General features: G+C 37.3%; 2 protein-coding genes and 1 long non-coding RNA gene across 5 annotated transcripts; 2 read left to right on the plus strand and 1 right to left on the minus strand.

Annotated features, from left to right (window-relative positions):
* Window positions 1–10,214: 10,214 nt before the first annotated feature.
* cUnh14orf180 (chromosome Un C14orf180 homolog) lies at window positions 10,215–33,854 on the plus strand. Of its 2 annotated transcripts, XM_082143308.1 has the most exons (10): window positions 10,215–10,687; window positions 12,566–12,596; window positions 18,299–18,385; window positions 21,672–21,792; window positions 26,775–26,805; window positions 26,916–27,024; window positions 28,365–28,525; window positions 29,820–29,949; window positions 31,105–31,131; window positions 33,089–33,854. In XM_082143308.1, the coding sequence occupies exons 1-10, from the start codon at window positions 10,283–10,285 to the stop codon at window positions 33,292–33,294; spliced, it is 1,308 nt and encodes a 435-aa protein (XP_081999434.1). In that variant the 5' UTR covers window positions 10,215–10,282; the 3' UTR covers window positions 33,295–33,854. The 2 variants fall into 2 exon arrangements, with proteins under 2 accessions (XP_081999434.1, XP_081999435.1); XM_082143309.1 differs by lacking the exon at window positions 31,105–31,131.
* Window positions 33,855–35,129: 1,275 nt separating this feature from the next.
* tmem179ab (transmembrane protein 179a-B) lies at window positions 35,130–45,244 on the minus strand. The gene is made up of 4 exons (XM_082143349.1): window positions 44,876–45,244; window positions 42,870–43,007; window positions 42,412–42,490; window positions 35,130–39,296 (listed from the first exon to the last, which is right to left on the minus strand). Exons 1-4 carry the CDS (start codon window positions 45,175–45,177, stop codon window positions 39,114–39,116), a joined length of 702 nt encoding a protein of 233 aa, XP_081999475.1. The 5' UTR covers window positions 45,178–45,244; the 3' UTR covers window positions 35,130–39,113.
* A 15,693-nt stretch (window positions 45,245–60,937) lies between these two features.
* LOC309479314 lies at window positions 60,938–67,156 on the plus strand. 2 transcript variants are annotated; one of them, XR_014199185.1, is made up of 4 exons: window positions 60,938–61,231; window positions 61,543–61,599; window positions 66,348–66,422; window positions 66,513–67,156. It is a non-coding gene; the product is annotated as an uncharacterized lncRNA (long non-coding RNA). The 2 variants fall into 2 exon arrangements; XR_014199186.1 differs by lacking the exons at window positions 66,348–66,422; window positions 66,513–67,156 and adding an exon at window positions 62,089–62,158.
* The last annotated feature ends 4,933 nt before the right edge of the window (window positions 67,157–72,089 follow it).

Here is a 72,089-nt window from a genome sequence, read left to right on the forward strand (position 1 = left end):
AAGGGTTAAAAAGAAAAAAAGAATGAAAAGATTGTGAGATGTCAGTTTGGGGCAGGATAACTACACCCATAGGAGGTCTATAATACCTGGAGAAAACTGTTAGCAAATTCTGAGAAAATAATGAGGGGAGGTTGAAAGACTTTGTAGAATAGGAGGGACATCTAAGGTCAGTGCAAGATTTAGCAACAAGTTAGTCCCTGTAGCAGTAGAGCATGGCATTAGCAACACCAAGGTCATGGGATTGATTCCCAGATAACCGATAAAATGTATCTTGAATTCAATGTAATATGGTCTGGATAAAAGTATTTGCCAAATTTGAAAGAAAATGTGTAGGATTTGAAAGGAAGACATTTTGACTTGATTTTAAGGCCCTTCCACACTGAGCACGACGCGATAAAGCTAAGTGAATCGTCGACGAACGAAGCTTTCAACTGAACGCGAAACGTTTGATTGCCTTCAGCTAATTCACGCCTGCACGATTGGTGGCGCTGACCGAGAATACATTTTTCCTCATGTATGTATCATACATTTATGTATCTTTTTTGACACCAGTATCAAGTTTGTAACATATCAACAGTCTACATTAAGACTGCAGTTTGAATTTATTTGATTTGAACCATAAAAACGTCTCACCTGGAGAGCAAATTGATGATTAATTATATAAACCGATATACATTTTTATAATTGTATTTATAAAATATATATGTTATATATAAATCTGCAAACCTTACCTGTACATTTAAGGCAACAACTGCAGTAATGCTTTTGTTTGGTTAAAATAATCTATTGCCATGTGACTATTTTCCCAAGTGTATTCATTAAACAGTGTCCTTTAATCAGATCCGACCTGATCTGTGGGCCTAGTTATAGCCTAAATCAAATTTAGTCTTAATTAACAGACCTGCCACATCAACTACCCATTACCTTCTTCCTTAATCGGAGGAAGCTGAGCAGCTGTTGAGGGCCCTGGAAGCTTTTTCACGTAAAACCGAATGACAGAATGAACATAAAGATGGAAGGTATCACCATGAGGTCACGCTAGCCTTTCCCTCGTTTTATTGATAATTGTACATGCCTAGAAAAGGTCAGTCAAGAGCATGCAAGAAGGGGAAAAAAACGTGCAATTTAAATTAAAAGGCAGAAATGAAAAATAAGCATACTGCATATTGTAGTGCTAATCTATACCAACAAAATGTCAAACATACTGTCTTCTTACTTGAGTAAACAAATGCATAATGTATATACTGCTTTATCAGTGCAATTTATTGGCCCGATGACTTTTCTATGAAGCGGATCTATAAAGCTCTCATCTCATGTGTTCTAAACCATATAAAATGTTGAAGGAAATTAGATGGCAAAGTCTGCAGGATCAATAAAGACATTGTTTGCCACTGTTCACTGATCTGCTGAGAGCTGTCCTGTAGGGCAGGCCACAGGGCTAAACTGCTCACATGTATAATGAGACCTTTCTAGGCTGTTAAATCCAGAGGACCCGTTTTTGATAGAGAAAGCACTGACCAAATTTTCTGCTTAATTAAATTTAACATTCATCCTCACATGGGAAAAAAAAAGAATGAGACATAATGAAAAAGAGACTGGAAAGCAAAAGATGAGAGCTCATGAAAATTTACAGCGTGATACTTCAGCCTATAGAAGCAAATGCTACGCTCCCCTTGTTGAGTTGTTACAAAGGTTTTAGCGTCAGCAGATTATTTCAGAATGAAGAAATATTTTTGTGTAAGTACAATGTTCTTTTTTTTTCTGTGGAAAAATGCAACATGGGATAAGGTTCAGAAATATAATTTTATTGATTCTGATTAATGATAATTGAATAGGCAGGTGGGTCGTTTTTATTAAAGTGAGATTGCTTTAGAATGTCATCCAAAGCGCGTAAGAAATTTCCCTCAAGCTAAAGAATCATTATTACAACCCGATTGCAATGAGAGTTAATTCCCGCTGCAATCGCAAGACTTTCTATGCATGAGCTACTTTAGAGAAATTAAGTTGTTTTAGAGTTATATTTAATTTGTCTTCAATTAAGGATTCATCTATCAACGCAAAACCTGTAAATTAGAGAAAATGTGGGCTGGAGTAATTTAGTTTATTTGATTTAATGCTTTGTACAAGATTTCCCAGTTGAAAACATGATGCTTTGAAGTGCATACTTCTTCAGTGAACACTGGTTGGCAATATAACCATCCTGAGCATTATTACTTTTTTTTATTACCATGTGATGTCTAATTCAGTCATATAGAGCATAAAGTTTCAATTGAGGCAATGACAAAAAAATTATTATTTGACTATAGAAATAAAAAAATTAAAATGCATATGTATTTGACCCAAAGGCAAATAAGTGGATGGATGGATGGATGGATGGATGGATGGATGGATGGATGGATGGATGGATGGATGGATGGATGGATGGATGGATGGATGGATGGATGGATGGATGGATGGATGGATGGATGGACAAACAAAAAAGATGGATGGATGGATGGATGAATGGATGGACGGACGGACGAGCAAACAAACAAATTAAGGATGGATGGATGGACGGACGGACAGATGAAGGAACAAACAAACAAAGGAAGGATGGATGGATGGATGGATGGATGGATGGATGGATGGATGGATGGACGGACGGACGGACGAGCAAACAAACAAATTAAGGATGGATGGATGGATGGATAGATGGATGGATGGATGGATGGATGGATGGATGGATGGATGGACGGACGGACGAACAGATGTAGGAACAAACAAACAAAGGATGGATGGATGGATGGAAGAACAAACAAAAAAGATGGATGGATGGATGGATGGATGGATGGATGGATGGACAAACAAAAAAGATGGATGGATGGATGGATGGATGGATGGATGGATGGATGGATGGATGGATGGATGGATGGATGGACGGACGGACGGACGGACGAACAGATGAAGGAACAAACAAACAAAGGATGGATGGATGGATGGAAGAACAAACAAACAAATTAAGGATGGATGGATGGATTGACAAACAAACAAATTAAGGATGGATGGATGGACGAACAAACAAACAAATTAAGGATGGACGGATGGATGGACAAACAGATGAACAAACAAACAAATGAAAGATATATGGATGAAAAACAAACAAATTAAGTATGGATGGATGATGGATGAACAAACAAATTAAGGATGGATGGATGGATGGATGGATGGATGGATGGATGGATGGATGGATGGATGGATGGATGGATGGATGGATGGATGGATGGATGGATGGATGGACGGACGGACGAGCAAACAAACAAATTAAGGATGGATGGATGGATGGATGGATGGATGGATGGATGGATGGACGGACGGACGAACAGATGAAGGAACAAACAAACAAAGGATGGATGGATGGATGGAAGAACAAACAAACAAATTAAGGATGGATGGATGGATTGACAAACAAACAAATTAAGGATGGATGGATGGATGGATGGATGGATGGATGGAAGAGCAAACAAACAAATTAAGGATGGATGGATGGACGGACGAACAAACAAACAAACAAATTAAGGATGGATGGATGGATGGACAAACAGATGAACAAATTAAAGATATATGGATGAAAAACAAACAAATTAAGTATGGATGGATGATGGATGAACAAACAAATTAAGGATGGATGGATGGATGGACAAATAAACCAACACAAACAAACAAATTATAAGGATGGATGGATGGATGGATGGATGAACAAACAAACAAATTAAGGATGGATGGATGGACAAACAAACCAACACAAACAAACAAATTATAAGGATGGATGGATGGATGAACAAATAAAACAAATTAAGGATGGATGATGGATGAACAAACAAATTAAGGATGGATGGATGGATGGACAGACAAACAAACCAATACAAACAAACAAATTATAAGGATGGATGGATGGATGGATGGATGGATGGATGGATGGATGGATGGATGGATGGATGGATGGATGGATGGATGGACGAACAAACAAACAAACAAATTAAGGATAGATGGATGAACAAATGCACGATGGATGGATGGATGGATGGATGGATGGATGGATGGATGGATGGATGGATGGATGGATGGATGGATGGGGTTTGTCACAAAGCAACCCTTAACTGGATCCTGCATGGATGGATGGATGGATGGATGGACAAATACACAAAGGATGGATGGATGGATGGACAAACAAAAATGTATGCCTTGAATAAGAATATTCCAAGCAGTTCCAAAGCACACTACAAGAACAATTATGAAACAAAATCCATAAAAGTATGTAAGAAAATGTCAGCGATTTTAAAATAGGAAGCCATCTACAGAAATTGAAGAATAGCATGCACTATTCATAAATCGGACATGAATGGAAAGGATATAAACCCTTGTTGATAAAGCTCATCACATCTCTGGCAGACTCATATTTGAAACAGGGTGATGCAGCATTGTGTTTGGAGATGCTTGTTTACAACAGGGACTGGAGAATTCATTGAGATAGAAGGAAAAATTGATGGATGCAGAAAAACCTGCAGGAAATAGTGCTGCAGTCCCAAGAGCACATGCACTTGGAAAACAATTCATCTTCCAGCAGACCAGCCACACAGAGCTGAAGTCACTGTGGAATGGCTTAAATCCAAAAAGGTCCTATAGACTATAGTGGCCCGGTCAAATCCCACAACTCAATCCATTTGAATGACTTTAGAAATATTGTTCACAAATATTCCCCATCCAACTTGCCAAAAGCAATTTTGCCAAGAAACAAATGTCAACATCACGGCATGCAATACTGATAGACATATACTCAAGAGACATATAGATGCTTCCAAAGGTAGGGTACAACGGGGCTAAAGACGTGACGAGGTTAAAGGTGCAGTGGCTTTATTCTCTTTTAAAACACTAGATGGCACCAAAATTCAGCTCAGCACATTTCTCAACATACGCCAATGATGCACGTGGAAATTTGGCTGATTCTTGACGTGATCGCGGACAACACCGCAAAGTTGATTCTGTGCAAATTTGATCTAATGTTTAACGTTTTTTTAAATGTTGTAGATGCAGCAAATGAGAATCGATCAAAATTATTGACTATATTTTGAGACAACGGTCTTCTTAATGATTTTCAGTTTTTTCAGTCAATAACGGGAGGATATGTAAAAGTACAGTATTTGGGGTAAAAGGCGCCTCAGATTTTGGGGGGCTGTTGTAAAAAAAATTACGATTTTAAATGCATTTTATTGTCCCTTGAAGTATATATTTTGTAATATATTTTGGCATTGGAAGGTTTAATACAGTATAAGTATCAGACTCCCAAGGGATATACAAAATATATTTGGAATATATTTAAAATAGTTATATTTTAATTTTCTTTAGTTTAAGTTTTTTTAATGTATTTTATTTTATTTCAAGTTTTTTTAATGTATTTTATGTATTTTATGTATTTATGTATTTTATGTATTTTATGTATTTTATGTATTTTATTTTATTTCAAGTTTTTTTATGTATTTTATTTTATTTCAAGTTATTTTATTTCAAGTTTTTTATATATATACAAAATATATATAGAATAGATTTGAAATAGTTATATTTTGATTGAAGAAATATACACCTTAGCAACTGCTTAGCAACGCCCTGGCAACAATGCACAACACCTTGGCACTGTTTTTGCATGGGAGAAGCATAAAAAAGAAAAGTAAAATTTCTTGTTATGCCCAAAATTTCCATGACTGTCTGTGTGCAACTCCTCATTATGTCCTTAAGGAATGCGCTGATGTCGTGAGATGTCTGCATGAGCAGGAGTGTGGAGGTATGGAAATACATGTGGACAGGCAGGTAGGACATCGTATTATTGCATTAAGACCGAATGCACAACATTTTTTCGTTCCTGAGACAGAAGATATATGTACATGTTTTAATATTTAGACCACTTCTATTATTGATTACTATCAGGATAAGAAGAGAGTTTCAACCAGTATAACAAAAAGTAGTATTTATAAAACAAATTACCTATATTTGTCATAGATCTACAGAGGAGTGTTAATGCATTGCATGCAGTGTTATTTTAGTATAATTGATATAGCCTACCGTTATAGTTATTTATTTCAGCTAGATGCCAGGGCAACATTTCTCAGTTTCTTTAGTTTAAGTTTTTATATATTTTATTTTATTTCAAGTATGGTTTAATTTAATTTTTTCTTAAAGATACTTACCCTGATTTGATTAACTTTACTTTTTTTGCTAGTATTGGGGAATAAATGAATAAAAGTAGCAACTCTACTATAACATACTTGCAAATTGCCACATACTGTTCTATATTATGCCAGTTATATTAAAATGCCATGTAATCATGCCATGAGTTGATCCCAACTGTTGCTGTATTACTGTCTCTATTTAGCACCGTCTCTGATCCATGATCTTCTTATACTCTGTTCTTCTCAGACTCTGACTGAAGAAGTTTTGTGCTTTCCATGCTGCTTTTTTCAGACGAGCAGCTCAACATCGTGGTAATCGGATTATTTTCCCTGGCAATCCATGCGTGTAGTTCACATAATCGGCCTAATGATTTCATGCAGTTTGGATTGCCTGTCGAAGACACAAAAGACAACTTTAACAAATAGGTGTCAAATAATTATGATGTAGTCTCTCTTTTGCACTGCCCTTTGACCACTAAAATATTTTTTGCACTGCCCTTTGACCCCTGGAAGTTGATGGTGGCAGTGGTGCAGTGGACACATGTCCTCTTTGTGCTTTGGAAGTGTAAGAGAGACAAAATACTTGAAATATGAAAATGTGTTTTTTTTATTTTAAATACTATCCAGTATCCACGATAAGCATTATCATCTGTGACTATGCTAACTGTGTCCTTTCTGCTAGAGGACACCTGTAATAAATATGACAATTTATTGTCTATACAGTATATTTTGCATGGATGATAAGTAGTTAATAATCATTTTAAATGGAAATACTTTCAGTTGAGATCTGTATATTTAGGGTTGCAAATGCAATAGATTATTCGTAGAAAAAAAACTAAATAAAAAAATACCATTAGGTTCGAGTTAATTTAAGTGCGATTTTTAAACATTTCACCAGAGGGTGCCAGAGTGCAGGAAAAGAGCAACCTTTATTTGATGGATCTTGACGGAGGTCATAGCATTTACTTCAAAATAAAGTCAAAGCAAAATATATATTTTTTAGAATAATACAAAGAGAACTATAGAAACAAACCCTACCTTGATTAAAACCGTATTTGCTTTAGGAAAGAATTAGACACATAAGATTGTAAGGCGCACTAGAAAATATTTATTGCTTATTTACAAAGTACAGATTGGATTATTTACTTTAAAATAATATTTTAAGAATATATATATATATATATATATATATATATATATATATATATATATATATATATATTAAAACATTTAATAGCAAATATTCCCAAGTATTGTGGGAATATTCAATATATTCTAAAACAAGTCCAACATAAGCATGATCAAAGATTTTAGTGATAAAAAAGAACAAAGGTTTAGATATAGTGTGTAGTGTAGTGAAAAATAGTCTACAGAAGTGTATCAGGATCACAGCATGAGCAAGTTGTCACAATGGGGACCTAGCAAGGGTTTAGTAGGGATGCTAGGGACATATCCAGCGGCTGCTAAATTGTCCCTAGCAATGATTTTGATCAAACAATTAAAGTCACCATGAAATAAAAATGGACAGAATGATTTATCCATGCACAACATTTTTATTTTATTTTTTATTCAAGTGCCCTCATAATCTTTAATCAAAATAACCTCCCCTTCCTCTTTCAGTGACATCTCTTCTGTTCTCTGATGACATGTTTACTGGCATGAAGGCGGGACAACCTGTCAATCACATGACATCACACCATCCCACATATCTTCAAAATATATATAATCTCTTTGTATAGTGTTGTGGCAGTTTAATTCACTAAACAATCATCTTTGGCGTAAGAGACAGTCTGGAATCAAATGATCATTAAAAAGTAATTTATTCTTGCAAGAAGGCCCAGTTGCCACACAGAAGTCACAAGTACAGTCTGTGGAACAAGTGCGACCAGGAGAGAGAGGCAGGCCAGTCTTTATACTGTGTTATTGTTATCTTCCAAGGTTCTTTAAACTCCATAGATGGATAAGACACCACCAGTGATCCTATTATACACTGAACTTTAGTTTAGCTTAACTTGCAGCCTGCAAGTCCTAAATTGGACAGCCCTTTGACCTTAGGGGTCAAGGCTTCAGCCTTCAAAGCTCTCCCCCTCTTCCTCCTGCTTCGCAGGCGTTTCACATCAATCATTATATCACATGGTCAACAGCATACATAGAAGTCAATCCTGTGTATGTTAATGAAAATCAAAGTAAGTAATGAAAATCAAAAATCTCCCATTACAATAGAAATTATGTCAGAATTTTCATTTTTGGGTGACCTGTCCCTTTAATTCCAGAGGTGTGGCGATTGCCACGGGTAATCATGGTAAAATACAGAGAGAAACATAAATCAGAGATTGTTCTTTCTTTTTGTTAAATGCCACATGATCCAGGTAGTTAAGTTATCTGGGTGATGTCATTGACTGGGCTTGTTTCTGTTAGATAGAAAGCAATTATGGTTTATGGACACAAGATTAATAATCCGCATTAGTTTTAGAGGACATAATGGCTGAAGCTCAACATTTATAACCAGTCCGTGAGAGAAGAGTAAACATTTAAAGTCACCCCACCCTGCAAATAAATATTAGCTGTCCTTGTTTAGACACTAAAAGGCACCATCACCCATGTAAGATACACAGTACATTGAGCACACTTTATGTCTTATGCCTTTTTATCATGCTAGATTTATTTAATGTTTCTTGGTTTTTCATTTTCAAACACTTTCTATAAAGATTGTATGTATATAAAGTATCTTTATAAACCTTATAATTAGATGTATGCTGTCATAAACAATTTTAACCAAAGATATTATACATTAAACTGTAATGCTATTCATGGTTAGTATATATTTATCCGCATGATTAATCTTTTTTTTTAATGATCTTCTTTTGTGTTTAACAGAAGAAAGAAACTTATACAGGTTTGGAACACCATGATGACAAAATTTTCATTTTTGGGTGAACTATATCCCTTTGATATTTTCCTTCTCTGCCAATGAAAATAGTTCCAAACGAAGCCAAAGCATCAAGTTTTGCATGTTGCCAAAGCCCAGCAGCAAACAGAGATAAGTCAGTCTGGATCCACGTTTGAGTGAAGCGTTCTAATCACTCGACTCCAGCTCCACTACAGCTTTCATTTGCTCAGTTGTGAGAGAAACTCTGAGCCACATGGAGGCCAGAACTGTTGTATAAAACACATTAAAACAAATGATCAACACAAAACTTCATGTGTTACAATACTTTTACTTATACCTTTTTTTTAAAGGAAATTAATACTTTTATTCAGTAATGATGCATTTAATTGATCAAAAGTGACAGACATTTATAATGTCACAAAATATTAATATTTTAAATAAATGTCTTTCTTTTGATGTTTCTATTCATCAAAGTCTTCTAAAAATGCATCATGATTTCCACAAAAATGTTAAGTAGCACAAATGTTAATAAACATTGATAATGATAATGTTTCTTGAGCTTCAAATCAGCATATTAGAAAGATTTCTGAAGGATCATGTAACACTGAAGACTAGAGTAGCCTAATGGATATTATGGGAATAAATTATCTATATATTATATTAATTTAAAATATAGTCAAATAGAGAACTGTTATTTTAAATTGTAACAATATTTTAAAGTATGATTAATCAAATAAATGCAGCCTTGCTGTGTGTGTGTGTGTGTGTGTGTGTGTGTGTGTGTGTGTGTGTGTGTGTGTGTGTGTGTGTGTGTGTGTGTGTGTGTGTGTGTGTGTGTGTGTGTGTGTGTGTGTGTGTGTGTGTGTGTGTGTGTGTTAAATATTAACATCATATCATCCACCTGCTTCTCTGATCTCTAGTCAGTATCAGCACAGGCCAATGGCCATTAAATATGTTCAACCCCTAATATGCGTTGTTCCTGTAGCCAGCTTAATTTTAAGGTTTACTTTTTTTATTTCTTTTTTTTTTTTTTTATCCCATGAACATACAATTGATCTCTCAGAATAACATCTGCAAAGATTCCCTAATAGTGTCACCATAGTGTGAAGAGAACGACTCCATCATCAGAGCTGTTGCTGTACAACAATAGGCCACGAGCAGCGTCACTCAAGCGACAAATCCTCCAGTCCTGATGCAGTGTAGGCGGTGTGTCTCCTCTCCTCCCCCCACGATCCCTCTCTTCCTGCCTCCCACGCACACACGCCTCCTGCCCTTGACTCTTACGGAGAGCAGAGGAGCGATCTGTTCGTGTTTTGAGATTGCAGTGCCCGTCTGTGTTTCTCCATGCTCGTGCTTCAGCTCAGATGGGACACGGAAGTGCAGCGGCTGTCTGGCACATGAACGCGCGCGGCTGGTCTCTCTGGCGGGACATCCCAGGCACGGGATGCTGAACGGGAGCCGTGAGGGTTTGTTTGAACTGGGCAGGCAGCTCCAGCAGGAAGGAGACTCTCAAGCTGCTCTGCACTGCTTTCTGAGCTGCCTGCTGGGACTCACACATGTGCAGAGCTTCCACTCGCTTCCCAACTGCCTGCATCAGGTGAGCCCTGCAGGATGGAGCTCTGTAATGATGCATTGTGGGATATAGAACCCATTCAAATGGGATTCAAATGTAGGAGATGAACATTTACACGCAAATTTGTTGGTAGGCTATATAGCATGCATGAGCAAATAATGCACAGTTGATTGCACATAAAGCTGTAGTTTGCATGCAAAAACATCTCTCATGCATGTAGTTTTATGATTCGATGGCACACTAACCTAAAACTAGCTTTCAGTCAATGCATATTTTAAACTGGCAAATGCATTCTGAAACATTAATGCTGTACACTGACAGCATGAGCCAGGACAGCAAAAATACTCTCTCATATGCAAAGATTGTGTGGTCACATTTGTTTGCTGGTGCACACAGGAGACGTGCTTGACGCTTATAGCAAGGGTTGTTTATCATTGTGTTGCAAGCTATTGCAATAGCTATTCAGTGTCCATCATGTGTTTACATGAAACATCAGGGCAATTTATCAAATAATGTCTGCAGCTTGTATACATATTTCTTTATGTGTTCACTTCCCTTCAGTAATCATGGAATCTGTTCAATGACAGTCCTTCAGATAAAAACACTCATCCCTGGTTTCTCACTTTGGGTTACTCTGTTAAACTCTGTCAAGGGTCCCAAGCAATGTCCAGAATATAAACAGTGGCTCTTACACAAGAGTACTGGAATGTGTGTTATGACATTGGCCAGACGGAGTCGCTTCTGACCTTACGAAAAATACATATTTAGAATTTGCTAATATTTATCACTAACATTAACAATAATATTTCATCTGAGGTATTTTGACATTTTGAAAGTTATAATAACTAGAATGTTAAATTTTGAGTGAACCTGACAATCCATTGTGTATGTCATATTTTAGCCTAAATTCAAAAGGAAGAAAATAAAATTATTGAAAAAAAGAAAACTTTTTTAAAAATTATTTAAATTTTAAGAACATTCATATTTTTTGCATTGTGGCATCATTTTCATGACATTTAAGCACTTATTTAAGCAATTTAAGCTCTTAATCCAGATTACTGCCAAAAAATGCCTTACTGTAATGTGAATATATATATATATATATATATATATATATATATATATATATATATATATATATATATATATATATATATATATATATATATATATGTGTGTGTGTATGTATGTATGTATATATATATATATATTATATATAAAAGATACACACACACACACACACACACATATATATATATAGATCATGACAATTGAAAATAATTTTATAGATAAGAATGGAATACATATTTGTCTTGACGGACTAGATTTGCTGCTGCTGGCTTAAGTGAAGGCTACTTCCAAAAAATGCACATCCATAGAGGGAATAGGATACAAGCTGCTGCAGGGAAAGTAGGAAGAACTAGCAGAACTAGGCAGGTGGTGCTGGGGAAGGTGGAGGGCTAGGGAAATTCCCATTGCACACTGCAGCCAGTTCAGGACAGAAATCAATAGGTTACGTAGATAGAACAAAAGAATGATTGGTCCATGCAGCCGACTTTAAGAGAAGCTATCAGCTGCCCCCAAAAATTATATATATATTTTTTTATTACCGGTATTGCTTCTCCTAAAGCCAGCCACATAGCCAATCAGTCTTTATATACTGTATATTTATTACTGTTTTATATATGTATTTATTTTATATATTTATGTTTATGATGCATTATGGTAATTAGGGATAGAGGGAATATGCTTAATTCTCATGAAAAAAATCTAAATGTGAAATGTTTTCTTTCATTCTAAAATTTGTTTTCTCTCTGGACATGCTTTCTCTCTTTTATTCTGTGAAGCACTAGAAGTTTTGATTTTTTTCAGACAATATTCTCTCTTAATTCCTTCATACAGATTGCTGAACTCTACATTGATGAGAAGAATTGTATCCTTTTTGATAAAGTATCAATCCTCGCTCTACATTGTTTACTGAACATAAAGTATTAAATCCTTTTTATCTGCACAACAAACATACATGTAATGAAACACTGTATGTTCTACCGTATGCTGTAGGCCTATGTGCAAAGCAGTTGTGCGGTTTGGTTAATGCAGGGCCTTTACAACTGTAGCTTCTTCAGTGTGGTCTTTTCCCTAAGAGGATCTGTGGACACTTATCGAATCTCAGCTGAAAGAGCATCACAGCTAATTAACCTGCTTAGACCCAGCATGAGCTCCCCTGTCATTATTCATCCACGGACTGCCATTAACAGCAAGGCTAGTGTTACGTGACATACATTCCCTCTTAAACCCATGGCCTCTCAATTACTAAAGCATAGAGTTTAAACGGCTTCAAGACTGGTAGTTTCAGCTCAAACGGGTCATTTACAAGTCATTAACCAAGATCATTCATAACCTCTTTTCCAATTAAATTCCAATTACATGTGAATTGGTTTTAACATATTTTCTATGATCTTAAGCAGTAAATAGTGGTGGGACTTGGTGAAAAATGTGATCTCTGTGTAATTACACAAAAGAGAAATAATTGTTGTAGATTTTTATCATTTAATTGAATAAGCTATTTAATTACATGCAAAACATTAGTCTGTTCAATCAATGCACAACAAGGGAATTTGGAATAGGTGATTTGAGGAGCTGGGGATGAATTGGGTAACACAGAGATGTTATCTGGAATGTTCTGCCATTCTATTATCCTCATATGGACCAGTGCTCACGCAAAGCCTGTATATCAGTAAAAGGCAGAATGGTGAATTAGGGTGTAAAACACATATACTTGCTTGCAATGACAATTGTTTTTACAAACAGTATTAAGTCTGTTCGACATTATTTTGACAAAACTGCCCACATACATACAGTCCAGCACAGAAAATTGCAAAAGTTTGGTGTCAGTAAGATTTGTTTTTAAAAGAATAAGGATATTAAGCGACAGTGACAGTGTAGACATGTATAATCAGACAAATGATTTATATTTAAAATACATTCAGATTTTTTTCTTTTTTTTTTTTTTTACTTTACTTTTCACCTGAAAAAAATGGATCATGGTTGTAATGGCTGCTGAAAATTTAGGAATAAATTACATTTTAAAATATATTCAAATAGAAAGAAAGTTATTTTAAATTGTAATAATATTTCAAAATGTTACTGTTTTTATTGTATTTAATAAACAAGCTACAGTTAGTCCAAAATGCCGCCGCTAGAGTTCTTACGAGATCAAGAAAATATGATCATATAACACCGATTTTATCATCACTGCATTGGTTACCTATAAAGTTCCGTATTAATTACAAGGTATTGCTACTGACTTATAAAGCCCTAAACGGCTTAGCTCCAGTCTATTTAACGGATCTTCTATCGCCCTATAATCCATCGCGCTCTTTAAGATCACTAAATTCAAGGCTTTTGGTCATACCTAGGATATTCAGAACCACCAAAGGAGGGAGAGCATTTTCACATTTGGCTCCAAAACTCTGGAATAGTCTTCCTGATACTGTTCGTTACTCAGACTCGCTCTCCCAGTTTAAAACTAGATTAAAGTCGCATCTCTTCAGCCAGGCATTCATATAATCTTACAGTTCAAACTACAATCCGGCCTCTAGTTCATAAATGCCAGAGGAGAACTGGCCCCCGACTGAGCCTGGGTTCTCCCAAGGTTTTTTTTTCTCCATTAGGTCACCTGATGGAGTTTTAGGACACCATTAGGTCACTTGATGGAGTTTTTCGGTTCCTTGCCACTGTTGCCTTTGGCTTGCTCAGTTGGGGATATTTTGGGGATATTTAATTTAATTTTATCAATCAATAAATTCCTCTTGAAATAAACTTTGTTGTATTATTTAAATTTAATACTGTGAAGCTGCTTTGATACAATCTGTATTGTGAAAAGCGCTATACAAATAAACTTGACTTGACTTGACTTGACTTAATCAAATAAATGCAGCCTTGGTGAGCCTAAGAGACTAAAACAATTCCCAATCTTACCAATCCCCAACTTTTGTTAGTGTAAAAGGAAAGATTTTATGCCACAAACGTTGCAAACGTAAACAAATATAGTAAATGTTCTTCTTCCAAAGCACTCATTGTAGCAAACAAACGTTTTTCAGACCTCAACCCCACGTGAAAGTTAAAAACATATTATATGACACCATGCTATCATATCTCTTCAATTACATGTATGCCATCTAAGGGCTTGCAGTTCAGGAAGATGAATGGCATAACTTTCATCATGTACTCATTTTCTGACCGGGAGTAGATACAATGGGTGAGATTGACACTCCCAAACCGGCATGATCAACAAGAAAAAGAAATGTAGAAATTGCTTCCACAGTCATGCTGAGATTGCAGGAAATATACATGCCAAGCAGAAGGACAAAGCTAGTATATTTATGTATTGATAAAGTGCTGCGTATTTCCTCTAAAGCACCAGAGCTGGGATAGTAATAAGTAATGCACATATCTGCCATGCCAATGCATCTCTTTGCACTCTTTATTTCTAAAGCTAGCAAACACAACTTATATATAACAAGATATATAACCAGTTTAGATGGAAAGGATCTCAAGCTGACTAGCTGAAGACATTACTCTAGCTATATCCATTAATAGACACAGTATTTCCTTGAAAATAAATTCCAGCGCAGCGCTACAACAACCATAATGAAATGCCCCTTCACAATAGATAATGCTTTACAATGAACTCTGTTAGAGAGCTAAATATGGCAATTTATCTGTTCAATAAAATACTTTACTGACCTGTTGAGTAATAAAAACGGCATCTCCCTGTTGCTTTTACAACATTTCTAATCCCTCATTTCTCGACATCCCCGAAAAGCCAAGTTAATGTTGATTCTTGTTTTATTACGAACTCTGTCGCATTCTCTCCTCTGTTCTGCTGTTTTTAAACAGTTCATTCCCCGGAGGTTGGAGATTTAGCTACTCTGTCAACCTTTCTCTCTCGTTGTGACAACTAACCTCTGCCACTCCCACACTAGACACGACAAAGTACCCGGAGCAACTTTTCTCTATTTATGGATATGAGACTCGCACGGGCGAGTGACGTATGTACGCAATTGACCGTTCACAAAGACCCGCCCCATTTAGTTACTGTTGCTATGTCCGACAAGCCACACCGCTCTCACGCCACATACCATGTTCTCACATAGTGAAAAATACATTGCGGATTCGCGGAGCAAAGAGGACACTGACAACGCGCTGACAGACAGGACAGACCAGGTTACTTTTGATATGAAACAAAGTCTCAACTTTCAAATTTGGTCATTTAGGGCATTGTTTAAATTTGTTTAAATTTAGGGCATTGTTTAAATTTTAAAGAAATTTAAACAATAAATAAATACCGTTTTGTGGCTCTTTAATGTGTTGTGACAGATCGCTATAGAGCCTCTTAAAGCTGCTCGTGAACGATCATCTCTTCCTTCTAGTTCATTCATAGCATCAAATAAACATGAATAAATGGGACAATGGTTGTCTCCCTCAGTTGCAAGGTTGTAGTTTTGGTTTGAACTTTGGGGGGTTGGAGTGTGAACGGGGTCCCAGGGCATGCTCCTTCGTGAGGTTTGTTTATTTATTTTTGCAAAATTTACTTTTTGTGGTATCATCCACACATGCATATCATACAGCTTATAAAATCTCAGAACGCGTGACACATACATTTAATTAATTGCCCTATTCTATACACTGTGTATCGTGTGGATAGTCAGAGTACCTGCAACGTGCTGGTACCAGCCCTCGTCAAAGTGAGTCAGGGTAAGACAAAAACATGTTTGGAAGAAGGATTGATGATGTATTGACGAATTATTATTAATTTTGAACAAAAATAAATGTTATACCTTTACCTAAAACTAAAACCTTTAAAAAAAAAATGTGTGTATAATATTATCTCAGTGATACTAAAATAACACTGACTGACTATATATTGTATACTAAGCAATATTTCTAAAAATATGAAGCATAAAGACACTGGCCTTTAATTAAATGGAGAGGAAGGCAATGCTAAATGAATGACAAAAATTACTACAAAATCCACACAGAATACATTGTTCCTGGTCTCACCTCCACAGCTATTTCAACGGTTAGCATCACATTCACCACAAATAGATTTATCACTTTCAAACTGATCCCCATGTGGTTAGTCAGCAAATTCAGATGTTCCTCAGCCAGCTGGGATCTAAAAATATGTCCAGGACACCTGGGAATATGCTGCCCATTCTTGGAAAAGATCATTTTAAGAGGGACAGCATACCTAGCACTGCTTATAATGAGACACACACATTGTGATCAGTAAATGAAAAAAACTTCTAATTTTTCTAAGTTTATTGCTAGACCATGTAAACTTTAAAGGTTTTGGATTGGTCAAATGTTTAAATGTTTTTGAAAGAAGTCTCTTATGCTCACAAATCATGCATTTATTTGATCTAGTAAAACAGTAATATTGTGAAATATTATTACAATTTAAAATAAGTGTTCTATTTAACATTTATTTATGTGATGGCAAATCTAATATGCTGATTTGGTGCTTAGAAAACATTTCTTTTTATCAAGTCAAGTCACCTTTATTTATATAGCACTTTATAAAAAATAGATGTTTCAAAGCATCTTTACAATGAAAATAATTCAATGATTTGAATGGAGTTCATTTCGGCTGTACAGCAGCTCTAAATGAAAATAGTGTCATTGTTCAGCTGAAGTCAGTTCAGTGTTGATTCAGTTCCGTTATAAAGATTATCTATAAAGCAGTTCTGCAGAAAAACAGTGATGTCATCATCAAGCACAGTTCAGTTCTCATCCAATAGAGTAATAATCCAATAGAGTAATAATATTGTTGAATATTAAGTGAAGTAATATTAATATTTTTATGATCAAAGAAAACAGTTGAGCTGCTTAATATATTTGTGGAAACTGTGATATACAGATATATACTGTATATATATATATATATATATATATATCTCCTTGCTGAAAAATATAAATTTCTTTAAAAAAATCGTACTAACCTTTTGAATGATAGTGTATATACAGTACTTGTTTTACTTTTTTTGACGTTTGTTTAATATAATTAACACTGTAGCTAAAGCAAACTTTCACAATTCTAACAAGAGTTCCAGCTGTACTCTATGATATCAAATAGAAACATCAGCAAATCACTGCACATACAAATAAGAAATACTGCCAATATCTAGGTCAATCACGGCTATTTTAAGAACATTTTCCTTTCTGGCTGTATTTTTGTAATGACACTTAAGGGCAAATATGTTCTTCTTACACAGAGATAGTAATGGCATGCCTTTGAAAACATTGAACAAACTCTTTAGTGACTATTTATAGAACTGCTGCAAGCTTTGTGTCTTTCTCTAGAGCTAAAATGAGAAGGTGACACAAACACTAACCAATCAAAATATCAAACAGGCCTAGAGCTAGAATAGGGATTGTATGTTTGACTGTTTTTCTGTTTAGGCAATACATCAACTTTTCAGTGAACACCGGTGTTCTGTATTGTCTTTGGTGATGCTAGCAGCTGAACAAATCAGGATTTCACTGAGCTGGAGTAATTGGGCGGGTGTGTGTGATCAAATCTATTTCATGGTGACAAGCATGTCTAATCCTTGACCCGTATAAAATCAGATGGGAAAGCTCTGCAGTTCATTCAGGCGGAGAAGATGTTTTACGAAGTGGCATTGATCGAGCTCACCTCGCTGCAGGCCAGCACAGGCAGGTCCACTTTTTATGGCTTTACATAAATATATTTGTATGATGCTGTTGAGTGGACATGTGTCTGCTTGATCAGTATATTCGCAATAGACATTATCATCATAGCTGTGTTCAGGTCAGCAGCATGATTGTGAGAGTGTGCACTACTTTTTTTTACAACTGTTCAACAAACAAACTTTGTGTATTTTTGCCCCATCAACAAAAATAGTTCCAAACAAAGTCAAAGCATGAATCTGTTTATGAACTAATTGGTTCAGTGAATTATTTAATAGCTTACTTACAAAGATATTATGTGCATTCCGATCGACCGCAAGTGCCCTGTGAAGTACACTTCAATGGGTATTGTGCCATCGTAAGTGAAATTCCAGTTCAAAGGGAACATACACTCTTAAAATGAAAGGTTCCATAAGGGAATTTTCAGACTGAATGCTATAGAAGAACCATTTTTGGTTCATTTTTTAAAACTTTTTCCACTGTAAAGAACCTTCTGGGAAATGCAAAGGTTCTATGGATGTTAAAAGTTCTTCATGGAACCATCAATAACCTTTATTTTTAAGAGTGTAACATGCTCATTTCAAAGGGCACTGCAGACGGCATATAATGGCAATGCCATTATTATTGAGTTTAATTTGTCAGGTTTGGTTTTTACACATTTGTTCACCGGTAAAAAGTGCACAAGATGTGACAGTTACAATATAGTGATAATTATTAATCTAGTGATCATTATTAAAGGTTATATAAGATAAGAAGACACATCTTATATAACCAAATTACATTTTTCATATTTTGCTTGTTTCATTCCTGAATGAATCAGTATTTTGACTAAATTATTCATTAGCTATAAATTTACATACACCCAAATAATAGGATTGATGGCTCAAGCTGTCAGGGTGTGTGCAGGCAGAAGGCTCCAATACAAAGTGTTTACTTACAAATATAACTTCAGCAATACAAACAGGCAGGATACACACACTTGTAACGAGGTTACATAGACGAGAATGGACCAAGACTGACTGAACAGGGAACTAAATACAGACACTGATGAACACAAACCAGGTGACACAGATGAAAATGATTGACAATACACAGGTGATGATAATGGACTCAGGATGGTAGCTATGGCAACGGATAAGTGGCGGGAAAACAACATGTGACTAATAAGACTAAACAGGAACACAACTGTTACACAAGCGGACTGAAAAGCCTTAATTTTACACCTCAATCGATTCGATTGAGCTTGATCTGAATTATATTTTGTTCGCAATAGCCGTAATGCACATGTAAGTGAATATGTGAATCAGAGTGCAACGTTTAGGGTTGTTATAAACTGAATCTGGAATCGGACTGGGTTCATTCATTTTGACGAAAACTAGTGTGTGCAAACATACCTATTTACCACCTATGTACATTCAATAAATTTCAGAAAATAATCATTTCTATCCTTTTCAAATCTTCTTCTGGCAAACATTGCCATAAATTTGCCACAGATTAGTCACAAATCTACAGCAAATAAATCGCAAGGGTTCAAGTCTGCTTCCACAAAACACTGAAAATTGACCCAACAACCAAACCTGTCCCCAAGGTCCTGTCAGAGAGCAGTAATATATTTAACAGAGGAGGTTCATCTTTATTTGCCGTGAGATGAACCAGTATTTATGGATGAAGGAGACCCATTGATCTCCTCCCATGGTGGACGTCTGCCTTTCCTCTGGCTCTCTGCTTGCTGCTGAGACAGCATAGAGTTCAAGCATGGGCAGAGAGTACAGGAGCCTTGAGAGATTTATGACCACGCTATACATTACCTCATTAAAGAGCTGTTGAGTACCATGGAGACGCTGCCTGAGTCAGCACTTTGTGTGATTTCTACCCTCTGGCCTTACTCAGTTCCCATCATGCAGTCTGGACACCAAAAGATTTCTATGTATAGCGATATTGTGTCTGCAACATTTAATAGGTGTATTGATCCAGTAAAATTAGGTTTGAATACAGAAGTGCATTTCTTAGGGGATGTTCACTTTTGCACTCCACTGCGGTGGTTTTTCATTGTTTTATATGTAAACGTGCTAGATAGATGTGTTTGACCGCCATTGCGCTCGCATCTCATGCCTTTTGCAGTGTCGTAGACATGAAGCCCAAAAAATACTTAATGTTTTACGCGTACACTAGGGTATCCGTACTCCATGGATTTCACTTAAGTCTAAAGCGCAACTTATGCGAGTAATGCAACGTACTTCTGATATTTACGCTACGCCATGACGAACTACATTACTTCCGACGTCACAAGTTGCGTAAGTTGCGCTTTAGGCGCAAGTAGACTGCGTATGGCCGGAAGCTAAAATTTTACTTTGTAACGTGTTAAAAATGTATATTTTTCTTACACGAACACATCGCTTCGCTTCAGAAGGCCTTTATTAACCCCCCGGAGCAGTGTGGAGCACTTTTATGATGGATAGATGCACTTTAATGGTCTTCAAAATAGAAACAACCATTCAGTGCCATAAAGCTTGGAAGAGCCAGGACAATTTTTAATATAACTCTGATTGTGTTCGACTGAAAGAAGAATGTCATATACACCTAGGATGGCTTGAGGGTGAGTAAATCATGGGCTAATTTTCATTTTTGAGTGAACTATCCCTTTAAACTGTCAGCTTGAGATTTGAAGGAAGGAAGTTTTTAAAGACACTCTGTTGCTGTTTCTTATTGATTTACACACTTGTGCCTTCAAACTGTTGTATGAAAGCAATATCACACGAGTAGGAGTGTGATATGGCTCTGTATCAGCGCGTCTGTGATCGCCTCCTGGACTCGGCCTGTGGCCTTGTGTCTATGGCCCAATCACAGCCGTGCTGAGATAGAGCCATATCACACTCCTACTCGTGTGATATTGCTCATGTATTGCCAGAACATTAAGCTTACAATCAGGTCTTCATTTCAATATTGATACTCAGGCAGAAAATATAATTTAGTAATCTTCTTGGAATTGCCAGTTCTAGTTGGTCTTTCTAAGCTTCTGTTTTTCATATGTTTCATTCCTTGTAAGAGCATTTGAATCTGTGGGTGTGGTGGCAGTGATCGGCCGTCTCTCTCTCTCTCTCTCTCTCTCTCTCTCTCTCTCTCTCTCTCTCTCTCTCTCTCACCCTCCCTCTCACCCTCCCTCCCTCTCTCCCTCCCTCCCTCTCTGTCTTTTTCAGTCTTGTCACTGTCTTGTTGTCTCTGTACATGCGAGTGTCTCTGTGAGTGTTTTTGCATTGTCTGTGAGGTTTCTGACAGGCTTTGTTTGAATCAGGGTCTCAGGAAGACGGGACATTGGGAAGCTCAGGATGTCTGTCTCAAGAGGAGTTATCAGAACAGGCTTCTCAGGCCCGGGATCTTGAGAGACTGGCTCAGCTCTGCATCATGAGCAAGAGGTAGGACAGTGAACTGAAAATGATACTGCATACATTCAGCATGATAGATTTTTTTTTACCAGTCTAAGTTTTACATTAAATTCCATGCCAAATACAAGTCAATGTGTATTGATAGAGGGCATTTAATGAGCACTAATGGTCTTGATACATGATTTAGGAAGATGCATTCAATCATTCTTACATAATTTGGCCCAGTTATACACAAGGTCATTTTATTTGTGCTATTTGTCCACACTACGTGCTTTGTTTATGTCTCATCCAAAAAATACTTGACTGCTGCTCTAGTAACTTTTCCTTGTAATATAAACAAATATGAAGAGTGAACTGTTTCATATGGTAACATTCAGCTTAAATGGTTTTATTAAAGAGGAAATGTAAATTATTTAAAATATAAAAAATGATGGTCAGCATTTATACCTGATTTATAACTGCATGTTTTACAGTCTTCTGATTTGGTGCATATTCTGGGAGTGCAGTTAATATTCTGGGATGTACACAAGTTTTTATTTATGTTGCATTAGGAATCCCTTACTATATTGGCTCAAGTGTGCGCTCGTACGGAGAGAGGAAGAGAAAGGTGACTTGTGTTATGTGAGTCTCAAGGTTTCAGATGTTACTAGGACACTCTGAGAGAGGTGTCCGCTTTCCTCCAGGGGCTTAAAATGATGAGGCGGTCTTTTGTAAGCCACTACCACATACACTTGAGGACATTTATGACCACCAGTTGGCCATTGTTGGGGACTGAAAGCATTTAACCTGATTGTCCCAGGGAAGGAGACAGGTAGGTTGTTGATGCCACAGGAGAGAGAATGGCATTAAACTTGAATGAGAACGAGATTGTTTTATTGCTGCTCCAATAAGATAATGTTTCACAGGACAAAGAAATGTGGGGGTATCCACACCATTTGTATGTAATGCCTTAAACACTTTGGCTCAGGTAACTCTTGAAACCTGAACAGGATAGATCTTCAAGATCTGTTGGTAAACTAGGACAGCAGTCATGGTTGAAGTTGTTGCTATTTCAGCTTAAAAAAAATCCCTGAACAAATGTGACCTCGTTATTTCTCCTTTTAATAATATCAGTTTAAGGGTCAATGTCAAGACACTCATTTTTGACCTTATCATTTATTTTAAAACATCATATATTTCATACAAACACACAATTACTTAACAATGGCTGCGTCCGAAAGCTTTGGCAGCTGACTTGTCTTATCAGCCAATGACTTCACAGGCAGCGTTTGCGCACAAAGTATAACGATTTAATGATCTACAGCAAAATAGATAATAAAGAAATAAAACTAATTTATAGAATGAAATTCAGAATGAACAGAAAAAACGAAGTAGTTTGGCTTAATATAATATTTCTTCGAATATTTTTTTGGAAAGTCATGTGGTGCAACATGCACAAAAACATAATGATAACAACAGACAAGGCAAGTTCAAGTTGTAAATTGTCATGTGGTGTGTGAAAATAAATTGTGTATATATATATAAGAAAATCGTATATAAAATGTTATACATATATATATATATATATATATATATATACGATTTTCTTCCTTTTCTTAACCATGGACAGTGGACATTCTTGTATTATTGACCCTCAAATCAATGTTTCATGTCCATTTACTTATTTGACACCCCACTGATACCCCAAACATGTGCTTGTATTACTTTTTCAGGTAACAAATAAGTTTTCTTGAATGTCTGATAGTTTTGACACAAAATGTAGCTCAAGCCTTATTGAGTGAATAGGAAGTGGTTCTGCCTCTTGAATCTTTCAGTGTTGGGGCAGGAAGTGCTCTTGTAGCTGAGAGCTTTGCCATGTTGTGTCCGATCAAATGTCCTTTGAGGACAATCCAAAACAGTGCAAACCAACACCTAGTCATTATTAATTAAGCAGGACCATAATAACCACACTGACTTATGTATTGGGTTTTAAAAACATTCTGTACTTAAAAGTGAGAAGTACGGAAGAGTATTAAAAAAATTTAACATTCATGTGAAGGATTCAATATTGAATTCCTGACCTATATGCAAAAAAGCTAATTAAAGTCATTTTACAAAACAATAGTGCTGCAATATGGACTGCGTAGTGCTTAATGACCACATGGAACAAAGTTCCATGTGAAATCCCTCGGGACATTCTCATTACACACCTTGAGGGCAAAGCATCGCCTATCCAAACAGCACCATTCTTCACACACATGCCAAGAGTTCCATTTAAAAAGAATAGAGTGCCATATCTCTGGCACGGGCCGCACATTTCCACTACCTCCTTTAGGAATCATAGCACACGTGTGCCCAGATTTGTTGTGACGGGTGCTGTAATAGATCCGCATGCCTCACCGAGCCTGACTGAGGTGGGCTATTGCTGTGGTATTCTGAAACGGTCTGTATCTGTGCTTAAATTAAGCAAATGTGCCAGGCCTGTGGGATCAAATAGAGCTTTATGCCTATGTGCTCTACTTTATTTCTTTTTAACAACCGCTTTCCAATAGTATATGTAAATATAGACAGAACAGAATCTATATGTATAAAATATGGTATATATACTGTATGAGTCACAGAGGATTTAGATAAAGGATGCACATTGTAATCATTGGTGCCATCATAGTTCATCATGCATGTCTTTGTCATTTAAAACTCTTCTGTATTTGCTTTTTACATAGCCTAAGGCTCCTGTAACAAATGTTCAAGTGTACCAAACCTTATGAATCATCTTTACCATCAGAATAGCGTACTGCCGCATTACTCATGCTATTTATACAGGATGTACTGTGCACGATATGTGACTTTTCTGGATGCATAACTCTCTGGGGAAAAAAAGTACACTTTATACTTTTAAAAAGTGTATTTATACAGGAATAAAGCATTAAAAGTGCAACTTTAATGAAAATGTATTATAGTTTAAACTTAGCTTAAGTTTAAAGTGCTTTTTGACACACTTAAAATATATTTACATGTAATATTGTAATTTAATAATACACAACAGTTACTACAATTATTACCAAGTACTTGTTCTATGTTAGTCAACACATCAAAAAGAAGTGTACTTCTTTAAAGCATAAATAAATCTAATCAAAAAATCTCAATTTAAAATGTACTATAAAGTGAAAACTTTAATTTGACAATTACAAAGTGCATGTTTTAAAAGTGTACTTAAGTGTGTTAAGAAACATAAAAGTGTGCTCTGTCTACACTTAAGTGGCTTTTTATTTGAAGTATATTACTATTATATTATTTGCCATACTAATATAAATGTGTGTGTATGTATGCGTATATATATATATATATATATATATATATATATATATATATATATATATGAGATTTGAAGTACACTACAAGTCCACATTCTTTACAATTAAGTGCACTTCTTTTCACAATGGTAGTGCGCTACATTAGCCAAATTGTAAAGTATAGAACCAGGGTGCATCCCACAATGCAATGTACACAACAACTTGACCTTTCAATTAATTTTTTTTAGAACAGTAGGCAGTATTTAATGTATACTGCACTGTAAGCAGTGTGCTATTCCATGAGGTGACAATGTTCTCTGTCAAGAGTTTCTCCAGTGTCAAGAGAGTAGTTATAGAAGGTTTTATAGAGGGCGAGAGATCCAGTGAGTGTCAAGTGTTTGCCTGACAGTCTCCCTCCATTCACACTCTCCTTTATGATTATGAATATACTGATAAGCAAATAAACTTGATACCAAGTCGATAGTTATGTCCTAACGTGCTTTACTGTACTGACTCATGTACAGCAAGTATTATGGGTTTTGCTTGATCTCCTCTGATGTATTCCATTCCATGCTCAAAACATATCAATATTACTGATCCATCTTGTATAATATGTTGAAATATGTGATATTATACTGGACCTTCTCTGTAAATACGGTGTTACTCTCTCCCTCTTTATGGCTGAGGTAATAGAAAAGGGTCAACCGAGTCCCCAAGGTGTAATCAAATATATAGATTTGCTGATCGATAATATACAACATGTGCATGCATCTCTCTCACACGTGCAGTGAATAGGCAGACACGTGTTTGGTGATGTTTAGACTGCATGTTTCCATACTATTTACAGTATAGTATTTTTATGCAGTATGTACTGTACACTGCAGTGTTGGGGGTAACACATTACTTTACAGTAATCAGGTAATGCTTACTTTTTCTTAACGCAAGTTATTTGTTTTCCCATTTTTATTATCTGGCAGCTCTCCTGTCCCCATGTTGAGAGACATCAAGTGCAGAGGCGTTGTGTGCGCTGCTGTGTAAACATGATGGAAGTTAGACTAAATGTGAGCGTTTGTACAAAAACAGATTCAGTATTCCTCAAAATAAATAAAAACAGTGAAATGCAAACTCATATTATAACGCAAACCTGCAATAATAAAATGTTAAATAAGGTAAATATACTTTATGTATTTAATCTAACTTTTTTAACCACTGTCTTTGCTGCTGACCTCTGATGATCCAGTTCAACCATACCAAAGCAAAATCACATTGTGTTTAATTTTTTTCTTTGTTTTTATTGCTATAGTAAAAGCGTTGAACTTTATTCTCATGTGTCCTATTCTTCTTTAATCCAGAATGACAGCACAGCTGAAAAGTTTGAGCTGCATCCTCCATAAAAAGCATCTAAGTAACGCAATTAATATTTTTTTTTTGGGAGTAACACACTATTGTAATGCCTTACTTTTCAAAGTAACTTTCCCCAACACTGGTACACTGTACATTTTGTATGCATGGACACCCTGAAAAGAATACTGTATCTCACAATGCAATGCATTTAACCATTCTTTTCTAATGTGAAAAAAAGTACTAGAAATAACATCAGTTGTAATTCTCCTTTTTTTTTAAATAGCATTTTTCTTGAATTTGATTTCAATAACTATTTTACACACAAACACATACACACTCACACACACATTTTGGACCATAATTTCTAACGTTTTTGTCACTCTTCATTGTTTTCAGACCCCATCTTGCTTTAGAATACAGTGGCAAGGTACGTACATTGTGTTTAAGTATACATGCAAAATGACAGAAGGCTTTTAAAGAGGAGAAATCTTAGGAAATGTTGAAGTAATTGTAATTTCTCCATCTTTTTCCATTTAGGCCACAAAAATCCACCAGCGGGCTTTTGGTAATGACCACCCCATCACAGCCCGGAGTCTGGAGCTGCTAGCCACTGTCTATGCTGAGATTGGCAAAACAGAATATACAAGTAACTTAACTATTTTTATTTTAAGTCCTCTTGATTCCACATGAAGTTATGTCTTCAGTTTCCATTCAGCCATGCCACTAAAACATTGTCAACATTACATAAATAATTAGAAAGTTAATTGTCCTTACAAAAATGTACCATGATATGCATACACTGGGAAAAAATGCTCTAGAAACAATGTTTACTCAGAAATTGATAGTAAATTTTACAAACAATTACAAAAGAATCTGCAAGCAACACATTGAATAAAATGTGAAATTATAGTAGAAAACTGGTATGTAGGGCAGGACTTGATTTAGTCCATGGGGAATTGATTGTATGGTTGTGGTTTGCTATTGGTGGATCTCATGTGAGTGACAGGTTGTCCCGCCCTCACATCAGTAAACACATCATCAGAGAAGAGAAGAGATGAGCTGCAACATGGAGGGTTAGTTAGTTTGATTAAAGATGAGGGCACATGAATTAAAATAAAATAAAATATTCCATATAAAACAAGATTTGTCCATTTTGAGTTCATGGTGACTTTCAAATGAAAGTTTTCTGTATTTTAGTTTGATTTGTCTTTATCGTTTTTAATAATTACAATGGCAACTTACCTGGATACCTGGATTCAATTTGTATAAACCTTCAATTAATCACATCTGCTTTGCAATTTTGGTCCATTACATTCCTGTACATTCTAGTCCCATACAAGCCAGCAATCTTTCATATTCTAAGCAAAGTGTTCTGATTGTCATATCACAATATCCCTTTCAATGAAATCTCTTTTAAGAACTTTATGCATTTAAGGCCATTTACTATTTCCACTCAGTGAGGAAGCAAGCAAATTGCACTGCATCTAAGTCTACTGTACATACTGTGCGATAAAAAAACTGCGGAGGTAAATCAATCGAATGAGTAAACATGTATTCCAAGCCTGCACTTTCTGTCAGTGGCTGATGGCGTTGTAGATCTCTGGCTGAAAAGCTGGGTCATGTCTTTGACAGTTTGAGGCCAGGGCATTTTTGTAAGCAGAAATGCTTTGCTAGTTTTCTGGAGGGACGTGTCGTTCTGTGTCCCATTGCCTTTTTCCTGGACGATGAAAAATGTATTGTATAGGGCAGCAATGTGTCACGTACGTCAAACTCAGCTGCCAAGTCAGCTTTTTGATAGAAAATGCTTTCCCCACAACATATCACCTGCGTGGCACTATGTCATAGTTTCAATGCTAAATTATTCTCTTCTAAACTAATTTCATCATGCAGACTGTAGAAACAAATGTGTGTTGCTTATTTTGCTGATTAAATGCCAAATATGTTGTTTTGCAGTTTGTAAAGTGCTCTTTGTGTTGATTTTTACAGATTCATTGGGAGAGTGTGTGTCAACTCTTTCCAAGAGGTTCTCAGCCAGCGAGTCATTTAGCGACGCTCTGAGTGGCATTTCTCATAGCCATAAGGACAGACACTCTGAGTTACGACACAGAAAACAGCCATATATACAACAGGAAACTCCTAAAACTAAGGTAATCCAATGGTCATTGACAAGTGTCCATGATAAACAAACTGATCATTAAAAATTATTAATTAATTTGTCTTCTTCATTCCTCTTCTTCTTCATTATGGTATCAGAACTGTTTTAACAATTTTTACTTTATGCCAAATGAAAAGGTGTATTCAATTTTTATAATAGATTCATCACATTATTGATCCATATCTAGGGTTGGATATCAAGAACAAATTCCAAATTTCCAAGAACAGTGGACTTGGCACGCGCATTTCTATTACGTTTATTGATTCCTGTGTGTGCCTTTTAATGTGCTTTTAAACCATTCAAGCGCAAGAAGATGCGAAGGAGATTCATCACTGGCACGCTGTTTTTTATGCTGCACACGCATACACAGCTCACACACACAAAAAAAACTATCTGTAAAATGAGATGCTAGTAAAACTTTTGCGGTAATTCTATATCATAGCAAGCAAAGCTGAAAAAAAGCTGCACTGCACAAACGCTCTCAAGTGTTTTCGCCTAGCGCTTTGGTGGACACACGACCATAGTGCATTATACTGAATTGAGCACTCTTTCACGTCTTATGCTTGAACGAACCAATACACATAACATTTTGACAAAATATTCTCGTAAACATAGTCAGTTTTATCTGAAAGTAAACAGTTGAGAATGAAAACACGTGTACCAGTATATTGGATCCGTACATTAGGTCTTAAAGTGACAGCAGGCTACAGAAAATCACTCACTAATCCTGACTAAATAACTTTTGTAACTTTAAAAGGCTTAATCTATTTTTTTGAAGTATTATTTTGCAGTGTTATTTTACATTTGATTTCAATTTCTGAACTTTGTTCAGTTGTATTTATTTGTGCTTTTGTCAGTTGTTTTTGTTGTGGTATTTTTGTTAAAACCATAGGCAAAAGTTCTGTAGGCTGCTGATTTTTGTTCATGGTATTCAGCTGCAGCATAATCTTTTGCAAAAAGACAAAGAATAATTTTTTGACCTTATTGGAATCTAAACTGGGAACCAGAATCGCTAAAATTCATACGATACCCAATTATACCCACATCGCAGCTTAATGTGTTAAATTTAATTTACTCACATGATATAGCAAATGTTTTTGGACCAACATCCTTTCTTGTGTCAATCACATTAGACTACTTTGTGCTTTTAAAATGTCATGATGTCATACTGCAAAGAATCTTGTCACATGGAAAGTGTGTTAAATGTCAAAAGGTCTTGGAAACGACTTAATATTATGTTTATCGAACATTCTAGAAGTCAATAGTTTTGTCTTTTCTGATTTCAGGTCATAAATGAAAAACTGCCCACCTCTATCCTGAAAAGGTCCAACGTGAGCAATGTAGAGTCCGACTCTTCGCGCAGGAGAAAAAACGAGAGGCGGGTTCGCTTCAGAGAGCCGGAGATCACTGTTCATGGTAAGAGAGTTCAAATAAACCTGCTCTGGCAGTCCCTAAAATCTCCAGAGTCTTTTTCAACTGTTCTTTTAGTCAAATAAAAGTAGGTTAGTAAAAGATTTTTCTTACTTAGAGCTGAGGTAAATTAATTTCCTCATTCTGAAAAAAAAGATAAGAAGGGATGCACAAACATGCCCAAGTGAATTACTTTCTAATTTGCATGCAAATTAGGCAGTGTGCGTCTGTGCCAACAAGTCTGTTATGTTAATGAAACAAAGAATTTAATTTAAAGAATTACGCTTTAGTGCAGTTTGTCTGTCTCTCAAGAGCTCTAGTCTTGTCGAAAGGCCTTGTTGAAAAATTAAGGCAATGTGCTTCCTGTTGTTCATATGCTAGAGTCAAGTCAAGTCACCTTTATTTATATAGCGCTTTATTATACAATACAGATTGTTTCAAAGCATCTTTACTGTGATAACAGGAAAATGATTAAATTAATTAAACAGAGTTCATTTTGGCTCTACGAAAATAGTGTCATTGTTCAGCTTAAGTCAGTTCAGTGTTGATTCAGTACCGTTGTAAAGATAATCAATTATTACATTAGTTCATTTAATCTATTTTCATCTAAAGCAGTTTTGCAGAAAACAGTGATGTCATCATCCAGCTCAGTTCAGTTCTCATCCAATAGTGTCGGTGCAGTCAGATCAATAATATTGTTGAATATTAAGTATCCCCAACTAAGCAAGCTAGAGGTGACAGTGGCAAGGAACCCAAACTCCATCAGGTGACAGAATAGAGAGAAAAACCTTGGGAGAAATCAGGCTCAGTCGAGGTGCCAGTTCTCCTGATTAGGATTCAGGCTGCATCACAAGTCAGAAATCAACAAGTAGAATTAAGGTGCAGTCACATTACCAAAATTTCACGAGCAAATATCCAATGTCTATTGTCAATAGTGTAGCAATGTATGAAGCACAGCTCATACAGACATCACTATCAAAACAAGCAAGTTGGTCAAAGCAGCAAATTTCAAGTTACTATTGAAATGACTTGAATTCGTCCGCAGAACAATGGTAAATGTGACCGCACCTTTAGTTATATGAATGTTTATGAGCTTTACAAAGACCTTGACTAACTTGAACTCAAACCTAAAACTTATTACTTTTTATGTTGGCTTTCCAGACATTCCGTACTATGACTGTTTAGGAGGTAAGAATACTAGATAAGAAATGTGTTGAACAGTGTCGTAGATCTCAAAAATGCATGAAAACGTGCATGACATTTTCTTGCATGCAATCTGGGACTCAGAACAGCCTGAAAGTTTATTAGTAACTCTTAAGAATTCACATGAACTGTACTACAATTTGTTTGCCTTTGCCAAAAATGTGACATTTGTGCATGTAAAACCCAAAGAAAGAGACCTTTTTCTTAATTTTCTTTGGTTAAAAGAGTGCTGTTACCAAGTGAATAATGCTGCCCACATGCTTTCAGAAAATTCCTACTTCCCAATTCTGAAATCATAATTATGTGTTACTAATCATGGAGGACACTAGGTTCATTCTTCAGTTCATTTCTTGGAAAAATCGTATTAAAGCCAAAATATAATTAAGATATTTTGTCAATATCCAGCATTTTTTTTAATAAAATGTAGTGCCTCATTCACAGACAACCATACAAACATTACCTGCGCTATACATTCACAGTCAGCTTGCTGAAGATTCTGGAATTTCAGTCAAATAAGTGATGTTTTCGTAGTGTATTGATTACAATAGTAATCAAATGGTTATTTATAAACGTAAATATACACTGATAAGGCACAACATTAAAAACACCTGCCTAATATTGTGTAGGTCCCCCTCGTGATGCCAAAACGGCTCCGTCCCAGATACCAAAACAGGTATCTGGCACCAAGACATTGGCAGCAAGTCCTGCAAGTTGTGAGGTTGGGCCTCCATGGATCAGATTTGTTGGTCCAGCACATCCCATAGATGCTCAATCGGATCGCGATCTGGGGAATTTGGAGGCAAAAGAAACACCTTGAACTATTTGTCATGTTATTTAAACCATTCCTGAACAATATTTTCAGTGTGGTGTAACCGGTCCTACTAGACCCGCACCGAGCGGGATTCGAACGGGCGTCTCTGGCTTCTGGAGATCAGTGGAGTGAGGTTTACTCTCACAGCTCTTTACTATCTGGCCTCCGTGACACTCACCCACCTAAACCTCACTCCCATCCGGGTCACGGCACCAAATGTAACCCCTCCAGTTATACTCGTCCCGCTCTGAGCGGGACTAGAACCGGCGTCTCCAGCATGGACGCTAAAGACCGCAGTCTCTTCCGTTACTGTAGTAGGGTGTATTATCCTGCTGAAAGAGGGCCTGGAAGAGGCCAGTGCCATCAGGGAACACCATTGTCATGAAGGGGTGGTCTGCAACAATCTTTAGGTAAGTGGTATGTGTCAAAGTCACATCCACTTGAAGGTTTCACAGCAGAACGTTGTCCAGAACATAACACTGCCTCTGCCAGCCAAAGATCAAAATGATCTTGTATTTCTTAGTTGTGTATACAACTTGAGAGGTTGTTCACGTCTAATTTCTTACTAAAAAACTTGTATTTACGAATCAGAGATGAAGCAGGAAATAAGCAGCATGTAATTTCAGTGTTGTCTTGTTTACAAATAGTTTTTCCTTTGAGTTTTCGGCGTACAGACCACACTATTGTCAAAACAATCCCCATTCACACGGATCCGTGAAAACGGATAAAAACCCCTGTATTCTGCTGCCAGGCCATTAGATCAAACGCTATAGACTGAACAAGTGATACACATGTTCATGACATCATCGTCTTCAGAGATTCGCGTTTTTGTTTTTTACACGGAGACCATTTGAAACCTGTTTTCAAAATGTTGCATTTTCAGGCCCCCAAAACGCCATTGTCGTGTAAACAAATGGCCAAAGCGCATGAAAAGTTTTACGTTTTTAATTGAAAACAGTGTCGCCCCTTAAGAAACGTTAGCAAAATAGCCTCTAAGACAAGCTAAAGGCTAACTACCTAAAAAAAAAAAAAAAAGTTTACAGCACCTTTAAAGAATGACTGTTTTAAGCAGTTGCGCAGCCAACAAATTTAGCATTTCACACCAAATCTTTTTGGATTTTTCTGCTCCAGTGTACGACACCCCCCAGAGCCATTTGCACCTGGCCTTGCTCACCTGCCTGTTCCTGCTGCTGTCTGCGCTGGGTGTAGCACTGTACTGCACGGACCGCCGAAGACCCCAGCGTGCCTGCGAGGAGCTGCAGACGGCACTGGCTGTGTACCTGCTTCAATTCAAACAGATTGTTTGGGCCTGCTGGATCTGGCTGACCATGCAATGACCATAACCGACCACAGAGGGCAGCAACGAGCAGAAAAAACCCCACGAAAGGTCAGAATGGTTTTAAAGGACTGTGGAGGAAATAAAAAGGTCCTTGTTTTTTTATTGCTTTATTTTCACTGTTATATATTCAGACTGGTCACCAGTTAAAGTTTTTGAGGATGTTCAACATCCGCCTCTTTTATTTTGTAGTTGATTGAAGGCCACGCCATTAAGTGATGGTGTGCTTTTTTGCCCTTTATGGTGGCATATCCATTGCCACAACCTCATTATACTGAGTCGTATATAATCAGAAATCTGTATATGTAGCTATTTGTCCTTGTATAACTTTTCTGGCCGATTATATTTTAAAGCATCTGTTAGTCCTTTTCCAAATAATACTTGTGGAGCAATAGTAATTAAACCCTTTATCAATCAGAATTATACAGGACTGTCAAAACATAACACGAATGAATGAATTCCGTCTATAACACTTAGAGCCCGACTGATATATTGGTACTGTAGGTCAATATTATCATGCGAGATATACTGAGAACCTGTATTGGACTTTAATAAGCAATATTGAAAAGAACGACATGTAACGATGAGTAGGCCAACATGCATAATGCCATGTTTACCGTCACAAATAGTTCTATTTTAACCCTTAAATGCATGAATGTTTCACCAATCTTTATTACCGGGTCTTTAGCAACCTAAAACTATATCTTACACGGATAGATCTCCAACTGCTGCAATCGCATAAAACTCTCCTGATAATTCCCAAATAATAAAGAAATTCTTATTTCATTATTTTTTGGAACTTTGAAGGGTTCAACTTGAGCAGATGCATTTTACCATCATCACTGTTATCGTCAGAGCTCATTTCCCGAGTACATTCAGCATCTGTCTTTTTCACGAACATATTCTCAAAACTATCATTTTCAACGTCTTCAAAATCAATATTTTGATTGCTGACAGCTTCTTCCACCATCAAGTGAGACTAATATTTGATTGCGTTCAGTACTTGCTGCTCTACAGTAAATCGCTGAGCCATATCAAGTTTTGCTGATGACACTTGTATATTCTTTTGTTTTATGCCTGTGGTAATTACGAGTGAAACATCACAACATCGTTGCGTATCAGACATTGTCCCCTTGAGGAATAAAAATGAAATGCACTTATTGAGTCATAAGAGATTTAATTATTGTTGCGCAGAAAAAAAATTCTACCCTATAACACTAAACACTATTACATACCTCGGGTCACTAGCGACCCTATAAACTTTTTACAAAAAATGAATTAGAAAACAGACATTCTTTTATAATGTTTATTCTTGTTATATTGTTTGAGGAACTCTCTAAGAATGTTCATGTCTACCTTTAAAAAATGAATGAGGAGTAGGGTAGTGAATGATGTCCTGGGTCGACAAAGACCCGAGGTGTGTTTAAGGGTTAATGCAGATGACACTTTTAGACACACGCATATCGCATGTGCTTATAGAATGTTTAAATGCATGGCTGGATCAATTCCTGCTAGTGTTGTACTTTGCATTCTTAGCTTAAAATATTTACCTCACTATTTTGTCATAAGATACAAATATCAATATAAGGGCTTTCTGATTCAAAGGGTGAATTTAGGAACCCGTTGCACTTAATGTCTTGTATTACACGAATAAAGACAGGATTATATTGTAGATCTATTTATGCTCCAACCTATTCAAGAATGGATTTATTTTCATGCCAGCTTCAAAAACATCTTAATGTTTTGGTGTCGTTTTATTTTAATTAAATATTAGATCAATGACAGTATCTAGTCATTTTTTGTGCAAATGCAATTAAAACATATTAAAATATTAAAAAAATATTAAGAATGCAGTTACATTACATATTGACTTGAATATACATTTTGTTATTGGTTAAGTTTGTACAATGTCATGTAGTACAACTCCCCGAAACCTTAATGATATTTACTGAATGAATACTTCATTGGAATTAAAAAAAGAACAGTATATTTAAATGATTTTTTTTAAGTAATGATTAAAATGGTGTACACTCGTCTGAGGAAAATGTGTTGTTACTTTTTGCGTGATGGTTACACCACATGATCATTTTAATGTCAGTCAATATACACTTTTCTTGTAAATGTTATACGTTTCCAAACCATATGAAACCAACATGAACACAAAGAGTACATTTCTAGATTATTTTTTCAAACATGTTTACTTTTCTTTATCATGAACACTCTTATGCCATTGGATCAGACCCAAAATCAGTCGGGCTCTACAGAATGTGCACACCGTGTTCTCTATGAATCAATGTATCACAGCTTTTTAATGTCAGAAATTATTTCATTTATTTAATTTTTTTATTTTTAATGCACTTGCTGTACATAATGTGGTTGAATGTGTCTGTGGAATGTAAGACAATGCTATTTATTTTACTAATAATCAAATATGTTTAGAGTACAAATATGCGTTTTATGCATTATCAACATGTATTAACAGAATGACACTAATCATTGTTAAAGAATATATTATATATAATGTACATGTGAAAAGAGAAGAACTGGCACAATGACGACACCTTTAGCATTTATCTACTTTACGAGTTGAAACGAAGGGCAAAGTTGTTAAGCACAAACGTTTCCATCTGCCACAAATTCTCCCCGAAAAGAGATACAAGACTGTTCAAGGATGAGTTGGCCATATTTTGTCTCATGCACTGCCAGATTTAACTGGCAAATGAAAGAATGCCATTTTAGAGAGTTGAATTCTTTATGACGGCCGCAACATTTGAGTTTATATTTTACATGAACCTGTACCAGCATCTTGGCCTAAGCCTATGGTGCATTTATTTGTTTTACTCTGTTTTGTATAAGAATTTTCTTTTTCTGTCTTTTTTTTTTTTACTATTCCACTTAAGTTTTACACTTTTAGTCTTTTAATATTCCATTATAGCAGCAGTCTCTATTTTCTAGTTTTTGGGTAAGCATTTGAGCGAAAAATCGAATTACAATAGTCTTTGGATTCTGGTGTCAAAAATAAGTTGTCATACTTAATATTTTCTCCATTAGCAACCAATTTGGCATGTATTGCTATAGTAAATAAGGAGATATTAGGCAGAATGGCAGCCTTAGTCACACACACACTCAAAAACTTGGGGTCAGTAAGATTTGTTAATACTTTTTTCATAATGGGTGCATCAAATTGATCAAAAGTGACACTAAGGATAGTTTCCACAGAAATATTAAGCAGCACAACTGTTTGATAATAATAAGTAATGTTACGTAAGCATCAAATCAACATATTAGAATGATTTCTGAAGGATCATGTGACACTGAAGACTGTAATAATGGAATAATTCAGCTTTGTATCACAGGAATAAATTACATTCTATAATATATTAAAATAGAAAACAGTGATATTAAATTGTAATATTATTTGTAATAATTATTCACAATATTACTGTTTTATGGTATTTCTGATCAAATAAATGCATCTTTGGTGCATATGAGAGCTTTCTTTCAAAATCATTGCTTACCAAACCCAAATATAACTTTTTTTTTATTTATTTTTTTTATATTGATTGAAAATACAATTGGATTAAATTCATCAGTGCAAGTGACAAAGAGAAACAAGTTAAAGGTGTACAAATCATCTGTGACCTGCATCAAATCACTGTGAGTTACTTGGATAAAAGCGCCTGATGTTGTCAGACACAGAACAAATGTTTTATTATATGGGTGTCATTTACATTATGTATTATTTGCTATTTATATGTGCATTGTGCACTGATTATTAAATGTATGCAACAGACAGTTAATTGGCACACTTGCTTAATGTACCCGTTTGATGGGTATTCAGACGACAAAAGGGAACTCAACTAAATATGTTGTACTGTTGGGCCAGCCAATCACAGAAGCAATAAAATTGCCCCAGGTCCAGTACATGCTCCTTTTCTGTAATGTGTATTTCAATAGAGGTGCTTTTTGGCAGTATATTCACTGCTTTTCTTTTTCCTTTCTTTTGTTTCAAAAATGTAAATATTAAAAACCAAACAGAGCTTTAAATGGTCATTAGTTTAAAGACTGAATTTTATTTCATGATCAGAAAAATCACCAATTGCTTTGTATTTTCATCCTCATTGCTGTTTATACTGCTATCACTGCTTTTATTAAATAAAAGCCCTAAAACAAGTATAGGCCTATAATGTCGAAGAGATGTGTTCACACTATGACACAATAAATAAAAATGATGCACAAAACAATGTCTGCATAATTTTTTGTGGGCCTGAGTGTGTTACAGAATTACAGCGAATCACGACTCATGCTCACACACCATTAACTAGCAAAACTAAAATATAATCCTATAAATCCTATAAATAAAAGGCATACATCAAAATTTATTCCAGCATGCGCAATAATACTTCAAAACATAGTGAACTATATGGAGTGTTATGGCATAAACTTTGTAGATTCTAGGAAAGTAAGTAAACTGAATGAAGCAAATCATTAAATAGTCCCTCCAAATCTCACATATTTCATCAGAGTGATGTCATGTCCTGAAGACAGTCACTTCAATATCTTTATAGAGCCTTCCTCTTCACCTGTGTATTTTTATAGCATATATGTACATGCAAGCATGTTTTAAATCCCTTTACATAGGAAAGATACTATCACAGTCAACATGATTATATATGTCTTACACATGGAGGCAGTACTGGAAGGGAATGATCTTTAAGTAAAGAAAACCTGAAATGGATCACACACACACACTTTAAATAGTGTTAACTCTAGTATTGCCTGAGCTACAATGTATGTACTAAATCCAACTCCTCAGCTAACGCTGATGGAATAGAGACTGACTGGAAGCTGTCGCTCATATCTAGAACTGATTTAAGGAAAGCATTTGGTTAAGAAAAAACATAATTGTCAGTAAGACTTTGATTGTATGTCACACAGGATTTATAAGAACATTTATTTAAGCACACTTCCTTAAAGGGATAGTTCATAAAAAAAGAAAATTGTCATAATTTACTTACCCTCATGTCATTCTAAACCCATTTCACTTTTGTTCATTTTGAAACACAAATTAAGAGATTTCTGTCCCTCCAATGAAAAGTTAATAAAGACACCATACAAGTAATCCATATGATTGCTTTATATGATTAATAGATTTAATTTAGGCTTTTATTTACATAGAAATTGACCAATGCACATACATAAATCACATCAAATATGGTCAACGGATCAAATGTGATGTGTGAGAACCAATTAGGTTTGCTTCTATTGATCATTTTTGATGTGCTATTATCAGTGTTTATAAAGTGATTATGTCTCTTTAAGAGACTTGGATTAATCTCTTAATTCATATGGATTACTTTTATACTGTTGTCATTAACTTTCTGAAGCTTTCGCTGGAGAGACAGGTTTAATTTAACATCTTTTGGAAAGGCTTATGTATTTGGCACAACATGATGGCAAGTAAATGATCACAGATTTTTCATTTTTGAGTGAACTATCCTTTTACATTATTCATGCTCACAGTTAATTTTGTTCAGGGTCTTGTGTTTTAAGCTCAACATCAAAAAATGTTGTGGGTAAATGATCTGTGACCTCAGTCCAAACAATCGAGTGCACATGAATGTCTATTCTCAGTCATCGTCCAATGTCAAATAAAATGTTCTTCAGAAGCATTTGGCTCAATTAAGCTCAACTGAGGTCAATCAAAAGTTGAGATACATCAACTAATGAGCCATATTTAGAAGCTTATGAATACATTTTACTTGACAGTACATTAATGGAAATGTTCTATAATAGTTGCGTTGCAAAATGTTGAGTTTATCATATCATGCCACTTTTCTCATCTACCACATCTGAGCACCGGCGTGATGAGCGTCCGAGTAGGAACTCTTTCTCGTGGATCAAGCTGTCGACCAGGTCCTCTTGACGGTAGTTATGGTAGACCTTCAGAAAGGCCATGACTGTGATACCCAGCCAAGTCAGCCAGGCCGCCCACAACCCAAACTAGAGGAAAGCAGAGGAGGCCTGACGGTTATATTCATGATAAAAATTGGTAATAAGCAGTGTGAAAAGCTACATTTATCAAAACAAACTTTGCAAGTTGCCTTATCTGGAAGTCTACAACAGTTTGAAGGTTAATAGAGAAACTTTCAGGTCCATCATCCAAAAGTCAATGGGTTTTTTGAATGGGATTTTGGTTAAATACCTGAAATAAGGTCTGTGGTTAAAACACCCTCAAGATATTTTCATATTTTATTTTAAGACTTTAAAAAAGACTTTTCGCTTTTCGTGTTTTTACTGTTATACGGTAAGAATCATAATTTTTTGTTAGCCACAGAGCTTATTTTCTTGAATCCAAAAGCCAATGGAAAAATCCGACTGGATGTTTGTCAAGAGGAGCCAGAATGATGAAAAGAAAAAGAATAAAAAACACTGGCCTACAATACCTCATCACTGCATCAGTCTATTGGAGTGGTTTGGTCTGTTTAAGGATAGGCCTTATAGTTAAATTATTTGAACAGTTTGATTTTTGAAAGAATGTCAGCTTTTACAGGAGGTTGCAAAAGTGTCTTAATTTCTTACTTGGTTGTTGTGAAAATGTTCTAGTGTTTGCAGATATCTCACTACGGGTACGTTTACATGACAACGATGAACTAAAAACGGAAACGTTTTTCCTTTGCATTATTCGCGTACAGACGACATTGTTGTCAAAACGATCCCGTTCACATGAATCCACGAAAACGATTAAAGACGCTGTATTATTCCAGGCCAGTAGATGGCGATGTCACTTTGTAAAGAAACACTACGCGCCTATAAACGGAACACGTAAAACACATGCGCATGACGTCACCATTCCACAAATTCACGTTTTTGTAGTTTACAAAGATATGGAGCTTATAATATGACAAAATGATTTGAATTTGAATTGTGTAAATTTGAATTATTTGCAAGTGTAATCTAACAAAATTGAATTTTAGGTGGTAGTTTAAATAGTTCTGAATTTGATTTTTTTTAAACGAATATTGAACGTTTGAAATTTAACAAATTGAAATGTTTTTATGGCTGAATTTTATAGACATGTATTTTCAAACAGCTAGTTTTTTTTGTTCTGAATTCGTATAGTGCAAATATTCAGTTTAAAAAAATACAGATTCAAGTTTTCAAGATGAAGAAATGAAGAAATTCGGAACTTCAAATTCAGTTTTCTAAAATTCAAGTTCAAAAATTCAGATCTTACAGAAAGTAGGTCACAGGTCATCCACAGGGAAGAGTAAAGGATCTGTTTGGAGTAGGACTGTGTGTGGCACAGCTTGCCCTTCATATTGTACAACAGACCAATTAAATTATGCAGAATAACTTTTTATATGTTTGGTTGACTGTGTTTCATTTTGATAATGAGCAGTCTGCGATATGAAGCAACGCCAGAACTGATATCCTACTATGTTGTGTGAGAGCGCGATGCGCGAGCGCCATCACTTGGATTTGTTCCACTGCTGGGAAATAACTTAATACTCTGTTATTTAGTCATACAGATAATATGACATCATCCGAAACAGTAAAATGTATATTTTTATTTGTGTACATTCAAAATGACTACAAAATATCATGCCATTGAAAAATAAATAAAACAACATGATGCGCTGCTTTAGCGCGTCTCGGTCTCTTTAGATCTTTCTGGCGCTCACCAAAAATGAACCAAAATACAGAGAATAGCCTTCTTGGCGAGCCTACTTTTGAAAGTCAACATTTAGATTATTTAACGTTAATGCATTATATATGCCTGAGTCACTTTGGAATAAATCACAGCGTGTGTCATGATAAAACGTGACTTAGCCTATACAGTCGAGAAAATAGGCTATAGGTTATAGCAAATTCAGACCAACTGCTGGTCTACACAGAGAGAAAGCCCTGTCTAAGCTCTTCTGTTGTGCCGAGCCATTCGTTAGTCTAGTTGTTTGATGAGAAAATTAAATGTAGCCTATAGTTGCAATACACGCGTTTTGTAAGCTCCGTGCAACTGCTGCAGCGGACTATTATTACTAGAATATTAGAAGAAATCTAATACTCAAGCTGTTTTCTCATTTTTCTACTCTTAATATTAAATAAAAAAACGACTGAACGAAAGATACACGGATTCTCTTGAACCACCACCGCGTTTGCGGCAGAAAACTACTGCAGTGCAGCCAAAATGCTCTGTTCGACTTATCTGAGATCCTTTACTCTTCCCTGTGGATGACCTGTGACCTACTTTCTGTAAGATCTGAATTTTTGAACTTGAATTTTTGAACTTGAATTTTAGAAAACTGAATTTGAAGTTCCGAATTTCTTCATCTTGAAAACTTGAATCTGTATTTTTTTAAACTGAATATTTGCACTATACGAATTCAGAACAAAAAAAACTAGCTGTTTGAAAATACATGTCTATAAAATTCAGCCATAAAAACATTTCAATTTGTTAAATTTCAAACGTTCAATATTCGTTTAAAAAAAATCAAATTCAGAACTATTTAAACTACCACCTAAAATTCAATTTTGTTAGATTACACTTGCAAATAATTCAAATTTACACAATTCAAATTCAAATCATTTTGTCATATTATAAGCTCCATACAAAGAGACGATAATGGTATCGTTTTCAAAAACTTGCACTTTGAATCCCGTTTACAAAAGTTTGTGTTTTCAGGCAACCAAAACGCCATTGTCGTGTAAATGAACGGCCAAAAGTTTTACGTTTTTAGTGTACTACATAAATTTGTTAAAAGTTTGTTTCACAAAAAAAATTACATTCTGTCATATTTACTCTCATTTCATTCTAAATTTGTATGACTTTATTTCTGTGGAACACAAAACAAGTATATTTTGAGAAATCAGTGTATCTCAAGTTCCATCTACAATGGAAATCAATCTTATTATCTTATTATTCATATATTATTTTGTGCTCCGCAGAAGAACAAAAGTCACACAAGTGAATAAGTGTAATTGTGTGAGTGAGTAAAATGTGAGTAAATTTTTTAGATGAACTATCCCCTTAAGACAACATAATGAACCGTGTTGATATATACAGTAAAGCACTCATGTAGTCATTTTACATTTTAGTTTGTATTCTTAATTGACCAACCTGTGCTATGGCAAACTGGTCATAAAAAGCAGAGTTGTCCAATCCTAGTTCAAGATCAGTGTCCTGGAGATCCTCACAGCTAGAAATGAACAGTAGTCATTGTTAGAAATCATTCACAGATTCTTGAAGAATCAACATTTATTGAGAGGATTCTGTTCATAAAAACTTGAAGAACAAAGCCACTTGTTATACAAACTCGGGGTTTATATTCAAATACTGTAGCAGTTTATGGACACTGAAACATGACTGAACTTTAACAGTCACTGAAGTGAACTGAGCCCAAAAGCCCCTGGCTAATTTCAATGTCACTAAACCCTCCTCTGACAGAGAAAAAAAGGCCCACACAATTAATTGGGGCTCTTTCCACGCTATAAAGGCAGTCTGAAAACATAAATCTCACATTGTTTTAGTGTTTTTTTATCTACATACATACAGGCTTAACTGAACATCATGCTTACCTGCTGGGCATACTGCCTCCTTCTGTGATGGCATCACACCATAGGTTGAAACCCACACTTACTATTGTGCTGGACAGGAATACAGCAAACACTACGAATGTGCTGATGAGCAGGTTTAGGAAGGCATTGAAGATTGAGCTATATAAATAGGAGAGAGATAGTTTACAAAAGTCATTGTTTACACACTCCTGTCATTCTAAACATGTACTATTTTTTTCTTCTGTGAAACACAAAAGAGGATATTTTGCTCTTTTCCATAAAATGAAAGGACAGTTATTCACACTGTTTAACTCCAAAATGCACAAAAAAGCTGCAAGCACCCCATACAACTTCTATTCCAAGTGTCCTGAAGATATATATATATATATATATATATATATATATATATATATATATATATATATATATATATATATATATAAATTAAAAAGACTGAAATCTCAATTAAGCTTGCTTGTCCAATTAGCCATCCCAGACAGCAACATAGTGTCTGCCCACATCTGGTACACATGGATTCCACACGGCCCGAATGTGGGCCGGATCTGGGCCGACACTGTGTTGCTGTCTGGGATGAGATGTGCAAGAACAAATGATGTTTGACACCATTGGCACAAAGCATCTTGATGTATATTTTTTTTCCTCACATAAAAGACCTGGAGAACATGGACAACTTCTAGGGTACTTTTACCATAAATCCCCATATACTTGTACTTTTCCATTACATGGAAAAAAGCAGCTCTGACATTCTACCAAACGTCTCTTTTTGTGTTACATGTAGGAAACAAATATGGGTTTCAAATATGTTAATAGGTGGTTTACAAAAAAAAAAATCCATTGTTATTTTTAATGAAAAAGGTTGTTTATGAAAACCTCTGAAAACAGTTTTTTATGTAAAGGACTTGGGATGGTTTTGCTGGTTTTCGTTTACACACATTTTTGTAAGAAAAATATCCAAATATATCTTTATAAACTATAAAGTTATACGGCCGTACGTTAGTCTAGTTCCGGCGGAAGAGTGACCTCTGACCCGACGCATGACGTATTGACGCAGAGGATAGATCAAAACAAAACACCAGTCATGAATTAGAAGTCTTAAATGATCATTTTTAAAGAGAAATGTCAGAGGAGGTTGAGTTTGTTGCCCAGAACTATTTGTTTGAACCGCGAGAGGCGTCTACTCTCACCTAAGCTAAAGCTACTCCTAGGTCATACACCAGTACTCAACTCTCTCGTGAACGCGAGGACGGCCGTTCCAGGAATCTAGCGATTAAAGTTTATAAAGTTATAATTATGGATATTTTTTCTTACAAAAACGCATCGCTTCACTTCAGAAGACCTTTATTAACCCCCCGGAGCTGTGTGGATTACTTTTATTATGGATGGCTGCACTCTTTTGGGCTTCAAATTTTTTTTACCATTCACTCCCATTATAAAGCTCGAAAGAGCCGGGATATTTTTTTTAATATAACTCCAATTGTGTTTGGCTGAAAGAAGAAAGTCATATACACCTAGGATCAATTATAGGATAATTTTTGGGTGAAAACCCTTTAAGTATACTGTAATTTAGTTATATCCTACTATTAAAAGAGTAGGATGTTTAGCATGTCTATTAAAAGTAAACCACATGGCCTTTGATGCCAGGCTAGAGACTAAAATCAGACAGCAATAATTAATCAATATAATCTCAATCAGTATGCAAATTCATTTAATGACTTTTTAACTTTTCTGTGACTAAATCATTCAAATGTATTATCACTACCAGCTCAATTATACTTTATTAGGCCATAAAACCTACATTATAAAACCATTCATAATCACAGATAGTATCAGTTTGTTATGATATTGAACAATTGTCCCATAATAAAATATTAAACGTAAGTAATATGCTGCTATGGCATCACATAACTGCATCCATGCTTCCCAATCACCGCACTTGCACGGGTTTAATAGCTTACACGTGAGACATCAAATTCACAAGTTAAACGATGAAATGAAGAATCACTCACTCATCGTGGCCTTTGCAGATGAAGAGCAGCAGCCTCCACGCTTGCACGGAGGCCAGGATGAGGGACGCGATGGCGACTGCGGTGATGAAGCTGCAGGAGGACTGAGGTCCCCATTCCTCAATGATGAAGCGCTGCTTAGACACCGTGATGTTCTCATTCTGCCACATACCCCGCGTAAAAAGCAGACATTTTCCACGAAAATCCTCCGTGTTTTCCGACAGAGGTACTATCGCTATAAAGCCAAAGACGAAGGCTAAAAAATAAAGGATGCATTGCGCAAATATTAAATTATCCATTGGCATTTTGTCCGAGCTGTGTTGTCGGTGCGGCTCGAGCTCTCTCTCGCGCTGCTGCGGCTGCGCAGTCGGACTCTGCAGCACAGGCGAGCAGAGATACAGCTGAGGGCATTTTTGGACAAAATAGAATCAGAACCCCACAACACTTATTACTAGTAGTAGTTTTTATGGCTAATCAATACAAAATGCAAAAAAAAAAAATCGGGTAACACGTTTAATACACTTACTACTGTACATTATTACATTAACAAATCATTAGGCCTACCTATAAGTCAGACAGTTTTATTAGCGTAGGGCTTTTAACAGTAGGCCTGCTTATGGTTTCAAGAATAGGCAGCTTTACAGTAGTTTAAAAACAAAATTCGACTTATTTTTAAATAACACTGAAAGGTTAAGTCAAATGTAAGCTTTTTTGTGACTATTTATTATGGCAATCATCTAGACACAGACACTAAAATAAACATTAATTCAAATATTCATTTAATATATATTACATTACATTATTCAAAAATTGCACATAAAAATACAAAACCAGTTTACAAAGCATGACAGAGCAAAAATCAAGCTATATTAACTCTATTCAGTTTGCCAATGCTCTGAATCAGAACAGACCTGTGTTCCTTTTGACATGATGACAAATGTGAACTCCATTAACACAGTCTTCTGGCTTCCGGCTTCAAGAATACTACACAATACTAATTCAATGAAAGGTCTGAAAATGAAAATTGTTCATTTGAGAAATATGGTAGATGCATTCATCTTTGTGTTCCACACAAGGTAAAAAGAATAAATGCTGAATAGCTGTAAAAAATGAAAGGATGCACCAGGACTGGATTTTATCATATTAGTTCATTAATATTAATATAAATTAATACAATTAATAAAACAGTGCAGTATATATACCTTCTTTTTTTTTTTTTCTGACCCCAAGACTTAACTCAATTACACAATTCTCCAGCTGTGATCCTTGGACAGCCTTTGGTAATCTATAAGTTTAAGTGCCTGAGCTTGACCAGAGTATATTTCTGAGTCTGCTGCTATAGAAATACTTCTTTAAATTTACAAACATATTTATTTATTACCTCAAATGGTGCTGCGTAACAGGAAAGACCCATGTAGTCATGGTCAGAATTATTGGTACCCTTAAATATGATCAAAGATGCCTGTGAAAATAAATCTGCGTTGTTCATCCTTTTGATCTTTTATTCATAAAATTTGCAGAAATATAACCTTTCATTGAAGTAAAAGAATTGAAAGTGTGGGGAAAACCCTTATGGTTATGAAGCTTAAACATTTTTCAAAAGACAAATAAAAAAAACATTTCAATTAGGAAAAGGAAAGATTTATTTCCTTTATTTATTTATTTTTGATTTATTTCGAAAAAAAATTCTTTTCTTTTTCAGTTTTTGTTAGAAGTTAACAGAAAGAATAAGTATAAAAGAAAAATATGATTGTACTAGCCTATGTACAATAGTTCATATTTTATCCAAGACATGAAAATGTACTGCATAACAGTAGATACATAAAGCTTTCTTAAGGCGCAGAAGGAAGTCCAGTGAGGTGCTTGCTCAGCATTTGAGAGTCACTCGGCACTGTACTGTACTGTACTGTACACGCTTCAGCTGTTTTATACAAAGTGGATTTGTGAGGCGCAGAGCAGCCAAGAAACCATTCTTGCAGAACGGCAACAAGCAGAGGAAATTACTGTATGTGGGTCCATTTACCTTTGAGTAACAGCCAGTGCCAGAAAGTCCATTGAAGCAATGAGTGCAAATAAGTGAAACGGTTGGTTACAAAGAGGCCTTCTGTAAAGTGCAGTGAAAGCACTGTCACTGCCTGTACAGTAAGAGCATCATAACATAAACAATATTGTGTTATCACTTGGACAGGACAATAAGAAACTATTTTAGATAGTGTTTTTAAACTGTAAAAAAAATTACCTAACTTTTTTTTTTTTAAGTATAATCAACTTGGTTGTAAAAGTAACTTCAACTTAAATTTTGATTGAATCCCGTATAACTTATTTTATATTTAAAAAAATAAAATAATAATTGTTAGAGTTATTACAAGAGATAATCTAAAAACATAAGTTGCCATGACTGATTGATCATTTACAGTGTACAAATAATATGTGACCCTGGATCACAAAACCAGTCACAAGTCGCACGGGTATATTTGTGGCAATAGCAAACAATACATTGTATGGGTCAAAATGATTCTTTTATGCCAAAAATCATTAGGATAGGGGAGCGCGGGGCACAACCTAACGCGGGGCTAGTTGTAACACGCTTGTTTTAAATACTTCCGCACATGCTTGGATGACGAAACTTTGTGTATTTACTATTTGCCATATCAACACTATATAGAAAAAAAAATTCCGCCAAATTTTTTTTTTTTTTGGAAGATATCCATAGACATTTATTAAACCATAGCAAAAGTAAATTTCTTACTTAAGTTAATTTTTCATCTCTATTTTTTGTGTTTCTTTAAAATAAGACAAATCTGATATTATTTTAATCTCCAAGATGTTATTTAACAGTTGAGATAGTTATTTAATGCTTCGCTAACTAGCAGAAGACACTAGCAGGGTTTAAATCCCAGTTGTGCAGGCGGGGGCATGTTGTCACACTGCGTTACAATGTGCCCCTATTAGAAATATGCTATTATATTCTATACTTTTATTAATTTTATTGGGAAAACGTGAGAAAAAGGTGAATAAAGACTGAGAGTCAATGTTCAGAAATTACTAATTATTTATTTGTTTTGAACTATGTTGTATAGCTGTGTTTTCATGTGTTCGTAGTCAAAACTCAAAAATTTGTTTATATTTAATTATTAAAAATTGCCATTATTTTATATGAAAAAGTTTTTTAATTGTATTTTATTTAGAAAATATTTTAGTTTGTTTTGTATATATTTTTTATTAGATCAGATTACATTTTAAGCTGTCATAATATGTTATGTTAAAATGTGCCCCACACATGTTACAATGTACCCCACCTATGGGGCATGTTGTCACATTTCACTTCCATTCTTTCGGGGTATGTCAAGAAGAAAGTATATAGCCTACTGTATTAATAAAACAAAACCACATAATTGTACTAGACATGTGGGAAATTAATGTGGGAAAAAATAAATACTCTGAACCATAAGTAGATTTACACAAACTGAGAAAGTCAAAAAGCGTTAGGTTGTGCCCCGCTCTCCCCTATTAAGTAAAGATCATGTTCCATTAAGATATTTTGTAAATTTCCTACCGTAAATATATAAAACATTTATGTTTGTGAGCCTAAGCTAGGCTACTATATTTTAATCAAATAAATGCAGGCTGGGTGAGCACAGAGACTTATTTCAAAAACATTTAGAAATCCAACTGACACACACACAAGTTTCAAGTTTTGAAAAATACAACAACAAACAGGAATATTGTAAAGTATTATAACAATTGAATTTATAATTATATAGGATTATGTAACGGTTCACAAAATCCACGGTTCAATCGCTGTCTGTTGCATTGAGACTCTGGTAGGGCTTTATTTTGAAATTCTCGTCAGCAAAATAGAGGGAAAACAAACCATATTGACCAAATTGTTTATAAAATGTAACTCACCATGTTAATTTATTGTTAATTTAACTGTTCCGTTCCGTTCGCCTTACATATTTAATAACCGTGACCTAAACATTACCTCCGCCAATAGCAGGCGCTTAGTAATCGTGACGTATGCCAATAGCAGCTGCAAAGCAGAAGCACTGTGGGAAATACCGACTGTTTGAACGAATAAACGTAGAATTTTTTGTTCTTATCGTGTTTAACACAATCTCTACTTGATCGCGCGAGGATATCCATCGTGAAAAATCGCAGCTTGAATTTCCAATTACCGTCGAAGAGAAAGACAGGTCCACTCTGCGGTATAAATAGCCGCCGCGCATCTTTTGCTATTGTTGTTGAATGCGAGCAGGGCTGATCCTAACCTATTGATCGCTAGATGGATCGACAGATCTGGGCGGGTGTATATACTTCCATCGTAGCACGACGATATTTTTTTCTTCTTTTTAAAGATAAATGTACATAGTCCAAAAAATCTATACTGTACACCAGTGGTCTCCAACATGGTAGCCCGCATGGAGTCTCTGAGTCGCCCGCCGAGCACGTTCTATAAACAGCCTGAATTGTAATCTTTCATTTTCTTTTCTTTTCTTTTTTTTTTTCATGATAATTACATCAAATGAGAAAATAACTATTGGTGACATTTCATATAACATTAAAACACAATAAAACCATTCAATCGTTTTAAATATTTAGAATCTGCACGTCGAGACCAGCTTTTCACGAGCTTCAGTTCTTCAGTTCACAAGCAACGCTTCTCTGCTATATTTGCCTTCTAATCGATTCAATCCAGGCAACTTGATGAAACACTGCCCTCAAATGTTAACCTGGAGTCTTGCAAACTTAAAATAAAACTAAAATAAACTAAAATAAACCTTTGTTTATAACTAGGCTAGGCTACTACAATAATAGCCTACATTTCATTTTTTATAAGGAGCGGTTTTTGTTTTATATGCTGCTATAAGAAGACACCCCAGAAGATGGGTCAAGTATAGCTCCATCATTGTTCAAAGTAAAAAAAGATCATACTTGATGATGTTAGTTTGAATTTAAAAAAAATCAAAAAAAAAAAAAAATCAAGGGAATTTCTCTGGCATTTCTTTTTCTTTTTTTGTATCGAAAACGTACCGAACCGTGTCTGTCACCACTGTATCGTATTGAACCGAACCGTGAATTTTGTGAAACGTTACATGCTATATAATTATAAATTAAATTGTTATAATATTTTACAATATTACTGTTTGTTGTTGTATCTTTCAAAACTTGAAACTTGTGTGTGTGTGTGTGTGTGTGTGTGTGTGTGTGTGTGTGTGTGTGTGTGTGTGTGTGTGTGTGTGTGTGTGTGTGTGTGTGTGTGTGTGTGTGTGTGACACAGAAGTGGCATCAGATCTGGCATTATTATATTTTCACTGCATTTACAATTGCATAAATAAAGCTATGAGATCGTTAAAATTAGAAATCAAAAAAAAAAAAAAACTTTGAATATATGTTCAAATAGAAACTGTTATTTAAAATTGTAATAATATATCACAATACTGTTGTTTATAGCCTACTATATTTTAATCAAATAAATGCAGGCTGGGTGAGACTTATTTCAAAAACATTTAAAAATCCAACTGACACACACACACACACACACACACACACACACACACACACACACACACACAGGTTCCTAACCGACGACGAGGACTGGACAGAGCAGCCATCAAGTGTTAGACACTGAAACACACACTCACTCACTCACACACACACATACACACACACACACACACACACACACACACACACACACACACACACACAGGTTCCTAACCGACGACGAGGACTGGACAGAGCAGCCATCAAGTGTTAGACACTGAAACACACACTCACTCACTCACTCACACACACACACACACACACACACTCACACACACACACACACACACACACACACACACACACACACACACACACACACACACACACAGGTTCCTAACCGACGACGAGGACTGGACAGAGCAGCCATCAAGTGTTAGACACTGAAACACACACTCACTCACTCACTCACTCACTCACTCACTCACTCACTCACACACACACACACACACACACACACACACACACACACACACACACACAGGTTCCTAACCGGCGACGAGGACTGGACAGAGCAGCCATCAAGTGTTAGACAGTATTCTGGATTATTACTTGAGGAAGTTTTTTGTCCAGTAATTAGAATCTCAGTTTTTTCAGAATTTAGTAGTAGGAAGTTGCTAGTCATCCAGTTTTTTATATCAGCTGTACATTAATTTAGTGAATTGGTAAGTTGGTATGTGTGGTTCAGCGCCTGTGGCCGACATACATGATTGTAGTTTGAATAAAGCTTTGTTTCATGTGTTGACTTGGGGAGACCGGGGACAGTTGCAACAGGGGATGGTTGCAACATGTCATTTTTCTCCAATCAGAAACAAGCTAGAGTGATGAAACTCATACTGCACATGCACAGTTAGACCCTCCCCCCACCAAGAAGACAGTAGACATATTCAACATCTGCTGCTGCATTTATTGAACAAAACTTGTTTTGGAGGTATGAAAGTACATTTTTTCATGAGATATATTTTTGTCATACTGTCCTGAAATTTTGTATGAATTAATCAAAACTTACTTCGTTTGAATTATTATTTTGTTGACTTCTAAGTGACATGGGTAGCATGTGTCAAAGTCAGTGTGTCTAGCAGGCGTATGATGTTCTGTCATGGCTGATAGGGTTGGGGACGGTTGCAACATGTTATAAATTGCATGTTTAATAAAAGTTTGTTGCATTGCAAATTGTTAAATTCTTCCTGTCTGACACTGAAATATGGAGAGATTGAATAGCATCTGTAACACCTGCACACTGAATCTATGTAGGCCTATGTTCTACACATGAACAAACAAAACTCAATAACGCCTCGGTTACGACTGTAACCTCGGTTCCCTGAAGAGGGAACGAGCGTTGCGTCGAGAAATGACGCTGTGGGAACGCTTTGCGTGATGACGTCTTGAAGCACATGTAAAATCAGTCCAATGGTGTGGCGGAACGTCAGAGGCGGGTGACGTCACGTACCAGGAAACTATAAAAGCCGGCCCAAAACAGAAAACGAAAGCTTCGTAAAAGTCTGAAGTCGAGCTGACAGGCATGAAGGAGATATGGCAGGGCGACGCAACGCTCGTTCCCTCTTCAGGGAACCGAGGTTACAGTCGTAACCGAGGCGTTCCCTTTCAAGGGAACTCCCGTTGCGTCGAGAAATGACGCTGTGGGAACGTCTATACCAACGCCTCCATAGCTACAAATGTCTGTCCTGTGTGAAATCCGTAGAGCAGCACTAGGAAGACAAAACATGAGACCCTGGAGCAGAGTCTAGATCCAGAGAGTAAAACCTGACGAAAGTGTGCGGTGAGGACCAGCCTGCCGCATCACAGACGTCCTGTAATGAAACTCCTGAAATAAGGGCCTTAGAGGCCGCCATACTCCTCGTCGAGTGCGACCGGACAGCCAAAGGAGAAGGCTGCCCAGCCGCCTCATAAGCAAGTGAGATAGCCTCGACCACCCACTTGCTCATCCTTTGCTTAGACACCGGGCCCCCTTTGTTAGGGGACCCAAAGCACACAAATAATTGATCACTTTTACGCCACAGGGCAGCTCTGTGGACGTAAGCGTCTAACGCCCGCACAGGGCAAAGCAAATTATTAGCCTCCTGGTCAGCATTTTGAAAGGGAGGAGGACAGAAGGCCTGCAGAACAACAGGTCTGACCACATTAGTGGGACCTTGGGGATATAACCCGGTCTCGGATGAAGGAACGCTTTAACCATACCCGGAGCAAACTCTAAGCATGACGGAGCCACCGACAATGCTTGAAGATCCCCTATTCTCTTGAGAGAAGAAATAGCCAGAAGGAAAAGAGCTTTCAGAGTAAGAAACTTCTCAGGAACCTCCTCAATGGGCTCAAAGGGGGCCTGGGATAAGCCTTGTAGCACAAAGGACAAATCCCAAGGTGGCACCCTAGAGCGAACTGCAGGCCTCAGCCTCCAAGTGCCACGAAGGAAACGAGATACCAGAGGGTCTTTCCCCACAGACATTCCACCCAAAGGAATGTGGTAAGCACCTATGGCCGCCACATAGACCTTTAAAGTGGACGGGGTCAGACCTGCAGTGAACCGTTCCTGCAGGAACTCCAGCACTGTACCAATTGGGCAGTGGACTGGGTCCAACCGACGGTCACTACACCAAGAAGTGAATACTCTCCACTTCAGGGCATAAAGTTTCCTCGTGGAGGGAGCTCTGGACTGTAGAATGGTCTCAACAACCTCGGTTGAGAGACCTGACTCTATGAGCTGGGCCCCCTCAGAGGCCAAGCCCACAGGGTCCACAGTTCTGGCCGAGGGTGAAATATCGAGCCCTCTGCCTGGGACAGAATGTCCCTCCTGACGGGTAACTCCAGAGGATGCCCGTCGAGGAGGGACACAAGATCGGGAAACCATACTCTGCCCGGCCAGCACGGGGCTATAAGAAGTAGATGGACCCGGTCCCTGCGAACTCTTTCCAGAACTCCCGGGAGCAGAGCAACTGGGGGAAAGGCGTACAGACGTAGCCTCGGCCACGTCTGTACCATAGCATCCAGTCCCAGAGGAGCTGGATGCGTGAGGGAGAACCAAAGTGGACAGTGAGACGTCTCTCGAGACGCAAACAGATCCACTTGTGCTTGGCCAAACTCCCTCCATATCAGCTCCACCACCTCGGGGTGGAGCCTCCATTCCCCGGGCCTCGGCCCCTGCCTCGACAGAGTGTCTGCTCCTATATTCTGTACCCCGGGGATGTAGGCTGCCCTGAGAGACAGCAACTTCCCCTGGGACCACAAGAGGATATGGCGTGCCAAGTTGGATAACGGGCGCGAACGCAAACCCCCTTGGTGGTTGATATAGGCGACTACCGATGTGTTGTCCGTATGTACTAACACATGGTGCCCCCTGAGATCTGTGATAAAGCTCCTCAGAGCCCGGAAGACAGCTAACATCTCTAGGCGATTGATATGCCAGGAACGATGATGGTCTTCCCACAGACCTTGAGACGAGCGACCCTCCAGGATCGCTCCCCAGCCCGTGAGGGAAGCATCCGTCGTTAGCAGTTTGCGACGACAAGGAGCTCCCAACACTGGGCCCTGGGACAGGAACCAAGGCTTCTTCCACATAACCAAGGCACGTAGGCATCGCCGCGTGACCTTGATTGTGCGAAATGGGTTGCCCCTCGGGGAAAACCCCCTGGTCCTGAGCCACCACTGCAGGGGCCTCATGTGTAGCAGTCCAAAAGGTATCACGTTGGAAGCTGCTGCCATGAGACCCAACAGTCTCTGGAACTGTTTGACAGTGAGTAGCTGGCCTAGCTTTACACTTTTCACAGCTGCAAGGATGGAATCTATCCGTGGCGGTGACAGGCGCGCCTGCATCGACACAGAATCCCAAACCACGCCTAAAAAAGTGGTCCTCTGAAGTGGAGAAAGCACACTCTTCTTGGCGTTCAGCCGTAACCCCAGCTCTTTCATGTGGGCGAGAACAACATCTCGATGTTGAACCGCCAACTGATGCGACTGAGCTAAAATCAACCAATCGTCGATGTAGTTCATGATGCGAATACCCTGGAGGCGCAGAGGCGCCAGAGCTGCATCCACGCATTTGGTGAAAGTGCGGGGTGATAAAGCCAGGCCGAATGGAAGAACTCGATATTGGTATGCTTTGCCCCCGAAAGCAAACCTCAGGAACTTCCAATGACACGGACGGATGGATATATGGAAATATGCGTCCTTGAGGTCTATCGTGACAAACCAGTCCTCGGACCTGATCTGTGGCACGATCTGCCTCAATGTTAACATTTTGAACTTGAGCTGCATGACTGACTCGTTCAGAACTCGAAGATCTAAAATGGGACGCAATCCCCCGTCCTTTTTTGGAACTATGAAGTACCGGCTGTAAAACCCGGTTTCCCTGCTGGAGGGAGGTACATATTCTATGGCCCCTTTCTCTAACAGAGTGTTCACTTCCTGTTCCATAACCAGAACCTGCTCGGGGCCCACCACTGTGGGCAGGACCCCCATAAACCGAGGTGGGCGTTTCTTGAATTGTATCTGATACCCTTTTTCCACGGTCTGCAGGACCCAACGAGAAACATTTGACAGTAGCTTCCACGCTGTCAAAGATTCTACTAGAGGTACCAGCCTCTCGAGACTGGTTTCTGGATTTTGTTGCTGTTGAGTAGTCTGTTCGACGCCCTGTAACGGCGAACCGGCAGGGAACGACCGAACAGACTGCTCTAGCACCCTCCTCAGAGGGGGCGGGCATCCCGAGGCCACTACGTTTCCGGGTGGACCTTGAGATATGTGCTCGCCGGAGACCGCTGCGCCCTGTAACACCAGAGGTGGCAGGGTTGGCAGAACGGTCCCCTGAGGGTACCGAAGAGAGACGGGCACCGTAAAAAGAGGTGTTAACCGCTCTGCTTCGGGGGGAACTACCCTCATTTGTCCTGGGTCCTCGGACGTCAGGACTTCTTCCCAGCAGCCTTCTTAGCAGTAATAACGGTCCTCAGATCCGTTCTACCCCTCGAAGACTGCTGGGTTTGAGCGCGCCCTCCGTGTCCCCGAGGTTTTTGTGGGGGAGCACGGGAGGAAACGCTCTGCTTCTGAGTGGCACGGTGCTCAGCGCTCTTTTTAGAGGAGTGAGGCTGCTCCCGCCCAGCAGCCTCATAGAAAGAACGGCGGGGGAGGAGTTTTTGCAATGCAGCTGCCTGTTTAGCAGCTTCCTGAGATTTAGCTACCGCACTGTTTACTGCATCGCCAAATAAACCCACAGTGGAAACCGGAGCATCTAAGAGAACATCCTTTTCTTTCTCTTTTATATCACTCAGGTTGAGCCACAGATGCCTCTCAGTGGCCACCAGGGCTGCCATAGACCGCCCGATTGATTTAGCGGTCTCCTTGGTGGCCCTGAGAGACAAATCTGTGGCTCTGCGTAGTTCAGCCACTGTATCGGGACCAATTCCCCCGCCCTCCTCTAAATCCCCCAATAATTCTGCCTGATAGGCTTGCATAATGGACATCGTATGCAGACACGCTGCTGCTTGACCAGCGGCTGCATAAGATTTATGAACCAGAGATGAAGTATATTTTACTGGCTTAGAGGGAAGTGAAGGAGCTTTCAGGGAAGATGCCGTTGCTGGAGAGAGATAGCTCGCAAGCGTCTCCTCCACCTTCGGCATCTCCCCATAACCATAATCTTTATATTTCTGAATAGATGAATAGTGAGATGTTTGTGGTGCATACACTCTGTATGAAACCGGTTTTCCCCACGATCTCGACACCTCGGTGTGGAGATCGGGGAAAAACGGAAGGCTTCTTCGCTGAGGCTGAGCACGAGATGGCAGGAAGCGTTCGTCGAGCTTACTTTTCGAACGAACGTCCTGCCTATCCTCTGGCCACTCAATAGATAGTCTGTCAACTGCTCTAGTAATAACATCGAGCAGTTCCTCAAACGCATGAGACTGAGGTGTCGAATCCTCAGACTCAGCTTCAATACTCACAACATCCAACTCCTCAGAGCTGGATAGTTGCAGTATTGGTGCCTCTATCGGGGGGGAAGAAACCGCAATGCGTGCTTCCACACCCTGATGAGAGGCACTGGATCTGTCAGATTGATGCTGAGATAAGGCAGAGCCCGTCTCAACATCCACTGACAGATCCATTTGCGAACCCCAGGTCTGAGATCGCCGCCGAGCCTCAGCCGCGGCGGGACCCGAGCCCTGGGGAACGTGGTCGGGATTGAACCGAGCCAAACGGGATCGGAGCGTACGCAATGGAAGCGCACAGCAATGCTCACAGTCACCACCCTCGAGTGCTGACTGGGCATGCTCCTCTCCCAAACAAACAACACAAAGAGTGTGTGTGTCACCTCCCGTTAAATAACGCGGGCAGGGATGGACACACACTCGATACTGCTGCTTGCTCGCCATAACTGAATCAATATATATATATATAAAGACAGACAACACCAAATAACAAGGACAGATTTCAACACAGAGCGCAACTGAAGACTCAGAAAGCTTTCGTTTTCTGTTTTGGGCCGGCTTTTATAGTTTCCTGGTACGTGACGTCACCCGCCTCTGACGTTCCGCCACACCATTGGACTGATTTTACATGTGCTTCAAGACGTCATCACGCAAAGCGTTCCCACAGCGTCATTTCTCGACGCAACGGGAGTTCCCTTGAAAGGGAACTGTTATTTGATAAATATGACTAAATAAATAAATAATAGGCTACAATAATATTATTGAAATAAATAATACTATAATATTATAGTAGGCCTAAAACCATTAATATTTTCAGAATTCTTTGCTCATTGAGACAAAAAGCTTAAGTTAATTAATTAAATTTAAGGTATTTTTAACATGTTGCAACCGTCCCTGGGTTGTGTTGCAACTGTCCCCTGGTTCGGGGTCAGTTGCAACATTTGACTTCTTCCATTCAAATAAATACTGTGAACGATATGTCATATATAATCATCTTTAAATGGTATGGGTAATTAGCAGACAGATGCAAGTTTAATATATACAAATTTGGTTGGTCTAGTCCAAATAGTCTCTGAGTAATTGAGAGAAATGCAAAAAGTGTTGCAACTGTCCCCGGTCTCCCCTATATGCATTTGTTTGCTGTGTGATGGTGACTTTCATTCATTCTTTTACTCATTTATTAATATTTCTCATTGTTGTCAGTAAATAAAATATAATTATTTAATTAATGCATTACAGTTTTTTTCGATTGCTAAACGACAGTGAGCACAACTGGAGTCACATGTGCAAAACTCTAACTACAGTCTGCACAGCAGCAGTTCATGTGGACCAAACTCTAGTTCGTTTTTCATTGCTTGAACACAGTTTTCAAAACTCGACACACTTATCCCATGACTTTAATCACAACCTGCACAACACTGTGGATTTACAGCACTTTGTTCAAATGCTAACACACTGCTGTCAAAACTGTGAACCACACATTCAAAACAGAATAGATTTCAGCCTTGTGCCTTTCAAACACTGCTGACTGCAATTTCAGCTGAAAGGCTAAGCAGATGTCTTGTTTTAGACTTGTTAGTGAACACACACACACACACACACACACACACACACACACACACACACACACACACACACACACACACACACACATATATATATATATATATATATATATATATATATATATATATATATATATATAGGTAGAGCTCAGAAAGACTAATTTTGGAAATGGAACAAGGAAGACGGGTTGGTGGAGGGAGAAGGGTGGCAGGGAGAGGGCGGATGCGTGCCGGATGTGAGGACACGAGTCCAGAGGACTGCCAGGGATGGATAAGGCACTCCAGAAGGTTCTTCCCCAGGTGCATGGCAAGAGAGAACATTAGATGTGATGTTGATGAAAACCTGTGGCCTGATGCTAGAGAGAGGCAGGATTAGCCCCTCAATTACAGTTTTTCTCAGTCGCTTTGGTGCATTTCTCACATCACTATTTACATTTGCACAACAGTTAGTTCAACCTCCACAACATTTAGTCATTTGTGCACATCATAGTAGCAGTTTCTCATTCCTTCCAACAATTTGCAAATGCTTTTGGACATGCATCAATTGCTTTCATACAACTCTCCGCTGTTTTATAACATTATCATTTGCTTATGTCATGTCAGTCAAAATTAGCTATACTTGTGAGTGCTGAATAGTCATTCCATATAAAACGAATAGTCCTCATTTCATTGCTTGAGTCATTACATACAAAAATGTTGAACTAGTTGTCAAAATCTGTCAAGCAAATTTTACAAATTTTTTTTAAATCTTTTTTTTCCTGAAAATGTCCCATAGACAGTATATAAAGTCTATACAAGACCGAGAGGAACGTCTGAATGTGCATGAATGATTACAGTACTATGTATGTTGTATGTTCAGTTCCAATATGTACTGCAATATTGTTTCCAGTTGTGCACAGCTCTACCCAAAGGGAGTTTATGTTTGTTGTAAATAAGGGTGTATTTTTTCTTTTGCACAATGCTGTGAACAAATTAGAATTGCAAAGAGCATATGCAGTAAAAATGTGAAACCTACATATTCAGTGTCTTGTACTCAGTTACCTCACTAAATACAGTAATGTGTAACTTTACTGTATTTTCCAGATGGCTGTGCAAATAGTATATAGTGCTGTCTTGAGCATTTTCAGGTAGTGTCACCAAGATCTGACTTTTTTGCAGTGGAAAACATTTACAGAGTAAACTGTCATAATGAAAACATGACAAAGCCATTTGACTATCTTGTTCATAAACAATGGTGTCAGGACTTTTCATCTTGATGACACTGACACTTTCATTGACATGAATACTTGCTTTTGAGGAATGAGCTATCCATTTTGAGCAAGTGACACGCTTTTGCAGGTTATCAACTAGGTTTTGCAGTTTGTACTAATTGTTTTGAGAACTGCATTAACTGTTGTGCAAATGTAAATAGTGATGTGAGAAATGCACCAAAGCGACTGAGAAAAACTGTATTTGTTCGAATTACTGTAATTCTGTCAATTACTACAGACTATTGAAGCAAACTGCTAATTTTCATTTACCTTAAAGAATTGTTATGTTCTAAAAATTTAAATAAATCATGTGAAAGAATGTCACTCTTTTCTTTGAAGAAAATATTACTTTGTATGAAGTCACTGAAATTGTTCAAACTGTAAAGATGAAAAGTTTGTATTTTCTGTATTGGTGTTTGATGCTAGTGTTTTTCCTTTTAGTGTGTTCTGAGTGACAGTGTGTGTTATCTCAGTGAGGGTTGTGTATAGTGTTTGGCTGCACTGAGCCTGTTTTGAGCCATGTGTTAACAGTTGTGTTGCTTGGAATGAGTTTTGCAGGTGATGTGAACTGTTTAGCTCAGGTGACTGTTGGTAGTGCAGTCTGTAGTTAGAGTTTTGCACATGTAGCTCCAGTTGTGCTCACTGTCGTTTAGCAATCGAAAAAAACTGTAAGTATTGGTCAGCATTTATCGTCGTTATTATTGTATGTTTTGGGGTGGGATAGCAATGCAATTCATTCTGGGGTAATATTAATTTGTAATATTAATGATACTTAAATTTTTCGAGTATAAAATCAACAGTTTTCTCCAAAGGTGAATCTTCTCACAGCTGCCCGTCTCCTCTGTGCAGACATTACACACACTGAGGAAACACGTTCTAGAGCTGTCGAGTTACTGATGTTATGATGTGTGTGTATATATATATATCATGGGTTTGCATACATAATATGAGATTTTTTACACAGGAAAAAAGAACCTACACTGTAAAAACTAAAGGAGCCTCAAATATCCTGTCGGATACTCAAGGAACTTCAAAATGTAATTTAAGTGCCTCAAAGCTCTTTCTCCTATAGTAGGGTTACTGGAGGAGCATTGACATTCTTTGAGGTTCTTGCTGGAACTTATGGGATCCTTTAAGCACTTTGTATTTAGTTCAGAGGTTCTGGAGTCACCTTTTCATTACCATGAGACCTCGAAGTGCTTTGGGGGAAAATAGAGGAACTTGAATGCGATAAAAGGGTTATTGGAAGATCTTTTAACATTTAAGTGGTTCCTGGAAGATCTCTTATGTTAAAGCCAGCATCTGGAGGAACCCAATGGTTCTGTGAGGCCAGAATGAGAATATTATTATCCTATTATTATTATTATAGGCTACTTAAGTTTGATTCAGTATAGCCTACATACCCAGGTGAAAAAAGACGTACTATTAAAAATGAACTTGAGTGTGTTTTTAGTAGGCCTACAATACAAATATACTTTAATGCATTTTTAATACATTTAACAGTAGCCTACGTCTTTTTCACCTAGGTAGCTTACATTTATTTAGTATCTATAGGCCTATTTTGTTGATTAATTTAAACCTTAAACAACAACACTAAATTATAATAATATTAATAAGAAGAATTCATTAATTATTATTGAATAAATAATAGTAATCAAATAATAATTTTTACCTACTTCTTCATAAATTATTATTTGAAGAAGAAGAACTAGGAGGAGAAAAGTTTTATTCTGTCACGAAACTGCTGCTATTCCTCTACTGTCGTCGCTTCAGTGATCCTCGCGCTGCTCGCGCGCAACAAAGCTCAGCTGATCGACGTCATCGGGTAACGGCTCCGTCCTCTCATCAAAGCTTCCGCCGTTTGATCGGCTCTCCGTTACAAGGTTTGTAAACTCGCCAAATAAATATAAATACAGAGTCTACTCACTATATATTCAAACACACATATATATAAACTAAATTGATTATACATTACTACTTTTTTACAGTGTTTACCACTCGTTTATTGCACAGTATCTGGTATGAAGGTTTTAGCCGCGATGCTAACTACGTTGATCTAACGTAAGTTAATGAACAAATGGAAATTATTGACTTATTGTATTAGATTGATTTAGTCATTCAATTCAACATATTCTGTAAAACTGTGTCTTCAAATTGCTGAGATAGCCTAACTAATGTAGCTGATTCCTGCTGTCGTCATTGGCGTTTGTTATGAATAACAAAAGCAGGTTAATATAGTTTGGTCTGTTTTTGTTTAGCCTAACTTTACTTACTACAGGTGCCCTCATTCTCTCAAATACCATTTTAAAGCCATTTACTGGTCAATAAATATTATGTTGTGAATAATCAGCTTTGTTCTTTTGTTTCCCCAGAACAACCAGTACATTTCTAAAATAATCTGAACATTTCAGAGGCAACATTGAATTACAGTAAGTTACCTATACACCACATGCACGTACTTTATTACTATGAACTTTCTCTGTGTGAAATTGTATTGTTTGACTGTGTACTTTTTTAATAAGTTATTCTCTGAAAATCTTCCCTCATGCTCTCAAATCTCATTCATGTTACTCAGAAAAATAATATCACAGGTTTGGAGCTAATAATGCTATGCATTTTTTATAGGCTATACCTTAATCATATGCATTTGAATATAAGACATTTGAACCCTGAATTATAACTTAAAGTTTAGTCTTTTTCGACAAAAAAAAGGAAAAAGCTATTATATGACTTCAGAAGACTTACAACACAACCCATAACACATGAGTTGTGAACTCATTGACTAGGATCTTTTCTGGGACATTTTTGGAGCTTAACCATTTTTTACATAAATTGTTGCATTGAATTGAACTAGACAAGTGTACATAAGAATAGTTTGAATGAATTACAAAAAAAATGTATGCTTGTGTTTCATGCAGTGATATTGAATGGTGACGGGTTGCATTATGAGATCTGCTTTCGGGTTCCACAGACAGAAAGTCAAACAGGTTTGGAACGTCACAAGGCTGAGGGAATTATTTAATAACTTTAATAACCTTATTAACAGTAAATGTTGTACTTTGCAGGGATCTCGGTAAGCTGAAATACAAGTTTGATCAAGAATAAAAATCCTCCTGTAGACCTGAAAATCACTGAAGTGCCTGGACCATCCACCAGAAAAGAGGAAAAGCAAACAGAAAATGAAGCTGATGCACCTTTTCACTTTTCTAACTTGTTAAGTACCTCATGTGTCCCTTCTGAAGATTTTATAATTGATTGCATTTTATGTTGCAGCGAGTAAAGGTGCATCACATTTGTGAATTTCGTGAAATTACACAGGCAAAAAGACAAAATTGCTGATCGTGTGGATTCTTATTGAAATGACTGAATTCACCAGTGAACATTCACAGAACAACAGATCATTTTACTGCACCTTAACTCTGTTAAAATGGAAAATGTTTTCTGCTTGTTGTGACATAAGGAATACTGTTTCCGGGTCGAAACCTCTACTTCTACTTCCTATCTTGTTTCTAGATATTGAGAATACTCAACAACCATTTATGGGAACTGTTGATTCAAGTCACACATTTAAGCTTTTCAAAAGGCATAGTGTACATTTCAGTCTCCAGTCTCACGGCATCCCAGACTTCAACATTTTATGATTCAAAATAGCTGAATAACTAACCATCTGAGATTTCGGAATAGAGATAAAGGTTAGGATTCTAATTTTCAGGAATATTACAGCACAATGAGTGTATATTAGCACTGTTTGTTGTTTGTTTTTGGCATCTGGCATCAGTGACGTCAGACTTAACAAGCGGACTGAAACACATGTTTTAAAATTAAGTGAAGATGGACATTTTTAATTAGTCAAAATTGTAATTTTTTACATTGATTTATTACATGGAACATGTGTTTTCCATGCATTTTGATGAGATGTCTTTTCTTGTGTAGCCTATTGTATACACATGGTTGATTATTCATGTTACTTTTTTTTTTTCAAGTGCATGGAAGTGTATGTATTAAAATGGATCTAAAATATGTAATAAACAATTCTTATTTTGTATTTGGTTCAGTTTGTTTATTATAATAGAAGTTAATGGTGGTAACCATAGTAACAACATGAAATTAATTTAATACAAATAAAATAAAATTGAAATTTGGTTCCTGGAGGCACCCACAGTGGTTCCACACAGTGCCTTATATAAGAGTTCCTCAGGAAACCTGTGTGGTTCCTCAGAGAACCGCCCCTTTTTAAAGGGTGCCTAGAGGATCTACAGACGGTTCCGCCGGTGTGGCAAAGTGAAGAACCCCAAAAGGTTCCTCCAGGCACCTTTTATTTTTACAGTGTACAAGGTTGAAAATCTTAATATATATTTTCTTAAATAATTCGTTATAATACATTTAAAAAATGCATTTTTTGTTATTTATGATTATGACAATGAGTCGGTCGTGACACGTGTTGTCTAACTCCAGTAGAGTTCAGAATGTCTTTAAATGCCAATCCCAATGCATCTTTTTCATTATCTATGTGTGTATTAAAATCACCAACAATTAGGGCTTTATCTGCAGCCAGAACTAACTCTGATAGAAAGTCAGCAAAAATGTATTTTAAAAAAAGAGGAAGAAAAAAACATGGAAATGTATTTAAAATACAAAATACTGTGTGAAAAAAAATATTTAAATACAAATACAGTATTTAGTATTTTGAGAATACACAAAAATACATGTGAAATTGGCCGTCCAGTGCAGGGATAGGCCTAGGTCACAGCGAATGAGGAAACTACACAGGCCTATACTGACTAACCTCATCTCTGCCCTCTCTCTCTCTGTCTCTCTCTCTTTCTGCCCTCTCTCTCTGTCTCTCTCTCTTTCTGCCCTCTCTCTCTGTCTTTCTGCCCTCTCTCTCTCTTTCTGCACTCTCTCTCTGTCTCTCTTTCTGCACTCTCTCTCTGTCTCTCTCTTTCTGCACTCTCTCTCTGTCTCTCTCTTTCTGCACTCTCTCTCTGTCTCTCTTTCTGCACTCTCTCTGCACTCTCTTTCTTTCTCTCTCTCTCTCTTTCTGTCTTTCTTTCTCTCTCTTTCTGTCTTTCTTTCTCTCTCTACCCTCTCTCTCTCTCTCTTTCTTTCTCTTTCTGTCTCTCTGTCTTTCTCTCTTTCTTTCTTTCTCTAGCAGCCATTTATATACTTATTTCTGGTTATAATGTAGTCAATTAATTCAATTCAATTCAAATTTATTTGTATAGCGCTTTTCACAATACATTGTCTCAAAGCAGCTTTACAGAAAGTGCATTTCAGAAATATACACAGGCGTCGAGTTGTCCCTTCACGGGCGTCGAGTCGCCTCTTCACGGGCGTCGAGTCGTCTCTTCACGGGCGTCGAGTCGTCTCTTCACGGGCGTCGAGTCGTCTCTTCACGGGCGTCGAGTCGTCTCTTCACGGGCGTCGAGTCGTCTCTTCACGGGCGTCAATGAACAAATGGAAATTACTGACTTATTGTCTTAGATTGATTTAGTCATTCAATTCAACATATTCTGTACAACTGTGTCTTCAAATTGCTGATATAGCCTATAATTTAGCTGATTCCTGTTGTCGTCATTGGCATTTGTTATGAATAACAAAAGCAGGTTAATATAGTTTGGTCTGTTTTTGTTTAACGTTAGCCTAACTTAACGTTACTACAGGTGTCCTCATCCTCTCGAATACCATTTTAAAGCCATTTACTGGTGTTACGGAATTATGTAATTTCGTATAATGTTTTGAGTTTGTATATTGTTTGTATTTGTATTTATTTTGTTATTGTTATTTTTTGTGTGTGTGCTTATTTTGCTGCTTTGTTTTAGGATTACGATGATTAGCTGTGAGCTGGCTCCACCCCTTTACGTGGGTTTAAGACCGTGCTTCCGTTTCCAGAGGACGAGTTGTTGCGATTCCGGGCCGGTCGCACTTCTCCTGGCTCTTCTCCAGCCGTCAGACCATTGTTGTAGCAGCCTATATGTTAATTACTTTTTTTTTGTTTTTGTTTTTAGTGGTGTTCTTTGTAGGGTTGACCTGCCCTTTTCTTTTGAAATCCTGTTCGTTCTGTTTTGTTAGAGTATGGAGGGTAATTTGTTGTAATTTTGATTTTGGATACTTTGAGGGAAGTTAGTTGCCTATTTTATTTATTATCTGTTTTGTTTGTTATTTTGGGCCTTGGGTCTTCCTGAAGACTATAACACCTACTGTTTTTTTGTTACTTTATTTGGTTACATCTAACTTTCAAATTGTTCAAATTTTTTTTGTCTTAATAAAACGTTTATCGTTTTTTCTTGATTTTTGAAGTCACTTGAGTTCTTTGGGTCTGACGACTGGGCGTGGGAGACATGTTTATTTATTTTATTCTTTTGTTACGATTAACCCTAGACGAATCGTAATACTGGTCAATAAATATTATGTTGTGAATAATCAGCTTTATATTTACATTTATGCATTTGGCAGACGCTTTTATCCAAAGCGACTTACATTGCATTATCCTATACATTTATACATAGGTTATGTGCAATCCCCTGGGATCGAACCCACAACCTTGCGTTGTTAACGCAATGCTCTTACCACTGAGCTACAGGAAAGCTTTGTTCTTTTGTTTCCCCAGAACTACCAGTACATTTCTAAAATAATCTGAACATTTCAGTGGCAACATTGAATTACAGTAAGTTACCTATATTACCTTATTACTATGAATTTTCTCCGTGTGAAATTGTATTGTTTGACTGTGTACTTGTGTTTTTTAATCAGTTATTCTTTGAAAATCTTCCCTCATGCTCTCAAATATCATTAATGTGATGTTAATGTTAATGTATGTCAATGTTATGTTAATCACAGGTTTGGTGCCAATAATGCTATGCATTTTTTCTTATATCTTTATCATTTGCATTTGAATGTAAGACATTTTAACTCTGAATTACAACTTCAAGTTTAGTCTTTTTCGACCAAAAAAAAAAAAACAAGGAAAAAGCTATATGGCTTCAGAAGACTTACAACACAACCCATAACACATGAGTTGTGAACTCATTGATTATTTTTAGGATCTTTTCCGGGACATTTTTGGAGCTTAACCATTTTTACATAAATTGTTGCATTGAATTGAACTAGACAAGTGTACATAAGAATGGTTTAATGAATGATTTACACAATTTTGTTCTGCTTGTGTTTCATGCAGTGAAATTGAATGGTGACAGGGGTTGCATTATGCCTGAGATTTGCTTTTGGGTTCCACAGACAGAAAGTCAAACAGGTTTGGAACGTCACAAGGCTGAGGAGATTATTTAAATTTCACAACTATCACTTTAATAACCTTACTAACTGTACATTTTGTACTTTGCAGGGATCTCAGTAAGCTGAAATACAAGATTGAACAAGAATAAAAATCCTCCTGTAGACCTGAAAATCACTGAAGTGCCTAGACCATCCACCAGAAAAGAGGAAAAATAAACGGAAAACGAATCTCCTTTACCTTTTCACTTTTCTAACTCTTTAAGTATGATTCCTGTAACATGTCCCTTGTGAGGATTTTATTATTGATTAATTTTGTGAAATTACACGGGCAAAAAAGTCCATTGACCATTGTCAGCAGTGTAGCGGCGTAATGTATGAAGCACAGCTCACACAGGAGTCACTTTCAAGCTGCTTTCTGTTGGTCAAATCTAGCGAATTCCAGTGACCAACTTGGTCCCATAGTGACATTTGACCACAAACGAAATTGCTGATCATGTGGATTCTTATTGAAATGACTGGAATTCACCAGTGAACATTCACAGAACAACAGATAATTTTACTGCACCTTAATACTGTTTCCGGGTCGAAGCCTCTACTCTATCTTGTTTCATGAGAATACTCAACAACCATTTATTAACACTGTTGATTCAAGTCACATATTTATTGTAATGACCCTGACAAGTGCATTCAGCTTTGGGGAAGAAAGTATATTTTTACTCAAAAATAATATATTTATGGTATATTTCTTGTTTGTTTGGAAGACACTCTTAATTAATTTGTAATGTACTTGTAATACAAAAAAGTACGCTTTAATATCACTAATCAAACATGAAAATACGCATGTACTTAAAGTGTACTAAGTATACTTAAAATTGTCTCAATTTAGCATCAAAAAGTACACTAAATACACTTAAAGTTATACTTTAGTATAATTTAATTATAACTAAAATACACTTAGTACAAAAAAAATGTATCCAAAATAGCACACTTCAAGTTAACTAATTATTAACACACTTGAAGTATACTGACAATTAGTCTGGCTGCAAGTATACTTAGCATACTTTTTTTTCACTAGGGGAATCCTGACTGAAATTTTTCATAGATATCATTTTCTTGCAAGAAAGAGCACAATTGAGCGGACACAATATTACTTGTGGTGAACACTATTAAAAAATCCATACTGTATGAAAAACTGTGGGAACCTTTTCTGCTATCTAGCAAAGAATATGGATGGGTGATATGACCAAAATCTCAATTTTACTTCACAGTAACAATATCATGGTTTCACAATTATATCATCCTGGGATGGTGCTGCTCTTCTCTCTAGTAATATGGCACATAGTCTTAGAGCTCAAACATGACAATCTGGGGCTCAGGTCAGGAAGCAGACCGACTGGCTAAACCGACCGTCTGCTAGCCGTCTCACGTCACCAAGGTCAGATAAATCCCAACACATAGAGCCTCTTTCACCTAGCTATCATCATATAGAGACCGTGTCTGTTCCCCGAATTAGGACATTAAACTTCCAAACCCATCTAAGGGTAAAAATGTAATTGATGTTCATCAAATAAAAAACGGATATAATACAAATCAGCAAATGATAAAGCTCGGGTTGCTGAATATTAGATCCCTTACTTCAAAAGCACTTATTGTTAATGATATGATTACAGACTATAATCTAGATGTGCTGTGTTTGACAGAAACCTGGCAAAAACCAAATGATTACATTACTTTAAATGAGTCAACCCCGCAAGATTACTGTAATAAACATGAACCTCGTCTGAAAGGCAAAGGAGGAGGTGTTGGTGTAATTTATAGTAATATTTTCAGAATTACTAAGAAGTCTAGTTAAATATAATTATTTTGAAGTGTTGGTGCTTAATGTAGCAACATATAGTGTAAATGATAAATCACGTTTGAGATTTTTGCTGGCTACTGTATACAGGCCACCAGGGCACCATACAGACTTTATCAAAGAATTTGTTGACTTTCTATCAGAGTTAGTACTGGCTGCAGATAAAGTACTAATTGTTGGTGATTTTAATACACATGTGGATAATGAAAAAGATGCATTGGGATTGGCATTTAAAGACATTCTTAACTCTATTGGAGACAACACGTGTCAGGACCCACTCATTGTCGTAATCATACTCTAGATCTAATATTATCATACGGAATAGATGTTGATGCCGTTGAAATTCTGCAGCAGAGCGATGACATCTCAGATCATTATCTAGTCTCGTGTAAACTTCATTTAGCCAAGGCTGCGACTCCGTGTTACAAATATGTTAGACGTATCACTTCTGCCACTAAAGATTGCTTTATTAATAATCTTCCTAATCAGTTTCATCATCACAGCATCCCGGATAGCTTAGAAGAACTAGATATTGCGACAGAAACTTTTAACTTTCTCTTTTCCAGCACTTTAGACACAGTTGCTCCGATGCGATTTATGAAGATTAAAGAAAATAGCTGTAGGGGTAAAATCTTTGCGTGGCAGGGGGAGCTGCCACTCGACCAGTCACGGATATATGCGCCTGCCACTGCGTTATATGCGCCGGCCACTCGACCAGTCACGGATATATGCGCCGGCCACTCGACCAGTCACGGATATATGCGCCGGCCACTCGACCAATCACGGATATATGCGCCGGCCACTCGACCAGTCACGGATATATGCGCCGGCCACTCGACCAATCACGGATATATGCGCCGGCCACTCGACCAATCACGGATATATGCACCTGCCACTGCGTTATATGTGCCGGCCACTCGACCAGTCACGGATATATGCACCTGCCACTGCGTTATATGTGCCGGCCACTCGACCAGTCACGGATATATGCACCTGCCACTGCGTTATATGCGCCGGCCACTCGACCAATCACGGATATATGCACCTGCCACTGCGTTATATGTGCCGGCCACTCGACCAGTCACGGATATATGCACCTGCCACTGCGTTATATGTGCCGGCCACTCGACCAGTCACGGATATATGCACCTGCCACTGCGTTATATGTGCCGGCCACTCGACCAGTCACGGATATATGCGCCGGCCACTCGAACTTACACAATATGTAAGGTTTAAAAAACAAAAAAACAAATGCAGCGCGAGTCTCGTGGCCCTATTAGCATCGCGCCGGCCACTACCAGCCACACGATCTCTCACTGTTTACATCTATCAGGCACTCCTATTGATACACAAAAGCACACAGTGCAATACATATCTTATTTACCTATTTCTCATCTAAATCTTATATTCTTTTCGCTCTTTTTACCCGTATGGGAGCGCGCGCTCTTGGCTCTATTAGCATCGCGCCGGCCATACCAGCCACACGATCTCTCACTGTTTACATCTATCAGACACTCCTAATGATACACAAAAGCAAACATACAGTGCAACACATATCTTATTTACCTATTTCTCATCTTATCGGTTTTTTTATTTGCTCTTTTTACCCGTATGGGAGCGCGCTCGTGGCTAAGCGAAGCGTCACACCAGCCACACGATCTGTCGCTGTTTATGGCCACTACCAGCCACACGATCTCTCACTGTTTACATCTTTCAGACACTCCTAATTATACACGAGAGCACAAAGACAGTGCAATACAGATCTTATTTACCTATTTCTCAACTAAATCTTATTTTTTATTCGCTCTTTTTACCCGTATATGGGAGTGCGCACTCGTGGCTCTATTAGCATCGCACCGGCCACTACCAGCCACACGATCTCTCACTGTTTACATCTTTCAGACACTCCTAATTATACACGAGAGCACAAAGACAGTGCAATACAGATCTTATTTACCTATTTCTCAACTACATCTTATTTTTTATTCGCTCTTTTTACCCGTATATGGGAGTGCGCGCTCGTGGCTCTATTAGCATCGCGCCGGCCACTACCAAATTTAAATCACTCGCGCCAGACACTCAAGAGTGAGTGAGTAATCAAAAAACCTTTGCTTTAGCCTCAATTGAGTGAAACACTGTGTGTAACTTCGGCCATTCTCAGTGGTGTGTATGGCGTTATTTTTTAGTCAAAAGTTATGAGCGTGTAAGACATGCTCACGAGCACATTATGTTATTTCACACGCGCAAAAATGAACCTTCAGCTGGCATGATAAAAGTACTCGCGCACAAATTCAACAACCGAGAGGTGTACAGGTAGCTGCGAGCGAGCGCCTGGCATACTCTCATAGGTTAACTCTGCTTGTACAGTGGAATCCTGCTCGCGCGCAGCGGACTTCTGCTCGCGGAGTGCTGTTTTGCTCGCGCAGTGGATTTCTGCTCGCTCAGCTGATTTCTGCTCGCTCCAGTCTACATGACTTTTGACAATTTGGGGGCGGAAACCAAGGAGGGCACTGACCCTCTTATGATTGGTCACTTTCATCATGGAAAATCTTGGGAAATCCTAACCCCGCCCACCTTCTGACGCAGCGCGCGTCACTCAGCTCGCTCTGCTACTCCAGCTATCTCTGTGTATATTTTAGACAACAAAATATGTGATAAAACACCATACTAACTATTTTCGTTTTCATTTAAAGAAATCTTAAACATGATAGCCACACAAATGTGGTTCAGGCAACGCGTATTGATTATATTCACTGCACATAACGTTTGCCTATTTAAAAACAAAACAAAATATAAAACACAAACCTGCCTCTTTTCGTTTTAAATATAATATAAAACCATTAAACATTTTAATATGGTCCAGGCAATATGTGCATTTGTACCAAACAACAGATTTTGCAGTAAACAACAATTTTTTACATACAATTATTACAATTTAAAATGACAAAACTCAACCCAGTCTCTTTTTGTTAAATTTCAGTTTTTATCAATATTAGCCATTATAAAAGTATAAGTAAAAGGTATAAGAAGCTATACAAATAAAGCTATACATATAAGCTATTTATCTTTACCGTTGTATGGTTAGATTAGAGCGCTGACTTTGTATGTTTGACTGAATTGTTTGCTTTATTTGTATAGCTTCTTATAAAAGGTATAAGAAGCTATACAAATAAAGCAAACAATTCAGTCAAACATACAAAGTCAGCGCTTTTAAAAAAATATTATGGCTATTATTGATAAAAACTGAAATTTAACAAAAAGAGACTGGGTTGAGTTTTGTCATTTTAAATTGTAATAATCGTATGTAAAAAATGGTTGTTTACTGCAAAATCTGTTGTTTGGTACAAATGCACATATTGCCTGGACCATATTAAAATGTTTAATGGTTTTATATTATATTTAAAACGAAAAGAGACAGGTTTGTGTTTTATATATATTTTTTTTTTATAAATAGGCAAACGTTATGTGCAGTGAATATAATCAATACGCGTTGCCTGAACCACATTTGTGTGGCTATCATGTTTAAGATTTCTTTAAATGAAAACGAAAATAGTTAGTATGGTGTTTTATCACATATTTCGTTGTCTAAAATATACACAGAGATAGCTGGAGTAGCAGAGCGAGCTGAGTGACGTGCGCTGCGTCAGAAGGTGGGCGGGGTTAGGATTTCCCAAGATTTTCCATGATGAAAGTGACCAATCATAAGAGGGTCAGTGCCCTCCTTGGTTTCCGCCCCCAAATTGTCAAAAGTCATGTAGACTCGAGCGAGCAGAAATCAGCTGAGCGAGCAGAAATCCACTGCGCGAGCAAAACAGCACTCCGCGAGCAGAA

Source organism: Leuciscus leuciscus (genome assembly GCF_965113295.1).
Source record: "Leuciscus leuciscus genome assembly, chromosome: 17".
Lineage (NCBI taxonomy): Eukaryota > Metazoa > Chordata > Actinopteri > Cypriniformes > Leuciscidae > Leuciscus > Leuciscus leuciscus.

Bases quoted from the DNA above. Each gene is read 5' to 3' on its own strand.
- cUnh14orf180 (XM_082143308.1), top strand. From the start codon at position 10,283: ATGCAGTGTAGGCGGTGTGTCTCCTCTCCTCCCCCCACGATCCCTCTC. The intron at 12,597-18,298 runs GTATCCTTTTTG...GTATAAAATCAG, and splicing joins CTACATTGATGAGAAGAATT to ATGGGAAAGCTCTGCAGTTC. The intron at 29,950-31,104 runs GTAAGAGAGTTC...TTGGCTTTCCAG, and splicing joins GCCGGAGATCACTGTTCATG to ACATTCCGTACTATGACTGT.
- tmem179ab (XM_082143349.1), bottom strand. From the start codon at position 45,177: ATGCCAATGGATAATTTAATATTTGCGCAATGCATCCTTTATTTTTTA. The intron at 43,008-44,875 runs GTGAGTGATTCT...CTATTTATATAG, and splicing joins ATCTGCAAAGGCCACGATGA to CTCAATCTTCAATGCCTTCC. The intron at 39,297-42,411 runs GTTGGTCAATTA...GCTTTCCTCTAG, and splicing joins ACCAGTTTGCCATAGCACAG to TTTGGGTTGTGGGCGGCCTG.